This window comes from Moschus berezovskii, chromosome 8, assembly GCF_049115385.1.
Source record: "Moschus berezovskii isolate FMDL1 chromosome 8, NW_MosBer_1.0, whole genome shotgun sequence".
NCBI classification, from domain to species: Eukaryota; Metazoa; Chordata; class Mammalia; order Artiodactyla; family Moschidae; genus Moschus; species Moschus berezovskii.
In genome coordinates this window covers 85,365,780-85,437,868 of record NC_142467.1, presented here as the reverse complement: position 1 = coordinate 85,437,868, position 72,089 = coordinate 85,365,780, and positions in this window count along the sequence as shown.

Sequence of the window (72,089 nt, the reverse complement as noted above, 5' to 3'; positions counted from 1 at the left end):
GAAAACTATAAAACACTAGTGGAAGTAATCAAAGAGGACATGAATAGATGGAGAAATATACCGTGTTCGTGGATTGGAAGAATAAATATTGTAAAAATGAGTATACTACCCAAAGTAATTTATACATTCAATGCAATCCCTATCAAGCTACCAACGATATTTTTCACAGAACTAGAACAAATAATCTCACAATTTGTATGGAAATACAAAAAACCTCGAATAGCCAAAGCAATCTTGAGGAAGAAGAATGGAACTGGGGGAATTAACCTGCCGGACTAAATCGTATATTTTATAGTGATTTATTTTATTGCCTTTAGATCCATCTCCATTCCTCACCTCTCTAAACACACTCACATGATTCACATTGCTGCATGTATCTACTAAATGCACTTTTTTGTCTTTCAAGTCACTGTTGTTGTTCAGCCACTAAATCATGTCTGACTCTTTGCAGCCCCAAGGACTACAGCACGCCAGGCTTCCCTGTCCTTTACTGTCTCCCGGAGTTTGCTCAAAATCATGTCCATTGAGTTGGTATGTCATCCAACCATCTCATCCTCTGTCACCCGCTTCTTCTCTTCCCTCAATCTTTCCCAGCATCAGGGTCTTTTCCAGTGAGTCAGTTCTTCATATTGGGTGGCCAAAGTATTGGAGCTTCAGCTTCAGCATTAGTCCTTCCAATGAATATTCAGGGTTGATTTCCAGGCATATTCATTTTTAAGTGAATAAATCATTTGTGATTCAAGTTATCGGTATGCTGACTGTATTAATAGAGGAGAACTTTCATCACTTTGAGAAAACATATAACATCTCTTTCATACAGTTTACCTCTTTGTGGAAATTCCTGATTAAGCTAGAGAAAGCAATCTAAAATAAATGAAAATTTTACTAGAATAGTTGTATTTTTAATGTGATAATCGATGGGAAAGTAATTAGGATAATAATTTGCTTCTTGTTCCATAGTTCTTTGAAGTTGTTTGTTTTAATGACCATATTATTTTTGCCAAGAATTTTAAGTTAGCTGTAATATAATTTCATCACACCCTTTTGTGGCTTTTGAAAGTGAAGATGTAAGCTATATTGCTGCTGCTGCTGCTAAGTTGCTTCAGTCGTGTCCGACTCTGTATGACCCCATAGACGGCAGCCCCCCAGGCTCCCCTGTCCCTGGGATTCTCCAGGCAAGAACACTGGAGTGGGTTGCCATTTCCTTCTCTAATGCATAAAAGTGAAAAGTGAAAATGAAGTCACTCAGTCATGTCTGACTCTTAGTGACCCCATGGACTGCAGCCTAACAGGCTCCTCTGTCCGTGGGATTTTCCAGGCAAGAGTACTGGAGTGGATTGCTATTGCCTTCTTCAAGCTATATTGAGTGACTTGCATTAGGATGGCTGCTGTTGATGAACTTTTGGGAGTAATATGATTTAGAAGGAAGAGGTCGGATTCATGGCCAGAGAGATCTAGTTTTGGGGACTGTGAACATTCCTCAGCATCATGCGGTCAAGTGTTTAAAGTTCTTTGCCATAGTTTTATAATCTGAAAATTTGTTAAGATTAGAAGCAATATACAGAGTACCCAATATACTAGGTGGAATGATTCAGTAGATGGTAGCTAATAATACTAATTACAGATAGGTTTGTGTTGAACTGACCAGACTTTATGAACACAGTTTTCATAAAGCCAGAGTACCCCAAAACTTACAAATTGCACTTAACTCTTTTCTACAAAGTCTACAATGTCTAAAAGTCTCTTGACCTTTCTTTGGTTTTTCTTATAATAGAAAATAATGTATTTTTTCCAGCTTTGGATTATAGCTTGATGCTAAAATTAGTAGTCTTCTTTACCAATATTTAGTGATGTGGCTAGTCTTTTAAAAAGAAGACTACTGTCCTCTGACTTTCTTATGTTATATGTATGTAAAATGAGGTTATCTTTTATTACTTGAAAGATAGACTTTGTTTAGCTTAAGGGATTGAACAGAACATGAAACACTGCTGTTCTTAAATATTAGGGTTCCTTTTTTCTTTTCTATTTTTTGACTGTGCTGCCCAGCTTGCAGGATCTTGGTTCCCTGACCAGGGATCGAACCCTGGTCCCTGGCAGTGAGAGTGCTACCAAGTCCTAACCACTGGGCCTCCAGGGAAATCCCTATGGTTTCTTTTTGGAGGAGAATTCACAGGATTTTAAAAATACATATAAATTAGAATTTAGTATGGCACTTTTCCCCTTCAAAGCTGTTCAGATATCTATTTCTGTTTTAGATTATTCCAAATTTCTACTTAAGAACAATGAATTGTAATAGAGATAAGACTTTTCCATATGTATCATTTTGTTGGCTATAATTGAACAAAACCCCTGAGTAAATCAAAATGCCTAGAGTTTTCCAGCTGAATATATGTTACAATAAATGTTGTCCAATGAAACAATACCAGTAAGTGACATCTGCATTTGCTCAGAACTTCGTATGGTTCTGGCATGTATTATACATACTTTTCTATAAATTTTGAGCATCAAAGAGGCTGAAAATTCTTTTTGTATTGATTTTTTCCTGGTTGATTTTGTTTAATAAAACTAATGTGCATTGTTGAGAATGAACATAAAAAGGGGCATTGGAAACATGTGGCATTTGTCTAATTTCCAGGACAATAGACTAATACCTCTGAAAAGAAAGTTGATACTGAATACGGCATGGAACATATGCTAGGGTAAATCTTGGAGACTGAATTCATCTTTAGCATGAAATATTAGAACCTCTGAGAGTATTCACTGGAAATCCAGAAACAGTGTCTGGTCCTGACACATTTCTTCTTTCAATAAAAACCAGATCCGGGCCGGTGCTAGTGTTAAGCCCCAGGGTAGCAACAGTGAAGCTGACATCAGGTGAAATTCCACTATTTATCATAGCAGCTACGTGGGTAACTTAAATACTCCACCCCCAACATTCTGACACAATGCAATTATTTTGCTTTTGACAGACAGACGGCATTTGTTTGTTTGAAAAGGTTATTGCTTAAAGTACCATCTTCAGATAAATGTGCTCAGATTTGTATTTTAGATCTATTTCACAGCTGCACTTTTATAAATAGGTTGGAAAATAGCTAGACACCGATTTATGCTTGACAGCTAGTTTTACTGGTGTTCAGAATTTCTGCAAGGATACTTTGACTTGTTCCCTTGAGTCTTCACAGCTCATGAAAACTCCAAACAGCGTTAAAGACAAGAGGAAAAAAATTCTTTAATACAGTATCTTTAAACCTCGGTGGATTAGCTTGCTCCAGATTTTCCAAACAGTTTCAGTTTGGAACAGTTTTTTTTCAATTGCTTATTTGAACAATTATTGCAGTTGTTTCAATTTTTCAGTGTATAATAAAAGGCTTGCTAAGTGGTTAATTTAGACAAGAAAGTGCTCAGGTTGAAGCAGGTAAACCTGTTTTATAAATGTGAATTTGTGTCAGTTTTTACTGTTGGGTAAGAACATGGATTCTGGAGTTAAACTGCTTGTCTTCCAAATAGGTTCTGCAGGAGATGTTGCACAATACTAAATTTCTTTTGTTTCAATTTCCTTGTCTGTGTAAACATGGATGCTAATGTGAAGTAAAGTTATGAGGATTAAATTAGTTAATGCATTTAAAGAATTTAGAAATGCTTGGCATATAGGGGATGGCTGATAGATATTAGCTTCTATTATAGGTGTATATGTGTGTATATGCATGTTTATAGACTATGTACAAGAAATGGCAATCTGCTCCAATATTCTTGGCTGGGAAATCCCATGGACAGAGAAGCCTGGTGGGCTACATGGGTCGTCAAAGAGTCAGACATGACTTAGTGACTAAACAATAACAACATATGTACACATATATGTGCATGTATGTATATATGTATGCATTTGTGAATAAATAATACATTGTAGAAATAATATTGATAAACGTAAAATATATTCAGTGTTCCTTCTTATGTCGTATTCCTGTTCCATCATTGGTTATATGAATGTTGCTGTATTACCAAATATGTTTTGAGTATTTTGTAAAACACTGTCAAAGATAATGAAAACTATACTGAAAATGTATAATATAAAATATAATGACTATACATGTATCCAAATTCTTTAAAAATTGTCTTTTTTTGTCTCATTTTCCCTCAAATATCTTCAAATATGTTATAAGTGTAGAGAGAATTTAAGTTGCTGGAATGGCCCAACTAGAACCTTCCATATGTGTTGATATAATTGATTGTGTGTGAACATTCTCATGTGCCAATTATATATGGACATGAGGGTGAGCAAAAGTCATAATAAATGACATAGTTGTTTCTTTCTTTTATGGGAAAAGTGGTTTTTTTATACATTATAACTTAAAAAAATTTTATTTATTTTGTCTGCTGTGAGTGAAAATCATGCTTTCCAAATATATGATGGTGAAGGAAAAAAAGTGAATATAGTGGTAGCTGCAGAAGACAATATGCTTAAGAGAGTAGACTAATACTATGATTGTTGTTGTTGCTATTAGAATAAAGGCATGTTTTCTATTAGTGGGAAAGAACTGGAGGGAAGGGGCAGCTAATTAAACAGCTAGGATAATAATCAGTGGAACAAGTCATTTAAGAACTGATAGTTTAGCAAGATGGATCTGCAGTGGAATGCAGACTAGACTGAAGTTTGAAAGTGACCAGAGGGCAGGAGACCATATGGGGAGTTGTTGCAGCAGCAGGAAGATTGTCAGGGAACTGCAGATTGCACAGAAATGAAATAAAGAGGTAAAGATAGTTATCAGTGAGGCCCCAGGAAAAGAAAGAACAAGAAGTAGTACTGAATTAAATACTGAGAAGTAAATAACATCCAAGGTATCCTCAAGTTTGGCTTGGGTGATCTATTGCATTTAACATACTGGGGCCATTTCTGCCTCACTCCCCAAAGCAGTTCAGGCTAACTATGAATTTGCTTGTCCAGGGTCTCTGACAGTGACCCTAAAGAAACATCAGACTTTCATTTTTTTTTTTTTCTAAATTGTGTTCTTTCGTTATTAGGATTAGTATTATGTGATCTTCCAAAACTAATTGCTCTGATTACTGTGCATGTCCTATGTCTTCTTTCGTCCCATGAATCTGCAGTTACTGAAAATAAGCTGAATCATTAGAAGAGACACAAAGGCCACATCCACAGGGGCTAAATGACCTGTCAGGATAAGAGCCTTGAGCCACTGCACAATGTACCTGTTCATATCATCATTTTGTTGTCAAAACTGCTTTTTTTGCTTTCTCATTCTTGCTCCTGCTTCAAGCTTATTTTTGGAGCGTTTTAGTGACCTTGAATGTGAAATGAAATGGTGATGCCACATCTAAAGGGAAATGTGTTTAAGATGTGCTGGTTCATGAAAGAGAATCATCAGTCAGAGTTCCCCAGGGGCTTAACCTTCATCTGCTTTTCAAAGAGAAAATCTGCTTCCTTCCCCTCATGCAGAGAGCTTTGTCCGCTTCCTCTCCCTGTCTTCTTCCATAGCTGTCCTGAATCAGTAGATTTTTAATCTTTGGAGTCTTTTGGTGAGGATGCACCATTTGTAGTTCAAAACTGTGACAACTTTCTCTTTCTTTTGTTTCAATTTTCTCGCTGTATCTTCCTGCCACTTCACTAATTTCGTATCACTGTATTGCTATAATGAAGGGCGAAAGTGTTGACATTGTGGACACAAAATGTGAATCCAATTGTTGCTTGTGAGTTTGCTGCATGTTTGGGAAATCTTCAGTTCAGTTCAGTCGCTCAGTCATGTCTGACTCTGACTTTTTGCAACCCCATAGACTTCAGAACGTCATGTGAAGAGTTGACTCATTAGAAAAGACCCTGATGCTGGAAAAGATTGAAGGCAGGAGGAGAAGGGGATGACAGAGGATGAGATGGCTGTATGGCATCACCGACTCGATGGACATGAGTTTGGGTAAACTCCGGAAGTTGGTGATGGACAGGGAGGCCTGGTGTGCTGCGATTCATGGGGTTGCAAAGAGTCAGACACGACTGTGACTGAACTGAACTGAACTGAGACTTCAGCATGCCTGGCTTACAAGTCCATCACCAAATCTCAGAGCCTACTAAAACTCACGTCCATCACGTTGGTGATGCCATCCAACCATCTCATCCTCTGTCATCCCCTTCTCCTCCCACCTTCAATCTTTCCCAGCATAAGGGTCTTTTCAAATGAGTCAGTTCTTCACATCAGGTGGCCAAAGTATTGGAGTTTCAGCTTCAGCATCAGTCCTTCCAATGAATTTTCAGGACTGATTTCACTTAGGTTGGACTGGTTGGATCTCCTTGCAGTCGAAGGGATTCTCAAGAGTCTTCTCCAACACCACAGTTCAAAAGCATCAATTCTTCAGCAATCAGCTTTCTTTATAGTCCAACTGTCACATCCATACATGACTACTGGAAAAACCGAAGCTTTGACTAGATGGACCTTTGTGGGTAAAGTGGTTTTTAATATGCTGTCTAGGTTGGTCATAGCTTTTCTTCCAAGGAGCAGGTGTCTTTTAATTTCATGGCTACAGTCACCATCTGCAGTCATTTTCAGTTCAGTTCAGTCGCTCAGTCATGTCCAACTCTTTGCGACCCCATGAATCACAGCACACCAGGCCTCCCTGTCCATCACCAACCCCCGGAGTTCACTCAAACTCATGTCCATCGAGTTGGTGATGCCATCCAGCCATCTCAATCTCTTTCGTTCCCGTCTCCTCCAGCCCCCAATCCCTCCCAGCATCAGAGTCTTTTCCAGTGAGTCAACTCTTCGCATGAGGTGGCCAAAGTATTGGAGTCTCAGCTTTAGCATCAGTCCTTCCAATGAACACCCAGGATTGATCTCCTCTAGAATGGACTGGTTGGATCTCCTTGCAGTCCAAGGGACTCTCAAGAGTCTTCTCCAACACCACAGTTCAAAAGCATCAACTCTTCGGTGATCAACTTTCTTCACAGTCCAACTCTCACATCCATACATGACCATGGGAAAAACCATAGCCTTGACTAGATGGACCTTTGTTGGCAAAGTAATGTCTCTGCTTTTTAATATGTCATCTAGGTTGGTCATAACTTTCCTTCCAAGGAGTAAGCGTCTTTTAATTTCCTGGCTGCAATCAGCATCTGCAGTGATTTTGGAGCCCCAGAAAATAAAGTCTGACACTGTTTCCACTGTTTCCCCATCTATTTCCCATGAAGTGATGGGACCAGATGCCATGATCTTCGTTTTCTGAATGTTGAGCTTCAAGCCAACCTTTTCACTCTCCTCTTTCACTTTATTCAAGAGGCTCTTTAGTTCTTTGCTTTTCGCCATAAGGGTGGTGTCATCTGCATATCTGAGGTTATTGATATTTCACCCGGCAATCTTGATTCCAGCTTGTGCTTCATCCAGCCCAGAATTTCACAGGATTTACTCTGCATATAAGTTAAATAATCAGGGTGACAATATACAGCCTTGATGTACTCCTTTCCCTATTTGGAACTAGTCTGTTGTTCCATGTCCAGTTCTAACTGTTGCTTCATCCTGCGTACAGATTTCTCAGGAGGCAAATCAGGTGGCCTGGTAGTCCCATCTCTTTCAGAATTTTACACAGTTTGTTGTGATCCACACAGTCAAAGGCTTTGGTATCGTCAATAAGCAAAAGTAGGTGTTTTTCTGGAACTCTCTTGCTTTTTCAATGATCCAGCGGATGTTGGCAATTTGATCTCTGGTTCCTCTGCCTTTTCTAAAACCAGTTTGAACAACTGGAAGTTCACTCTTCACATACTATTGAAGCCTGGCTTAGAGAATTTTGAGTGTTACTTGGCTAGCGTGTGAGATGAGTGCAATTGTGCAGTAGTTTGAGCATTCTTTGGCATTGCCTTTCTTTGGGATTGGAATGAAAACTGACCTTTTCCAGTCTTGGGGCCACTGCTGAGTTTTTCAGATTTGCTGAGATATTGAGTGCAGCACTTTCACAGCATCATCTTTTAGGAATTGAAATAGCTCAATTGGAATTCCATCACCTCCACTAGCTTTGTTCATAGTGATCCTTCCTAAGGCCCACTTGACTTCACATTCTGGGATGTCTGGCTCTAGGTGAGTGATCACACCATTGTGGTTATCTGCATCATGAAGATCTTTTTTTGCATAGGTATTCTGTGTATTCTTGCCACCTCTTCTTAATATCTTCTGCTTCTGTTAGGTCTATACTGTTTCTGTCCTTTGTTGTGCCCATCTTTGCATGAAATGTTCTCTTGGTATCTCTAATTTTCTTGAAGCAATCTCTAGTCTTTCCCATTCTATTGTTTTTCTCTATTTCTTTGCATTGATCACTGAGGAAGGCTTTCTTATCTCTCCTTGCTATTCTTTGGAACTCTGCATTCAAATGGGTATATCTTTGCTGTTCTCCTTTGCCTTTCACTTCTCTTCTTTTCATAGCTATTTGTAAGGCCTCCTCAGACCACCATTTTGCCTTTTTGCATTTCTTTTTCTTGGGGATGATCTTGATCCCTGCCTCCTGTACAATGTCATGAACCTCTGTCCATAGTTCTTCAGGCACTCTATCAGATCTAATCCCTTGAATCTATTTGTCACTTCCACTTTATAATCATAAGGGATTTGATTTAGGACATACCTGAATGGTCTAGTGGTTTTCCCTACTTTCTTCAATTTAAGTCTGAATTTGGCAATAAGGAGTTCATGATCTGAGCCACAGTCAGCTCCTGGTCTTGTTTTTGCTGATTGTATAGAGCTTCTCCATCTTTGACTTCAAAGAATATAATCAATCTGATTTCAGTATTGGCCATCTGGTGATGTCCATGTGTAGAGTTTTCTCCTGTGTTGTTGGAAGAGGGCATTTGCTATGACCAGTGCATTATCCTGGCAAAGTTCTTTTAGCCTTTGGCCTGCTTCAGTTTGTACTCTGAGGCCAAATTTGCCTGTTACTCCAGGTAGCTCTTGACTTCCTATTTTTTCATTCCAGTCCCCTATAATGAAGAGGACATCTTTTTTGGGTGTTAGTTCTAGAAGATCTTGTAGGTTTTCATAGAACTGCTCATCCTCAGCTTCTTCAGCTTTACTGGTCTGGGCATAGATTTCAATTATCATGATACTGAACAGTTCACCTTGGAAATGAACAGAGATCATTCTGAGATCGTTTTTGAGATTGCATCCAAGTACTGAATTTTGGACTCTTTTGTTGACTATGATGGCTACTCAATTTCTTCTAAGGGATTCCTGCCCACAGTAGTAGATATAACATTCATCTGAGTTAAATTCACCCATTCCAGTCCATTTTAGTTCACTGATTCTGAAAATGTTGATGTTCACTCTTGTCATCTCCTATTTGACCATTTCCAATTTGCTTTGATTCATGGACCTAACATTCCAGGATCCAATACAATATTGCTGTTTACAGCATCAGACTTTATTTCCATCACCCATCATATCCACAACTGGGTGTTGTTTTTCCTTTGGCTCCATCTCTTCATTCTTTCTGGAGTTATATCTCCACTCTTCTCCAGTAGCATATTGGGCACCTACCGACCCAATGGGGAGTTCATCTTTCAGTGTCCTATCTTTTTTCCTTTTCATACTGTTCATGGGGTTCTCAAAGCAAAAATACCGAAATTGTTTGCCATTTCCTTCTCCAGTAGACTAGGTTTTGTCAGAACTCTCCACCACGACCCATCCGTCACAAGACTGCAGTCTCTGTGATCAGATTGGTTAGTTTTCTGTGATTGTGGTTTTCATTCTGTCTGCTCTCTGATCGTTAGGGATAAGAGGCTTATGGAAGCTTCCTTTATGGGTGAGACTTACTGAGGGGGAAACTGGGCCTTGTTCTGATGGGCAGGGCCATGCTCGGTTCAGTTCATTCGCTGTCGTGTCCGACTCTTTGCGACCCCATGAATCACAGCACGCCAGGCCTCCCTGTCCATCACCAACTCCCGGAGTTCACTCAAACTCATGTCCATTGAGTCGGTGATGCCATCCAGCCATCTCATTCTCTGTCGTCCCCGTCTCCTCCCGCCCCCAACCTTTCCCAGCATCAGAGTCTTTTCCAGTGAGTCAAATTGTCGCATGAGGTGGCCAAAGTATTGCAGTTTCAGCTTTAGCATCAGTCCTTCCAATGAATACCCAGGATTGATCTCCTCTAGAATGGACTGGTTGGATCTCCTTGAAGTATAATGGACTCTCAAAAGTCTTCTCCAGCACCACAGTTCAAAAGCATCAATTCTTCGGCGATCAGCTTTCTTCACAGTCCAACTCTCACATCCATACATGACCGCGGGAAAAACCATAGCCTTGACTAGACGGACCTTGGTTGGTAAAGTAATGTCTCTGCTTTTTAATATGCTATCAAGGTTGGTCATAACTTTCTTTCCAAGGAGTAAACGTCTTTTAATTTCCTGGCTGCAATCACCTTCTGCAGTGATTTTGGAGCCCCCAAAAAATAAAGTCTGACACTGTTTCCACTGTTTCCCCATCTATTTCCCATGAAGTGATGGGACCAGATGCCATGATCTTCGTTTTCTGAATGTTGAGTTTCAAGCCAACTTTTTTCACTCTCCTCTTTCACTGTCATCAAGAGGCTCTTTAGTTCTTCTTTGCTTTTTGCCATAAGGGTGGTGTCATCTGCATATCTGAGGTTATTGATATTTCTCCCGGCAATCTTGATTCCAGCTTGTGCTTCACCAGCCTGGAATTTCATAGGATGTACTCTGCATTTAAGTTAAATAAGCAGGGTGACAATATAAAACCTTGATGTACTCCTTTTCCTATTTGGAACCAGTCTGTTTTTCCATGTCCAGTTCTAACTGTTGCTTCCTGACCTGCATACAGGTTTCTCAAGAGGCAGGTCAGGTGGTCTGGTTTTCCCATCTCTCAGAATGTTCCACAGTTTATTGTGATCGACACAGTCAAAGGCTTTGGCATAGTCAATGAAGCAGAAATAGATGTTTTTCTGAAACTCTCTTGCTTTCTCCATGATCCAGCGGATGTTTTGATCTCTGGTGCCTCTGCCTTTTCTAAAACCTGCTCGAACATCTGGAAGTTCACGGTTCACATATTGCTGAATCCTGGCTTGGAGAATTTTGAGCATGACTTTACTAGCATGTGAGATGAGTGCAATTGTGTGGTAGTTTGAGCATTCTTTGGCATTTCCTTTCTTTGGGATTGGAATGAAGACTGACCTTTTCCAGTCCTGTGGCCACTGCTGAGTTTTCCAAATGTGCTGGCATATTGAGTGCAGCACTTTCACAGCATCATCTTTCAGGATTTGAAATGGCTCAACTGGAATTCCATCACCTCCACTAGCTTTGTTCGTAGTGATGGTTTCTAAGGCCCACTTGACTTCACATTCCAAGATGTCTGGCTCCAGGTGAGTGATCACGCCATCGTGATTATCATCGTCGTGAAGATCTTTTTTGTACAGTTCTTCTGTGTATTCTTGCCACCTCTTCTTAATATCTTCTTAATATCTGGGCCATGCTCAGTAAATCTTTAATCCAATTTTCTGTTGATGGGTGGGGCTGTGTTCCCTCCCCGTTATTTACCTGGGGCCAAACTGTGGTAAGAGTCAGGCATGACTGAGTGACTTCACTTTCACTTTTCACTTTTATGCATTGGAGAAGGAAAGCAACCCACTCCAGTGTTCTTGCCTGGAGAATCCCAGGGACAGAGGAGCCTAGAGGACTGCCGTCTATGGGTTCGCACAGAGTGGACACAACTGAAGCTACTTAGCAGCAGCAGCAGCAACTATGGTGAAGGTAATGAAGATACTGGCGACCTCCTTCGAAAGGTTCCATGAGGCACTGCTGCACTCAGTGCCTCTGATCCATTTATATATATGTATATCTATATCTTGTAAGAATAACTATGATAAAAATAACAAACTGTTCAAACACAACCTAAAGGAACACTAGCAAAGTGTGTTAAGTTGCCAGCATGATGGTAATGGAGCCGCTATGATTGTCAGTTATTGTGATATCTATAAATTTATTATCTGTGGAATGTTTCCTGTTGTTGTTCAGTTGCTACGTGATCCCATGGACTGAAGCATACCAGCCTTCACTGTCCTTTTCTATCTCCCGGAGTTTGCTCAAACTCATGTCCGTTGAGTTGGTGATACCATCCAACCATCTCATTCTCTGTCACCACCTTCTCCTCCTGCCTTCAATCTTTCCTAGCATCAGGGTCTTTTCAAATGAGTTGGCTCTTTGTATCAAATGGCTGAATTATTGGAGCTTCAGCTTCAGCATCAGTCCTTCCAGTGAATATCAGTGTTGTTTTCCTTTAGGATTGACTGGCTTGATCTCCTTGTGGTCCAAGGGACTGTCAAGAGTCTTCTCCAGCACCACCGTTTGAAAGCATCAATTTTTAAGCACTCAGTTTTCTTTATGGTCCAACTCTCACATCCATGACTACTGGAAAAACCATGGCTTTGTCTATATGGACCTTTTAGCTAGATTTAATATGAACTGTCCTGTACAGTCAGATTATCAAGGCCGTAGTTGGAGGGCTTAATCAATGGCCTCAACATTTCCTCTGCTGCAGTGATTTAAATGGAAGGGATGATGTTACACTCATAGTTCCTTGAATAAAGTAAGTTCAAATTCCACAACTGCATGGAAAGGTAATTCAAGACCAACTGTCTAGGTAGAAGTTTGGGAAGTATTCAGAGGCTTGAGGAATTAGGGACTGTGCAGGGAGGCAGATAGTCATTATGGAAACATTTGCTTCTATCAGGAATGGGTCTCATAGTCTCATAGTTCTTGTGTATTTCTCCGGGATGCTGAAGCTTTATTGCAATATTTCTAATCAACTTGAAATCTTACAGTCTTAAAGTATTAAAACTGTTGCATTCACTACACAAATCTAATAATGTATTGTTGTGTATGTTAGTCACTCAGTCACGTCCTACTCTTTGTGAACCAATGGAAGCCCTTCAGGCTTCTCTCTCCATGGAGTTCTCCAGGCAAGAATACTGGAGTGGGTAGCCATTTTCTTCTCCAGGGATCTTCCTGACGCAGGGCTTGAATCTGGGTCTCCTACACTGCAGGCAGATTCTTTACCGTCTGAGCCACCTGGGAAGCTCAATAGTGTATTGTTAGTCCTATGTGTATTACAAATTAAAATTATTTTTTGTTAACATATACACACCGCTATGTATAAAACAGACAAGCAACAAGGACTTACTGAATCGCACGGGAAACTATATTCAGTGTCTTTAATAACCTGCAGTGAAAATCTATACATGTATAACTGAACCACTTTGCTGTACACATGAACTAACACAACATTGTAAATTAGTAATACTTCAATAAAAAATGGTCAGAATTATCTTTTTGTAATCTTGAGGTGGCATGGTGGAAAGGAATAAACTCTGGGCTTGGAGTCAGATGATATAATTTCCAGACCTAAAATTGCCACGTCAGACTCTCTGGACTGGGGCAAATCATCTAGCCTCTGTATGCCTTGTGGTGCTAATGGTAACGAACCCACCTGCCAATGTAGGATACGTAAGAGATGCAGGTTCAATTTCTGGGTCAGGAAGATTCCCTGGAGAAGGGCATGGCAACTCGCTCCAGTATTCTTGCCTGGAGAATCCCATGGACAGAGAAGCCTGGTTGGCTATAGTCCATAGGGTCACAAAGAGTCAGACACAATGAAGTGATTTAGCATGCACGCAAATGGCAGTATTGCCATGGCTCCTACCTTCTCCAGGGGAGGCTATGAGAATCAAAGAATCGCTGTACTTAAAGAGAGTTTTGTAACAGTAACAATGATAAACAAAAGGACAATTTCTCTCCTTCCATTTTCTGTCATTAGTTTGTTTCTGGTTCCTTTCACCCTTCTTTTAATAATTTTGATGATTGATTTTGATGATGTGTCATTTGATGAAAATGTGTCATTGATCTAAGCTGTCTTAAGTCCTTTTTTGGAAGTATAAATAATACATTTAAAAATGAACTACTATTATTAACTACCTCTTAGAAGTTCTACAGTCTTTAATTTAGCTCCTAGAAATGTTTGGAAGAAAATATTTCTCTACCTGGTGATTTCATAACATTAGGACTGTTCAATTTACATATTAATAGCTTATATTTTCTCCTAAACTTTAAAAGTGTGGCTTCCTTGGTGGCTCAGTGGTAAAGAATCCACCTGCCAATGCAGGAGATACAGGTTTGATCCCTGGGTCTGGAAGATCCTCTGGAGAAGGAGATGGCAACTCACTCCAGCATTTTTCCCTGGGAGATTCTATGGACAGAGGAGCCTGGTGGGCTATAGTCCATGGTATCACAAAGTAGTTGGACATGATTTAGCATTTAAACAACAACAATAAACTTTAAAAATATTTAATTTATATACCCTATATATGCTATTATGAGGATAAGAAAAAAATGATGTCATTGGTGGTTCGCTCAGGTGGCTGAAGCACTAAGAATTTGATCTGGAGCATGTTAAGGTAATATAATTTTAAAACTTTGGCTAGTACTTTTGTTAGTAAGAATGGAAATTCAGGATAAACGTCTGAGCTATTTAGAAAAACATGACAGTAGCTTTTTTAGGTTATGAACCTGACCCTTGACCATTATCTCTTTCCCAACCTCAGGAAGAGGCTTGATAGGAAAGGGTAAAACTGCTGCGTCACATCTAGTGACCCCAGGACATGTGGGTATCCCTGGAACTAATAAGGTATGTGGGGTCCCTGGGAGATGAGAGAAACAGAGATGGGATAAAGGTCACCAGTGAAGGTAGCAAGGAGGGGCCAGGAACAGAGCATGTGGATGAGATCTCTAGAGCAAAGAAGCCAGGGAGAGATTCCCATGAATGCAGAGAGACCAGTAAACTTTAAGAATGCTAAGATGTTATTTTATGCTGTGTTGTCATTTCCTCTTTATTCCCAAAGCCTTGGGAGGGAATCTGTTAAATCCTACAGCCTTCTGTTTGTGGTGTTTTAGGGAGTGAGGAATGGGGGAATTGTTAATTGTATCTGAACATATACATTTAAGTTAAGTGCTCCTATGGTTTATGGGTCACGTCTTGGATATGAAATTGGATATTATAGAATAATGTAAACCCAGAAGAGTGGACTAGGGGACACCCAGATTATACTAGTTTTAGGACAAATTAAAAAAAAAACAATTATAGATTTTTATTTCAAAGACTGAATTCATAACAAAATTTAGTTCTATTCTCAGGGCATATGTAGAACTATCTGTTTTGTAGGCAGATTCAAATGCAATTACCCCAACCAATTTCCATACTAAAAAAATACTGTGTGCTTTCATTGAACATTTGCAATGAAAGCTGAGAGGACAACTATTTACTTCTTTTGGAAGATCCTGTGTTTTGTCAACAAAGTTAATTATGTATGTCCTGTACAATATCTGTACTTTATGATGAAGCAGTGTAGTGAGCCATTAAACTCAACATAATATGTCTGGGTCTCATGTCAGATCCTGAAAACCATGACTTCAAGGGTAATTTGTGTGTGCCAGTGATTTAGAAGAACCAGATAAGGGGAAGAAGTGGGTTGTTAGAGCACTTTGTGACTACTTGTAATGCAGTGAGGGCGATAACCTCAGCCCAACCTGGCAGATAAAAATCCTGTGAAATATTTAGAAATGGGCACAAAGATTCCTGGATGATGTAGAAGTTTGATGTTTGTGGTAAAATGAACAGTCCCTGTTCATTGAGATGAGAATAAATTTTGTCAGGTGGGTGGCAATGTAACTGATACCCCTCAAAGATGACTCCAAAAACTATGTTTTGTTGCCCTTGAGTACTGACCATTTTTGCATCTATTAGCAAATTCATATTAGCAATGCTCAAGTATCATGAGTCCTCTGAATACTCGTTTGAATTTTGTTGATATATTACTGATTCTCTCATTAATGAATGAGTTATAAATAAAATCTTGACATGTATTCAGTTTGTTTTTGTATAAGAAGCATAAATTTACTTTTTAAAAAAGTTTTTTGACACACATTGCTATATTGCTGATATGATCACACTGATCCTTCAAGTGACTGAATTACTGACCCTTTTTTTTTTTTTTAGTACCTCATTTCTCTGCTTGTAGGAGACATTGAATGATTTCTACCTGTAGCCCTCAACTCATGAATTAATGCTCACTGAATATATCCTCACTCTCTTGACCTCAGACAGAAAGGCCAAAGGAATAAAGATTAGCCTCCCACAGCTCTGCTCTGAGAGGTGGTGTGCTGAGAAAAAGATTCGTGCAACCAAGTGTGGGACTAAACACAGATTTCCACTCACACTATTTTAGGAAGTTATTGCATGTGGGCAATGATATAGGCAGAATTATTAAAATTATAAATGAATTATACTATACAGAACTATTATGATCTTAACTGTTATAAATTTCAATCAGTAATAAAGTTAAGTGGTTAAAAGAATAGAGGTTTCAGGAAGATAGTATGAAATTGACAAGTTGTGGAACCATGGAGATTTTCTCTTGGATTCACAAAGAATTTCCTATCAGAAATAGTAAGTCTTTACCTATTTTCAACTGTTTGATTTGTTTTTAGGTTATGAACCTGACCCTTGGATACTAAGTTATCCAGAGTCAGAGGAATTTGGAACATGTAATTTCCTTCCAGAGGGAGGTGAGAGGTCAGATTCTATGATTGTTGATGCACAGGAATGTTAATTTCTTGTTAAGATGAATGGACTCTTGTCTTTGCACGGCTAGTATAATAATACTTCCTGTCTTCCACTTGTGAATTATAAAGAAATTGATTTATAAAATTCTCCTCAGAAAATGCTGTATTCCCCAGTACATATGTTTAACAATTTCAAATATAGCCGTAAGACTTTTCTAGTATGACTTTTATGAATCCATACCTATTTCCCAGTCTTTTAATTTTCATCCAGGCCTTTTCAATTTTTCTTTCTATTAATTTCATCATTAAGATATGTCTGTTCCATGATTTCTGTCTCTGATAATATAGACTCTGGCTTGTTATTTTTATAACTAGAGTAACTTTGTTTTTTTTAATCATCAAAACAATATGTCAAAAGTGATATAATTCCTGTGACAAAGTAGAAACTATAGGTAACAAAGAATTAATTCTCCCTCCTGACTCCGTCTGTCAAAAATAAAGACTATTAATGCCTCTAAAATACCTTTCAGATATTTTTCTATAGATAAATGTGGGTATAATATATTTTATGCACATAAACATCTTTAAAAATATGTAATCTTGCCGTTTAAAAATTTTTTTTCACCAAAAGTAATGAAATGAAATTCTCCTATGTTCATAATACATGTTCCAGAACCTATGTTCTAAATCATGAACTCTGGAGTTGGACTGGTTCAGATCCTAGTTGTGTGACCTTGAGAAGTTACTTAACCTTACTAAGCCTCAGTTATTTTATCTGTGAAATGAATTTAATATTAACTACCTCCCTGGTGGCTCAGATGATTAAGAATCTGTGGAAATGCAGGAGACCTGGGTTCAATCCCTGGGTTGGGAATATCCTCTGGAGAAGAGAATGGCAACCCACTTCAGTATTCTCGCATGAATTCCAAGGACAGAGGAATCTGGTGGGCTACAGTCCATGGGTTCATAAAGAGTCTGGAATGACTTTGCAACTAATACTTTCACTTTTCATCTACATTATAGCTATGCTGTGATGATTAAACAAAATAATACTTGTAAAGTATCCAATACATAAAAGCGTCACATGTGTGTTAGATATTTTAGTTTCCCTGACAATAAATATGACTGCTTTAAATTCAATCTGTAATCTTAAAAACTGAACTGAGGTTGAGGTAGTGGGGGTTGGGGAGAGATTTATTGTTTTTCTTTCATTGCCTTTAGAGATAATCAATGCATTTGATAATCTGATGTTGTAACAAAAAAATTGTAAGGAGTTTTCTTGATGCTGTTTCCTTCCTCATTGAGCTCTGTAGGGTTAAGAGTTGCCCTCTCTGAGTAATTGTTTATAGCTGAAGGTGAATTACATTGTTCATTATTGAATCAGACTCTGGCTCTAGCATTCCGGAGACAACTGAACTTTTGTGGTTGGCAGCTGTGGAAATTTAATTTTGGTGGAATGGGGCCATTAATAACTAACAAAAGAACTATATGCTTGAGTTCATCTTAACAACTAAGCTCCTGTTGGGTTTCTGGAGATGCAAAGTGAAAGTAAAAACTGCTCAGTCATTTCCAACTCTTTGCGACCGCATAGACTATACAGTCCAAAGAATTCTCTAGGCCAGAATACTGGAGTGGGTAGCCTTTCCCTTCTCCATGGGATTTTCCCAACCCAGGGATCGAACCCAGGTCTCCCGCATTGCAGGCGGATTCTTTATCAGCTGAGTCTCTAGGGAAGCCGAAGAATACTGGAGTGGGTAGCCTACCCCTTCTCTAGCAGATCTTCCTGACTCAGGAATCGAACGGGGGTCTCCTGCATTGCAGGCAGATTCTTTACCAACTGAGCTATCAGGGAAGCCTGGAGATGCAAAAGTCATGACAAATTGCATCACTCCATAGTTCTTTAGGCACTCTATAAGATCTAATCCCTTGAATCTATTTGTCATTTCCACTGTATAATCATAAGGGATTTGATTTAGGTCATACCTTAATGGTCTAGTGGTTTTCACTACTTTCCTCAATTTAAGTCTGAATTTGGCAATAAGGAGTTCATGATCAGAGTCACAGTCAGCTCCTGGTCTTGTTTTTGCTGACTGTATAGAGCTTCTCCATCTTTGACTTCAAAGAATATAATCAATCTGATTTCACTATTGACCATTTGGTGATGTCCATGTGTAGGGTCTTCTCTTGTGTTGTTGGAAGAGGGCGTTTGCTATGACCAGTGTGTTCTCTTGGCAAAACTGTTAGCTTTTGCCCTGCTCAATTCTGTACTCCAAGGCCAAATTTGCCTGTTACTCCAGGTGTTTCTTGACTTCCTATTTTTGCATTCCAGTCCCCTATGATGAAGAGGACATCTTTTTTGGGTGCTGGTTCTAGAAGGTCTTGTAGGTCTTCATAGAACTGTTCAACTTTAGCTTCTTCAGTATTACTGGCCAGGGCATAGACTTGGATTACTGTAATATTGAATGGTTTGCCCTGGAAACAAGCAGAGATCATTCTGTCATTTTTGAGACTGCATCCAAGTACTGAATTTTGGACTCTTTTGTTGACCATGATGGCTACTCCATTTTTTCTAAGGGATTCCTGCCCACAGTAGTAGATATAATGGTCATCTGAGTTAAATTCACCCATTCCAGTCCATTTTAGTTCACTGATTCCTAGAATGTCTGTGTTCACTCTTGCCATCTCCTGTTTGACCACTTCCAATTTGCCTTGATTCATGGACCTAACATTCCAGGTTCCTATGCAATATTGCTCTTTACAGCATCGGACCTTGCTTCCATCACCAGTCACATCCACAACTAGGTGTTGTTTTTGCTTTGGCTCTGTCTCTTCATTCTTTCTGGAGTTACTTCTCTACTGATCTCCAGTAGCATACTGGGCACCTACTGACCTGAGGAGTTCATCTTTCAGTGTCCTATCTTTTTTCTTTTTCGTACTGTTCATGGGGTTCTCAAGGCAAGAATACTGAAGTGGTTTGCCATTCCCTTCTCCAGTGGACCACATTCTGTCAGACCTCTCCACCATGACCTGCCTGTCTTGGGTGGGCCCACACGGCATGGCTTAGTTTCATTGAGCTAGACAAGGCTGTGGTCTGTGTGATCAGATTGACCAGTTTTCTGTGATTATGATTTCAGTGTGTCTGCCCTCTGATGCCCTCTTGCAATACCTACCGTCTTACTTGGGTTTCTCTTACCTTGGTCACGGGATATCTCTTCACGGCTGCTCCAGCAAAGCACAACCACTGCTCTTTACCTTGGACGAGGGGTATCTCCTCACTGCCGCCCTCGTGACCTTGAACGTGGAGTAGCTCCTCTCGGCCCTCCTGCACCTGCGCAGCCACTGCCACTTGGACGTGGGGTTGTTCCTCTAGAGGTGGGTAATTTGGAATGCCACAGCCCACTTCATCAAAGTTGTCAGTTATTATAAAAATTGACTATCATCTAGAGCTAGTAATCTAGATTACATTTATACTAGTAGATGAGAAAGGAAAAAAAAAATAAAGAAACAACAAAAAGTAAATAGTACCACTCTGGAGCTAGACCCCTTAAATGTGGATCTGGTTTCTGTGTTTACTACATATGATCCTATGTAAGTTATTTCATCTTTGTCTCTTCATCAGTAAATTAGGGAAAATAGTAGGAACTATCTTATTGGACTTTGTGAAGATTAAATGAATAAATATACGTAAAGCACCTGGAAGAGGGTCAGGACAATAGGTGACATAGTATTAGTGGTATTATTCCTCCATGTTAATATTAAGTTTTGCTTTAGTTTCTAGTCCTGTAGCTTTCTTCTTCATCGTATAAGGACATGGGCCCAGAAATTGGGGAATTTATGAGTGTATGTGCATGCATGTATAATTTTTTTCTAGGAGTGAGCAGGTTTTTTTTTTTCCAGAAAGTTAAAGTCACTAAATAACATGTGCTGCTTTCATGAAGATCTGGCTTTGGTTTATGACTCTGTCACCCACTATTTATAGGGCCATGGGCAAGTTAGTTTGAGCTTGCTAAATTCCAATTTTGTTATTTGTTAAGTGGTGAGAACAAAAAAAAGCAAACTGTGTGGAAGAATGCAATATTAAAAGGGATGGATGTTTGGAAAGCAGGAGGCATTCAACACATGGTAGCCACTATTATTATAGGTCTGACCACTCCCCAAGAGACCTTCAGTATTTCTCTCATTTCTACCTATTTTACATTTCAAAGCCTACAAAAATAAATTAAGCTTATCAAAAAGAGGAAGTAAGAATATCACTGAATAATCTTTAAAAGCTTTTTTTAGCTAATTTACAATCTTGTGTGTTTTTGGTGTACAGTAAAATAATTCACAAATGTATAATCATATATATACACTCTTTTAAACTTTCTCTACCATTATGGTTTATTATAGTATATTGAATATGGTTCCCTGTTGGCTCAGACAGTTAAGAATCTGCCTGCATTGCAGGAGACCTGGGTTCATGGAAAATAGATGGGGAAACAATGGAAACAGTGACAGATTTTTTTAGGGCTCCAAAATCTTTGCAGATGGTGACTGCAGCCATGAAATTAAAAGATGCTTCCTCTTCGAAGAAAATCTATGACAAACCCAGAGAGCATATTTAAAAGCAGAGACATGACATTACCAACAAAGGTCCATCTAGTGAAAGCTATGGTTTTTCCAATAGTCATGTATGGATGTGAGAGTTGGACTATAAGGAAAGCTGAGCACCGAAGAACTGATGCTTTTGAACTGTGGTATTGGAGAAGACTCTTGAGAGTCCCTTGGAGTGCAAGGAGATCCAACCAGTCCATCCTAAAGGAAATCAGTCCTGAATATTCATTGGGAGGGCTGATGCTAAGCTGAAACTCCAATACTTTGGCCACCTGATGAGAAGAATTGACTCCTTGGAAAAGACCCTGATTCTGGGAAAGATTGAAGACACGAGGAGAAGGGGATACAGTGGATGAGATGGTTGGATGGCATCAGCAACTTGATGGACATGAGTTTGAGTCAGCTTCGGGAACTGGTGAAGGACAGGGAAGCCTATCATGCTGCAGTCCATGGGGTCACAAAGAGTCGAACATGACAGAGTGACTGAACTGATAATGAAACAGACATTGAGTGAGTGATGTAGTCAAATTCACATTCAACACAATAATGATTTTTAGAAGCTTGTAGATGGAGATATTATGTTGGGACTTATAGAAAACAGGAATTTTTAAACTGTTAACTCATTTACATATTACTTCATAGCATTGTGGGAAGTGAGTAGGAGCTAATGATAGTTACAGCTAATATTTATTATGTTCTGGGTACTGTGATGGATACTCTAAATCCATTATCTCTAAGTGCTTGCCTACTTTGGGAGTTGGAGGTGGCAGGTGGGATGTTTAGCCTTGTTCTCACTCTCATTCATGGGACCTCAGATTCAGACTTTTGATGTTATCTCTGAATTAGGTAACATGTACAAGCACAGTGACACACTGAGAAATGCTAAGAATGTCCTCATTGTACAATTTTAAATGTTTGGCCCATTAATAGTCCATGCTGCCTGTAGTGGTATTTGAAGGGATTTAAAAAATACATACTAAAATTTCACATGAATAGTACAATTATGTAAATGTATTATGCATGTTCGTATGTATCCAAATATATACATATGACAATATATACAAATACATGCATATACATATTTTGTAGTGTTTATCAAATAAACACCTCATCATTATTGAAATTGCTTTTTCACATTTCCCTCTTTTCAATGTACTTAGAGCCTCAGAAACTAGCAGTGATCTGAGCTTTTCTCAATCTTAGAGGGACTCTCCAAACCACAAGTCTTTAAGGTGCCCTGTTCCAGGGACAAATGAGGGGGAATTTCTCACCAGATCAGCTGAGTCTGCTTCAGTGGGCCTGGGCAGATTGATTTTTAATAGCCTGTCAGATGATCATGATGCAAGTGAAAGTTTGGGAACCATTGGCCAAGGAAAAGTAACAGAGAGTTTGAGGGCTCCACAGTAAAGGGTTTTGGGTGTCCCCCGTTGTCTCATTTCAGAGTCATTACCTCTGAGAAATAGTGATGCATGCAGCTGTGTCCTCCCTACAAAGATTTCACATATGGAAAATATCAGAACAGTGAAAGTCTGTTGACTGGGTTAGCAAGGCAGAGAGCTAGTGATGTTCAGACAGCAACTTTAAAATGTAGTTTCCAGTGCTGTGTCTCCTACCTGAGCAAACAACTGTGTAACTCATGCTCATTTAGCAGCAAAAAGGGACTGTTCTTTCATTTTTCTAAAAGAAAAAATGTATGCAAAATGATCAAAGAACTGAAGATACTAGACAACATCTGAATTAAAGCAACAATAATGACCCTCGTAATAGGGCAGTTGAAACCAGAAAGAGAATGAAAGGTCCTTGCTCAGGCAACCCAGGTCATCTCAGAAAGGCAAGCGACATGAGATGCTGGGCTGCCAGCTATTGTCATTGTTTCAATATAGTGACCCTTCAACAGTAATTGTGGAATCTTGATTGTCCTGGAAATCAAGCAGACTCAGGAAAATGCCTAGAGCAATGTCATTGCCCCTAATAATAGTCAGTATAACAAGAAAGTTGGGCACAACAGAAGCTGCACTGCATTTAGTGACTCAGTCATGTCCAACTCTTTGTGTTCCCATAGACTGTAGCCCACCAGGCCCCTCTGTCCATGGGATTCTCCAGGCAAGAATATTGGAGTAGGTTACCATTTCCTTCTCCAGGGGATGTATCCACCCCAGGGATTGAACCTGGGTCTCCTGCATTGTAGGTGAATTCTTTACTGCTGAGTCATCAGGGAAGCTACAGAAGCTAATCTTTTTTAAGTCTGACAGCTTTAAGTACACAAGAAAAATAGTCTAATAGAAATTAAAATTTTCTTTCCTTTAAAATATTTTGTTATATGTTTTTAGGAATGTTCTAGGTTTATGTTCGGAGAAGGCAATGGCAACCCACTCCAGTATTCTTGCCTGGAGAATCCCATGGACAGAGGAGCCTGGTGGGCTGCAGTCCACGGGGTCGCTAAGGATTGGACACAACTGAGCGACTTCACTTTCACTTTTCACTTTCATGCATTGGAGAAGGAAATGGCAACCCACTCCAGTGTTCTTGCCTGGAGAATCCCAGGGATGGCGGAGCCTGGTGGGCTGCCGTCCATGGGGTCGCACAGAGTCCGATACGACTGAAGCGACTTAGCAGCAGCAGCAGCAACAGCAGGTTTATGTTAGACATAGTTAACATTTGCTATGATTTCACAGAGCAGTCATAATGAAGAGTGAGTTTTTTTTAGCAAATGTTTACTTGGGGATTGTAGTAATTTGTTAACTGTAGGCTCTTCTTTGTTCCCCTTTCCTTGCTTTCCACCTTTACCCATTCATCATCATTCAACTCTTTGCATTTTTCTTTCCCATTGAGATGTTTTACTCAAAATTCTGGTGTGTGGAGTTTAAAAAAATTATTTACGTAATGATAAGGATAATCTTTCCTTCAAAATACTTTTCCATTTTTTACCCCACAGAGTCTTGTAGCTGTAATTTTGGTCTTTGTTTTACATTTATCTATTTCCCTTTTCTTGCTTTCCATCTTTAAAGAGTACTGATGTCATTTTTTCCTTTTAATACAGGTAACATTAAAAAATTACATGTTCACAATAGAAAGATTAAATTTATAGAAAATTTATATAAGCTAAAAGAAGGAGGATAAAATGTATAATTTATATCACCTGGTGAGTGCTATTACATTTTTGGTGTATCTTATAGAATATTAATAAATAAGTGTATATACCACATATGCAAAATGGATTATATTAAACTCCTCTACCTCTGTTTTTATAAAAGTTTTCATGTTAAGAAATACACCTCCAATATCAGTTTTAGTGCCTGAAGCACATTTCATTGTATGGGTAGGCTGTAATTTACTCAATCAGTCCCTTACTTTCAGATATCTAGTTTGTTTCCAGATTTAAAAAGAAAATACTAAAACACCCCTTCAGCTACCTTTTGCCATAAACCAGCCTCAGTTTTTGGATCCTTCATAAACTTCTACTGCTTTTATAGTACTCACTTTAAATTTGTTGATGTTTTCAAATAGTTCATAAATTTTGAGATTCAACATATATTTGTACCATAAGCAAGTGTTTTAGCTTGCCTTGCAAAGAGAACACTCAGGGCATGCTTAGTCTTGATTAAACCCTGTGGTCTTGCTCTTGGGCATCCTGGACCTGAGTAGTAATGCTTTATATATAAAAGAAGATATTCAGACACCTGTGTTCTTTATTGCTAAAACCCACCAGTTCTAACTAATGGCCTTCTATAATGGTATAGGAGGTTTCAGCACAACTCGTGACACATTTTTACCTGTATCTGCTGCAGATAAAGGAAAATGAGACAGAGAGAGGGAGTAGTTAGTAGTGGGCTCCGCTGCTTCCAGCTTGAGAGATCTGAGCCTCTCGTAGGTGGTCAGTTCAGTTCAGTTGCTCAGTTGTGTCTGACTCTGTGACCCCATGAACTGCTGTACACCAAGCTTCCCTGTCCATCGCCAACTCCTGAAGCTGGCTCGAACTCATGTCCATTGAGTCAGTGACACCATCCAACCATCTCATCCTCTGTCATCCCCTTCTCTTCCTGCCTTCACTCTTTCCCAGCATCAGGGTCTTTTCCAAGAAGTCAGTTCTTCACATCAGGTGGCCAAAGTATTGGAGTTTCAGCTTAGCATCAGCCCTCCCAATGAATATTCAGGACTGGTTTCATTTAGGATTGACTGGTTGGATCTCCTAGCAGTCCAGGGGACTCTCAAGAGTCTTCTCCAACACAACAGTTCAAAAGCATCAATTCTTCAGTGATCAGCTTTCCTTATAGTTCAACTCTCACATCCATATATGACTATTGGAAAAACCATAGCTTTGACTGGATGGATCTTTTTAATAATGCTGTCTAGGTTGGTCCTATCTTTTCTTCCAAGGAGCAAGCATCTTTTAATTTCATGGCTGCAGTCACCATCTGCAGTGATTTTGGAGCCCAAAAAAGAAAGTCTGTCACTATTTCCATTGTTTCCCCACCTATTTGCCATGAAGTGATGGGACCAGTGCTATGATGTTAGTTTTCTGAATGTTGAGTTTTAAGCCAACTTTTTCACTCTCCTCTTTCGCTTTCATCCACGGGTGATAGTTCTCCAGCAACAGTCAGGGCTCCTGTGACTCTCTCCAAGTGTCTGCCCTTATCTGTTATGATAAAGAAGCTTCTCTTATGACAGCACGGGGCTTTAGCTGATAATTAGGAAAGATATTCTTGTTTTTTATTTTTTAATTTAATGCAGGTATATGGAAATGGCAGCCCACTCCAGTATTCTTGCCTGGGAAATCCCACCAATCCCATGGACAGAGTACCTGGTGGGCTACAGGCCAAAGGGTTGCAAAGAGTTGGACATGACTGAGCAACTAAGCACACAAGCACATATTCAATGTATGCAATACCAAGCCCTCAAAACTTATCCTTTTAGGTGCTGTGTATAAGCCTGAGAATTAAACTCACAGAAGACAGGCTAATGGGAGAAAAGCAGACATGAATGCAAAAGTCCTCTTAAGGAGAGTGAAGACCTGAAGAAACAAGTAGGACCGAGAGCTCACATATTTGGTTTCTGAAATAGAGAGCTGATAAATGTGTGAGAGAATGACAAGGCAGAGGGATGGGACAGTAAGCTGTGTAAGCTAATCAAGCTAAGGGAAGATAAGGGTTAATTTAGTAGGTTGTTTGGATGGTTTCATTTTGGCATCAGCTCTCAGTTTCAGGTTAGTAAGAATGTTCTCCTCCTCCTGGTACAGGGAGGGCCCCTTCTCCTGGGAAACTTTATGAGATGCTTTTAAGAAGAAAAGGGGGAGGCTAGAGAGCCCTTCCTGAATCTGCTATTTCTTAACTGCTTTTAGTCAAAATAATCAGAACTATGGATGGAGGTTCATGACATTGTACAGGAGGCAGGGATAAAGATCATCCCCAAGAAAGAGAAATGCAAAAAGGCAAAATGGTTGTCTGAGGAGGCCTTACAAATAGCTGTGAATACAATGCAATCCCTATCAAGTTACCAATGGTATTTTTCAGAAAACTAAAATAATTTCACAATTTGTATGGAAACACAAAAAACCTCGAATAGCCAAAGCAATCCTGAGAAAGAAGACTGGAACTTGGAGGAATCAACCTGCCTGACTTCAGACTGTACTACAAAGCTACAGTCATCAAGCCAGTATGGTACTGGCACAAAGAAGTATAGATCAGTGGAACAAAATAGAAAACCCAGAGATAAATCCATGTACCTATGGACACCATATCTTTGACAAAGGAGGCAAGAATATACAATGGAGAAAAGACAATGTCTTTAATAAGTGGTGCTGGGAAAACTGGTCAACCATTTGTGAAAGAATGAAACTAGAACACTTTCTAACACCATACACAAAAATAAGCTCAAAATGGATTAAAGATCTAAATGTAAGACCAGAAAGTATAAGACTCCTAGAGGAAAACATAGGCAGAACACTCTCTGACATAAATCACAGCAGGATCCTCTATGACCCACCTCCCAGAGTAATGGAAATAAAAGCAAAAAAAAAAAAAAACAAATGGGACCTAATTAAACTTAAAAGCTTTTGCACAATGAAGGGAACTATAAGCAAGGTGAAAAGACAGCCTTCAGAATGGGAGAAAATAATAGCAAATGAAGCAACTGACAAAGAATTAATCCCAAAAATATATAAGTAGCTCATGCAGCTCAATACCAGAAATATAAACACCCCAATAAAAAAATGGGCCAAAGAACTAAACAGACATTTCTCCAAAGAAGACATACAGATGGCTAACAAACACATGAAAAGATGCTCAACTTCACTTATTATCAGAGAAATGCAAATCAAAACCACCATGAGGTATCATCTCATGCCGGTCAGAATGGCTGCTGTCAAAAAATCTACAAACAATAAATGCTGGAGAGGGTGCGGAGAAAAGGAAAGCCTCTTATACTGTTGGTGGGAATCTAAACTAGTCCAGCCACTATGGAGAACAGTGTGGAGATTCCTTAAAAAACTGGAAATAGAACTGCCATATGACCCAGCAGTTCCACTGCTTGGCATACACACTGAGGAAACCAGAATGGAAAGAGACGTGTACCCCAGTGTACCCCATTGCAGCACAGTTTACAATAGCTAGGACATGAAAGCAACCTAGATGTCCATTGACAGATGAATGGATAAGAAAGCTGTGGTACATACACACAATGGAATATTAGTCATCTATTAAAAATAATGCATTTGAACCAGTTCTAATGAGGTGGATGAAACTGGAGCCTATTATACAGAGTGAAGTAAGTAAGAACGAAAAACACCAATACAGCATATTAATGCATATATATGAAATTTAGAAAGATGGTAATGATGACCCTATATGTGAGATAGCAAAAGAGACACAGATGTAAAGAATAGACTTTTGGACTCTGTGGGAGAAGGCAAGGGTGGGATGATTTGAGAGAATAGCATTGAAACATATATATTACCATATGTGAAATAAATTGCCAGCTCAGGTTAAATGCATGAGACAAGGTGCTCAGGGCTGGTGCACTGGGATGACCCTGAGGGATGGGATAGGGAGGGATGTGGGAGGGGGGGTTCAGGATGGAGAACACATGTACACCCATGGCTGATTCAGGTCAATGTATGGCAAAAACTACTACAGTATTATAAAGTAATTAGCCTCCAATTTAAATAAATTAATTTAAAACAAAACAAATAGCTGTGAATAGAAGAGAAGTGAAAGGCAAAGAGAAAGAAAAGATATACACATTTGAATGCAGAGTTCCAAAGAATAGCAGGGAGAGATAAGAAAGCCTTCCTCAGCGATCAATGGAAACAAATAGAGGAAAACAATAGAATGGGAAAGACTAGAGTTCTCTTCAAGAAAATTAGAGATACCAAGAGAACATTTCATGAAAAGAAGAGAACATTTCATGAAAAGATGGACTTGATAAAGGACAGAAATGGCATGGACCTAACAGAAGCAGAAGATATTAAGAAGAGGTGGCAAGAATATACAGAAGAACTATACAGAATTGACCCAGATAATCACTATGGTGTGATCACCAACCTAGAGCCAGACATTCTGGAACACGAAGTCAAGTGGGCCTTAGGAAGCATCACTGGAAACAAAACTGATGGAGGTGATGGAATTCCAGTTGAGCTCTTTCAAATCCTAAAAGATGATGCTGTGAAAGTGCTGCACTCCATATACCAGCAAATTTGGAAAACTCAGCAGTGGTAACAGGACTGAAAAAGGTCAATTTTCATTTCCCAAGAAAGGCAATGCCAAAGAAAGCTCAAATCAGTGTACAATTGCACTCATCTCAAATGCTAGTAAAGTAATGCTCAAAATTCTCCAAGCCAGGCTTCAATTGTACGTGAACTGTGAACTTCCAGATGGTCAAGCTGGTGTTAGAAAAGGCAGAGGAACCAGAGATCAAACTGCCAACATCTGTTGGATCATCAAAAAAGCAAGAGAGTTCCAGAAAAACATCTATTTCTGCTTTATTGACTATGCCAAAGCCTTTGACTGTGGATCACGACAAACTGTGGAAAATTCTTAAAGAGATGGGAATACCAGACCACCTGACCTGCCTCTTGAGAAATTTGTATGCAAGCCAGGAAGCAACAGTTAGAACTGTACATGGAAGAACAGACTAGTTCCAAATTGGGAAAGGAGTACTTCGAAGCTGTATATTGTCACCCTGCTTATTTAACTTATATGCAGAGTACATCCTGCAAAATTCCAGGCTGGATGAAGCTCAAGCTGCTTGGGAGATTGCTGGGAGAAATATCAGTAACCTCAGATATGCAGATGACACCACCTTTATGGTAGAAAGTGAAGAACTAAAGAGCATCTTGATGAAAGTGAAAGAGGAGAGTGAAAAAGTTGGCTTAAAACTCAACATTCAGAAAACCAAAATGGTCCCATCACTTCATGGTAAATAGATGGGGAAACAGCGGAAATAGTGACAGACTTTATTTTTTAGGGCTTCAAAATGACTGCAGATGGTGACTGCAGCCATGAAATTAAAAGACACTTGCTCCTTGGAAGAAAAGCTGTGACCAACCTAGACAGCATACTAAAAAGCAGAGACATTACTTTGTCAACAAAGGTCCATCTAGTCAAGGCTATGGTTTTTCAAGTAGTCATGTGTGGATGTGAGAGTTGCACTGTAAAGAAAGCTGAGCACCAAAGAATTGATGCTTTTGAACTGTGCTGTTGGAGAAGACTCTTGAGAGTCCCCTGGACTGCTAGGAGATCCAACCAGTCAATCCTAAATGAAATCAGTCCTGAATATTCATTGGAAGGACTGATGTTGAAGCTGAAACTCTAATACTTTAGCCACCTGATGTGAAGAACTGACTCATTTGAAAAGACCCTGATGTTGGGAAAGATTGAAGGCAGGAGGAGAAGGGGACAACAGAGGATGAGATGGTTGGATGGCATCACTGACTCAATGGACATGAGTTTGAGCCAGCTTTGGGAGTTGGTGATGGACAGGGAGGCCTGGTGTGCTGCAGCCCGTGGGGTCGCAAAGAGTCAGACATGACTGAGCAACTTAACTGAACTGAATCAGTAGGCCAAAATGGCACACTTTGTGGTGGCATGTTCTGAATCCTGTTTGCTTGTTTGCATTATGAACATTTTTCCTTGCCTTCAAAAACAGCATATGCTATTAGAAGCCACTGAAATAAATGACCTAAAAGTTCAGTTTTGGTCAACTGACAGTTTAATTCCTGCCCCCTCCCCCCAATTTGTTTATAATTTGGAACCCTACAAAGCACTTCTTAAAACTAATCACTTAGGGAATCCTTTTGCTCAGTAAAGTATGATCATTTTAGGGGGGTTTCCTGTATAAGCTGGGGTTTCAAAGCAGTGTACTTAAGTTTTTCGAGGGGGTAAGGCACTTATTCTTAAAGATCTCATGATAAGAGGAAGGTTATCTTTGGAGCATAAATAATTATACTACCAAGCAAATACAAAGACTTAAGAGAGGTTGCTGCTAAGTCACTTCAGTCGTGCCCGACTCTGTGTGACCCCATAGACGGCAGCCCACCAGGCTCCCCCGTCCCTGGGATTCTCCAGGCAAGAACACTGGAGTGGGTTGCCATTTCCTTCTCCAAAGAGAGGTTAAGAGGGAGAAAATTTAATTCATTTTGGAAATCATAAAAACTTTCTTGGGGAGACATTTGTAATGTACTAGGCAACAGGGATAAAATTTCACTAGACTGGAGTGAATAAGAAGAATGCAGATGTGGGTTTATGTGTGACCAAAGGCACAGAAATAGGGTACTACCAGAAGTGTTTAAAATCACTCAGTTTTTCAGAGGGCAATGGCGTGATGCCATTGAGGTTGAAGCTGAAGCTTATGTATTTGGTATTTGCAGCAATGGGAAGGAGGATTGATGTTGTTGGGCTATGTTTGACGAAGACAGTGGTACCTGGAATGGCCTAGAGTGAGGAGGCAGGTCACAGTGATCCAGGGGTTAGTCTTAAGGAGAACCTGAATGCAAACGTTGGCAGTGGGACTCTTTCCTGAAGAGAACCAATGGTATTGATTAGATGAATGTCTGGGAATGACAGCTTTCAAACCTGGGGACCAGGAGAATGACAGGGATAGTGAGGTCAGAAGGAGAGGCTGGAATGGGAAGGAAGGTAATCACCTTGAAGAAAAGCAAAAAAGGGAGATGGGAGGGAGATAGGGAGAGCAAAAGTTGAGGAACTGAGTGTCGGAAGAAAACAAGGGAAAACAGATATTTATCAAATAATCCCAGTTATTTAAATATAAACCCTGGACAAGTGCTATGAAGCAGAAGTACAAGTGGCTGCGATAGAGTGTGACAAGAGAACTCATCTAGTCTCAATCATGATCTCAAAGGCATCAGTGAAGAAATGAGCTGAGAGCTGGGAAGAAAATAAGTGAGGGCTGCTGAGAGAAGGCTGGAGGGAGCCACAGAAAAGTGTGAAGAGCCTTGAGGAGGGGCTGGCTGGAGGTGGGGCATGGCTGAACATGCACCAGCTATTGGAGGAGCCAAAAAGATTTGACAGTAGAGGGGAGGTGTTCCTTTTTTCTATCCTGGGATAGGTTAAAAAGACAGGTTGTGGGTGTCAATGGTAGGGAGTAGCTGGTGCATGCAAAAGAAAATTGAAGATTTCAGGAATTGTCTTGCTTTTTTGCCAGGTTAATAGTATAAGCCAGTGATTATTAACTCTAAAGACTGTTTTTTCTTTTCTATTTTTTTAAAAACCGAAGAGTTTGAAATATATATTTCCTGGGGACTAATATTCAGACCTGCAGTTTTCAGTAGGTGTGCCTTGTTTTAGGGAGCAAATGTATTTCTGAAGAATTGTGGCTAATTCACATTTTGGTAAATTGACTAATTTTAAACACAGCAGGGAGTATGCTTTTTAAAGGAAACCTATGGTACATCCTTTCATAAAGTACATAATCTTTTTGGAAAATAAATGTATTTTGTAGATAGGGTGAGGGTACAATTATGCTAAGAAACACTTATGTTTATATATACTTAGGATTTGACAATAAGCAAATAAGGTCTTTTGAAAACAAGGGCAACTTCTCTTCAAATTCTTTGGCCTGTAAATATTTTAGTAGGAAGGCCCACCCTCTCTGTCATTGTTTTTATTTCTTGAAAATTTGTTGCTATCAACAACCTCTGGTTTACTAAAAAAATTTTTATTGAAGTATAGTTGAATTGCAATGTTGTGTTGATTACTGCTGTACAGCAAAGTGACTCAGTTACACACACACACACACACACACACACATATACATATATTCCTTTTGGTTTCATTTTAATTGGGCATCACAACTTCTTGAGAATTCTAGGGAAGTATTTTCAGAAGAATGGTGCAGGTGTCTATATTTTTCAGGATATGTACTTTTCTTTCTTCATGTTCTTCTTGAGTCACTGCTCAGAAAAACAAATGATGTGTCTGTGGAAAGAGCCAGCATTGATCTCCTTGATTATTTATTCTCAGGGAGTTGATGTAATGGTGTTACCACAATGTGTTTCTGATGTTGTGGGATTGTGTTGTTGGGGATTCCAGGGTGACACTTTGTAGACATTACCCTGGGGGTTGATTATGCTGTTATTTTCTTCCTTTAGTGTTGGCCTCTAGGTTTACTTGATATAGAATTAATCTAAAGAAGAGAAAACGTTTCCAATTGCTTGCCATCCTCTTGAGAATCACAGATTTCTAAGATCATATGTCTAGGGTTTGGTATGACAGATATTTGTGTTTGATACAGAATAAAATACGAAATATACTTAACCTTTATTCAGTCTGCATTATAAATATATTTTACATGCTTTCAGCCACAGTAAATTATACTAATAACCTGTTATTGTAAAAATGTTGAGTATTTTCTGTCTCTTGGAATGATTATTTATTTGCTAAAAGTATAGGATTTATTTTAACACTCTTGACAGAAGGAAAAAAAAACCTTTTAGTGAAGTGTTACTTTTCAAGCAGTTTTTTTTTTTTTATATCTTTCCAAAAAATAGCTATAGAGATGACACAGGAAAAATGTCTAAATAGTATAAATGATCTGGAATTGCCCCTACCCCCTGTTTGACTGTAGAAAGAATATATATACTATAATATTTACTTATATTTGCACTAATACATTGATTTCACTGTCCGTAAGCAGCTTTTTCATTACAGAAGAACAAATGAAATGTTCTATGCATTTCTGTAAAGAAAAATACCCCTCTAATTTCTTCTCCATCCATACCCATATTAGAATACATTTTCCCTGGAAACAATATAGTAAAATACTAGCTTAGAGCTTCTGGGACATTATAATTGATTCTTGACCTGGATGTGAAAGCTCTGAAGAATTAACATGAGAAGTTGCATTTATATTTCAGTTTAACATGCTGGCAAACTTGTATGAGCCTTTGCTCATCATCCAGTGTTCTAGATATAAGTATTTAGAATAATCTTTTATTTTTTTCTTATAGGAGGTTGAATATTGTACAGTTACTTAATTTTAATATTAAAAAAATCACACCATTTATTCCTACTATTAGGAAGCCAGGATCTGAATTACTATATCTCTCTGAAGCTACTTTTTTTTAAAAACTTATTTTTAATTGGAGGATAATTGCTTTACAATGTTGTGTTGGTTTCTGCCAAACATCAACATGAATCAGCCATAGGTGTACACATGTCCCTGATGTTGAAGTTGAAGCTCCAGTACAGATGGTTAGATAGCATCACTGACTCAATGGACATGAATTTGAGCAAACTCCAGGAGACAGTGTAGGACAGGGAAGCCCAACGTGCTACAGTCCCTGGGGTTGCAAACAGTCGGACAGGACTCAGTGACTGAACAACAACACACACACGTCACCTCCCTCAGTAACCCCTCTCACCTCCCACACCATCCCACCCCACTAGGTTGTTGCAGAGCACTAGGCTGAGTTCCCTGCGCTATACTGGAACTTCCCATTAGCTATTTGTTTTACACATGGTAATGTGTATATTTCAATGCTGCTCTCTGAGTATACTTTTAAATTTAAACCCATTCCTTTCCAGCCTTCCCTGTTTAGTGTTGCCAGATTCCTATTTCTAAACAGCAATTTGTTGATTCTTTTCTCAAGAACTCACATTTGGTGTCCATTGGCTATGAACTGTGGAGTACTCATTTCAATCCAGCTTTCATAGTTTCTGTGACCTCATTTTTTAAAAAAAGTTTGTTTATTTAGATATTTGGTTTCACTGGGCCTTTTAATTGTGGCATGCAGGATCTAGTTCCCTGACCAGGGACTGAACCTGGGCCCCCTGCATTGGGAGCACGGTAGCCATTGGACTTCCAGGGAACTCCTGATCTCACTTTGTTTTGGTATTCCAAATGATCTCCATTTATTCAATAAAAAATCGCTCGACCAGTTGGGAAGTCTTGTTGGTCCACTCATGCCCTCTGCCCATATAACTTTCATGCGTTTCTAAGTTCTTATCTTTGCCTGTTCTGTCCTTTTACTTTTCCCATAATTCTGACAGCACTTATATCCATCTACCTTCTCCTCCAAGTGATCACACACCTCCCACTGGCTGTGCTTGAATGACTGTCCCCATGATGAGATCATGATGTTGGATTCTTAGCTATCTTACATCAAATGCTGTTGGATTGTGTCAGAGTATATTTAAAAGCTAGAGCAGTTATCCTCAAATCCAAATAGAAAAATGAATGAAAGGGAAACCGAGTATAAGAGCTTAAGTAAAACTGAAGAAAGACAGGTAGTTTTTAGAGAGGTGGTTTCTTTAGAAAGAAGGGGATGGAAGCCACCTTTCCCCATATATTAGGGGTGATTAAGGTCTATGGTTCCCTGTTATGAAGGAGTCCCAGGAAAAGCTCACCTGAGGGTGGCAACAGAGGGGTGAGTATTCATCTTGGTCTTCAGCGATTCACCTTCCCATGGTATATCCCTCCTCCCAATGTCAGGGGCCCAGTCTGCCTGTTGCAATTAGAGAGCACTGAAATATGCAGATGTATCTACAGCTGCTGGCTGGATTATATAAGGGGAAGTAGAGGGAGGCAGTGTGTTGGTGTGGGGGGCAGTCATTGCATCTAAGCTTTAATTCCAACTTTTTGCATCCAGAAGCTTCATCCAACAAAATATCCAGAGCAGACAGTTTTCCATCTACCAACTCACACTATCCAAACTTACAAGAGACAGGTGTGTAAATCACAATGTCAGCTTGTTCACTGACAGTGATGGGTATTCCTTTCCAGGGAATCTGAAGGAGGGACTGGGGATTGCCTCATGAGCATGCTATCAGGACAAAGGGCAGTAGGTCATTTAAGGGGTACTCCCCTTTGTCTAGAGAAAAGTCTGTGAACTCTCCTACTCTACAAAAGAGAAGTGAATAATATTAATATGAAAAGATGAACTGAAACATGTATTCCCTTCCCTACAAGAATCAATGAAAAGCAGTCTGGCTTATAGAAGGTTGGATGATGAAATTTAGTGAAGTGGTCAGTTTAGTTCAGTTCAGTTCAATTGCTCAGTCGTGTCCGACTCTTTGCCACTCTATGGACTGCAGCATGCCAGGCTACCCTGTCCATCACCAACTCCCCAAGCTTGCTCAAACTCATGTCCACCGAGTCGGTGATGACATCCAACCAACTCATCTTCTGTCATCCCCTTCTTCTCCTGCCTTCAATCTTTCCCAGCATCCGGGTCTTTTCAAATGAGTCAGTTTTTCATATCAGGTGGCCAAAGAATTGGAGTTTCAGCTTCAGCATCAGTCCTTCCAATGAATATTCAGGACTGATTTCCTTTAGGATTGAATGGTTGTATCTCCTTATAGTCCAAGGGACTCTCAAGAGTCTTCTCCAACACCACAGTTCAAAAGCATCAATTCTTCGGTGCTCAGCTTTCTTTATAGTTCGACTCTCACGTCCATATATGACTACTGGAAAAACCATAGCTTTGACTGGACAGGCTTTTGTCGGTAAAGTAATGCCTCTGCTTTTCAATATGCTGTCTAGGTTGGTCATAGCTTTTCTTCCAAGGAGCAAGCATCTTTTAATTTCATGGCTACATTCACCATCTGCAGTGTTTTTGGAGCCCTAGAAAATAAAGTCTCTCATTGTTTCCCAATCTGTTTGCCATGAAGTGATGGTACCGAATGTCATGATCTTCGTTTTTTGAATGTTAAATTTTAAGCCAACTTTTTCACTCTCCTCTTTCACTTTCATCAAGAAGTTCTTTAGTTCTTCACTTTCTGCCATAAGGGTGGTGCCATGTGCGCATCTGAGGTTATTGACATTTCTCCTGGCAGTCTTGATTCCAGCTTATGCTTCATCCAGCCCAGAATTTCACATGATGTACTCTGCATATAAGTTAAATAAGCAGGGTGACAATATATGGCCTTGACGTACTCCTTTCCCAATTTCCCAAAGTGGTCAAGGGGAGGTAATAATAAAGCCCTAAAGTATTACTTTTCAAAGAATGCAGTACAGCTTATGATGTAGAAGTAAGTGGAATTTCCAGTGGAAACATGTTTTTTTTTTCCCCCAGTGGAAATTACGTTTTTAAAATAATTGTTTTGTGGTATTAAGAAGGTTTTTGATTTTAGATCCTCTAGGAGAAGCAGCTGCAGTTTCCCCTTGCAGAGCAGACCAAGCTAGATATTCCCTACTTTCTGTTGAGTTTGGCTAACTTAACAAGGCAGCAAAAGCTGCTGACCTTCAAAACCTGAAGAAGGTAGGGGAGGACACTCACCCAGAGAGCAGTGGTGGTCCTGGGGGAAGGAGGGGTGGGGTGAACGCTCCTGGAGACGGCATTGGGAGAGGCGGGTGAGAGGCTGTGGGACGTCAGGAAGTAAGAGGAGGGGCAGAGGATGAGGATGGCACAAGTACGATGCCTTTGAGTGACTCAGAGAGCATCTGCGTGGGATGGAGAAGCTGAGTCCTGGAGCTCTGCCCTGATGGGTAATAAGAGGAGAGAGTTGCTAATGCTTCCCTGGTGGCTCAGATGCTGAGGAGTCTGCCTGCAATGCGGGAGACCCGGGTTCATTCCCTGGGTCGGGAAAGATCCCCTGGAGAAGAGAATGGCAACCCACTCCAGTATTCTTGCCTGGAAAATCCCATTGACAAAGGAGTCTGGCAGGCTACAGTCCATGGCGTTGCAAAGAGTTGCACATGACTGAGTGACTTCACTTTTTCACTTTCCCCCTTTCTCCCTACAACTGTAGCCATCCCTCCCTCAACCCAGGGACCTTCATATGACTTTAGAGTGGTCACTGAAATTCTTTCCTATAGGAACCTTTTAATCTTTCATCCAAGTCTAAACCATGTTTGCTATAGGGAAAATTTGATAAGACTGTACCTAAACAGAAGATCTTTCTCAGCTAGATGCTCCTATTCAAAATGACTTAAATAAAAAGGGAGTGTATTGACTTATATAATATAAATATCCACTGGCATCAAGTGTGACCTGAGGGGACCCTGCCCTTGTCGGGCTCTTCTTCCCTCTGTATTGCCTGAACAAGTGGTCTCCCAGGGGTCCAAGTTCACATTCACCCTGTTTCAAGTCCAGTGGAAAATGTGTGCTACTTCCTGATAGCCACAAGGCAGAGTCTGGGCTTCTGGCTATGGGATCATGCCTGGTCACCATGCCTGTGTACGTGCTCAGTTCCTTCAGTCATGTACAACTCTTTGCGACCCTATGGTCTGTCCATGGGATTCTCCAGGCAAGAATACTGGAGTGGGTTGCCCTGCCCTTCTTCAGAGGATCTTCCCGACCCAGGGATCAAACGCACATCTGCCTCCATTTCCTGCACTGCAGCAGATTCTTTACCCACTGAGCCACCTTGGAAGCCCCACCTGGTCACATGCTAACCCCTAAAAAGTCACACAGGAGATTAGGCTTTTGAATTGGACTTGCTTCACTGGTAACAAGTGGGCTGAGTGTAGGCGTCCCCAAAGGAAGGTCAGATGAGGAGTGGATGCAGGACAGGAAGAAATATCAGGCCCACTGCACTGCTCACCAGAGACATGGATGCTTAGCAGCCTCAGCCTCAGTGTGGATTATGTGGCACAAGGCTCTTGTAGCTGCAGAATAGACAGAATTGGAGAGTCAGTGAAGTCTAGCACCCCAACTTCCTCCACCACATAGGTTTATGGAAACAGATTCTTTGGGGTGGGAAAAAGTTTATGTAGTGACTTTAATTATTAGTTGAGCAACTACTTTGTGCCAGGTACTATATCAGTGTTTTATATTATCTAACTTAATTCTTCCAATAATATTATGTTTTAGTACTCAGTTTAGAGATAAGAAAATTAAAGATGAAATTAAAATGATCTAAGGTAATCAGATTGATTATATTCTTTGCAGCCAAAGATGGAGAAGCTCTATACAGTCAGCAAAAACAAGATCAGGAGCTTACTGTGGCTCAGATCATGAACTCCTTATTGCCAAATTCAGACTTAAATTGAATAAAATAGGGAAAACCACTAGACCCTTCAGGTATGACCTAAATCAAATCCCTTATGATTATACAGTGGAAGTGACAAATAGATTCAAGGGATTAGATCTGATAGAGTGCCTGAAGAACTATGGACGGAGGTTTGTGACATTGTATAGGAGGCAGTGATCAAGACCATTCCCAAGAAAAAGGAATGCAAAAAGGCAAAATGGTTGTCTGAGGAGGCCTTACAAATAGCCGAGAAAAGAAAAGATGAGAAAGGTAAAGGAAAAAAGGAAAGGCATTTGAATGCAAAGTTCCAGAGAATAGCAAGGAGAGATAAGAAAGATTTCCTCAGTGATCAATGAAAAGAAATAGAGGAAAACAATAGAATGGGAAAGACTAGAGATCTCTTCAGGAAAATTAGAGATACTAAGGGAACATTTCATGCAACGATGGGCTCAATAAAGGACAGAAATGGTATGGACCTAACAGAAGCAGAGGATATTAAGAAGAGGTGGCAAGAATACATGGAAGACGTATACAAAAAAAGATCTTCATGACCCAGGTAACCATGATGGTGTGATCACTCACCTAGAGCCAGACATTCTGGAATGCAAAGTCAAGTGGACCTTGGGAAGCATCACTATGAATAAAGCTAGTGGGGGTGATGGAATTCCAGTTGAACTTTTTCAAATCCTAAAAGATGATGCTGTGAAAGTGCTGCACTCAATATGCCAGCAAATTTGGAAAACTCAGCAGTGGCCACAGGACTGGAAAAGGTCAGTTTTCATTCCAATCCCAAAGAAAGGCAATGCCAAAAAATGTTCAAACTACCGCACAATTACACTCATCTCACACACTAGCAAAGTAATGCTTAAAATTCTCCAAGACAGATTTTAATAGTATGTGAACTGTGAACTTACAGATGTTCAAACTGTAAAAGTCAGAGGAACCAGGGATCAACTTGCCAGCATCCGTTGGATCATTGAAAAAGCAAGAGAGTTCCAGAAAAACATCTACTTCTGCCTTATTGACTATGCCAAAGCCTTTGTGTGGATCACAATGAACTGTGGAAAATTCTTAAAGAGATGGGAATACCAGACCACCTGACCTGCCTCCTGAGAAATCTTTATGCAGTTCAAGAAGCAACAGTTAGAATTGGACATGGAACAACAGAGTGGTTCCAAATCAGGAAAGGAGTACGTCAAGGCTGTATATTGTCACCCTGCTTATTTAACTTATATGCAGAGTACATCATGAGATATGCTGAGCTGGTTGAAGCACAAGCTGGAATCAAGATTTCTGGGAGAAATATCAATAACCTCAGATATGCAAATGACACCACCCTTATGGCAGAAAGTGAAGAAGAACTAAAGAACATCTTGATGAAAGTGAAAGAGGAAGTGAAAAAGTTGGCTTAACACTCAACATTCAGAAAATTAAGATCATGACATCTGGTCCCATCACTTCATGGTAAATAGATGGGGAAACAGTGGAATCAGTGACAGACTATTTTTTAGGGCTCCAAAATGACTGCAGATGGTGACTGCAGCCATGAAATTAAAAGATGCTTGCTTCTTGGAAGAAAAATTATGACCAACCTAGAAAGCATATTAAAATCAGAGACATTACTTTATCGACAAACATTCTTATAGTCAAATCTGTGGTTTTTCCAGTAGTTATGTATGGATGTGAAAGTTGGACTAGGAAAGCTGAGTGCTGAAGAATTGATGCTTTTGAACTGTGGTGTTGGAGGTGACTCTTGAGAGTCCCTTGGACTGCATGGAGATCAAACCAGTCCATCCTAAAGGAAATCAGTCCTGGGTGTTCATTGGAAGGATTGATGCTAAAGCTGAAACTCCAATACTTTGGCCACCTGATGTGAAGAACTGACTCATTAGAAAAGACCCTGATGCTGGGAAAGATTGAAGGCAGGAAGGGAAGGGGATGACAGAGGATGAGATGGTTGAATGGCATTACTGACTCAATGAACATTAGTTTGAATAAGCCCCGGGAGTTGCTGATGGACAGGAAAGCCTGTCATGCTGCAGTCCATGGGGTGGCAACGAGTTGGACATGACTGAGCGACTGAACTGAACTGAACTGAATACAACTGGGAAATGTATTTTTCTACAGCACACTATCCAGTAATCTGTATTTATTTACTTATGTGCTGTCTGTGTCTTTCACTAGATATATGCTCCTTTGAGGCAAGGATCTTGTCTATCTTCTTCACCACTGAGTTCCTAGTGCCTCAAGCAGTGGCTCAAAAATAATAGGTGCTTAACAAATGCTTCTAAATAGTGGCTTCTATCCAAAAACCTCAGAAAATAAGTGAAAGCCAAATACATTAGACCTTTGTGATTGTTATTGCTTATTTCCCAGTTTCAAAACATTCTTGAGCTTTACATTTTCTCTGATCCTTGTCCCAACTCTACTCAGCAGCCTATAGTGCAGGCTCTCTGCTCAAGCCAAGCAAGCTTGCACACCTGTTACTGAACATACATGTGTCTCTCTGCCTGTCCATGACTCACCTGGAACGTCTGTCCTCAAAGATTTGACTGTACCCTGATAGAGAAGCACACTTTGATAAATCTCTTAAGATTGAAATAAGATTATACTTCTTTAAAAACATCCTTGAGGCTGTCCAAGATGGGCTGCCTCTTGAAACGCTCAGAAAAGTTTTCTCTATTCTGGTAACAGCATAACTTCGAAGTATTCTTAACCAGTCTTTTTTAGAGTTTTGATGGAGCAGATAACTGCAATTAGATATTTAAAGAGCTGAAATGAAGGCAAGGGATTAGATACTTCTTTGACTTCAAAGTGCAGAACTGAAAACTATTGGGAAGCAATATTCAAAATGACTTTCAAACAATTAGAACTTTGTAAATGGAACAGATTATGAATAGAGTGAATTCACCATCAGTGGAGGCATTTGAGCATGATGCAGAGAGGATTCAATCATCCAGTGAAGGACTGAACTCAATGATCACATACTCGTAACCTGTGAGTTTATAGTTCCTCTCTGTAACTGGTCATTCCTGGATTGTGGAGACTTTGGAAAGGGTTAAAAATTGCTATCGTAGGTGATGTTTATTTTATGTAATATTAAATTTGAGAAACTATAGTTTAGAGCAAATACGTGCATGAGAAAGCCTATAGAAGCCAGAGAGAAAAGGAGCATGGGAGGGGGAGCTGAAGGAGGGTGGAGAGAGATGGAGATGCAGGCTGTCTGTAAGAAACAGAAGAGCATGCACTTCAGCATCCAGCTTTTGATTCTCATTCATAAAAGATGTACACTCTTTGTATCCACTTTGGCACCATTATCACAGCTATTGTGGGAAGATATTATTTTCCCTAAGTATGGGAAGTAAAACCTAATTTCTAGAGTTTTTCTTTTGCAGTCAGTAACACCTGGGAGAGTGACATGATTTGTGGTAAGAGCAGTTCAGAGCCCATGTCAGCTGTGTAGGCCAGATTCTAGCTTGTGTTGTATCTTGTAATATTTAATACTCAGCTCCAGAGCACTTTGTAATCATTACCGGATCTTCGTGGCATCCCTGACAGGTAAGTGGTGCCATTCCCAATTTGAAGATGAAACAATGGAAATGATTTAAAACCCTAGGAGTGAGTTTCAGGGTTACCAACAGAAGCTTAAATGCTTTGACTGTCAGTTTTATGCTTAAGTTACTGTGATTAATACTTTTCAGCCAGCGATTCTTGAACTGGCATTGATACACAGATGTGCGTTCTGCCAGCCTGCGCGGGTCTGACATTGCATTGAAACTGCTAATACCATCCTGGCAGCTGGAGCACTCCCCAACATCTTTGAAGGTCACAAGAGCTGCCATCTCTTGCTTTGTTCAAATGTCAGTTGCTCATTAAGAATGTTTAATCTTGTGGTTTCTGGTCCTTGATTCTTTTCCTTAGAATTCTTCTCTAAGCCTGAGTGTCTGTGGGGGTGTGTGTGTGTGTATGTATATGTATGTCAGTGTATTTGAGTATGTGTGTGTATATGTGCCTGAGTCTGTATGTATGTGTATGTCTGTCTGTGTGTTTGTGTGTATACGTGTGTGCATATGTGTCTTTATGTGTGTTTGACCATGTGGTGTGTGTATGTGCCTCTATATGTATATGTGTATATTATCCTTACTTTACCTTTACTTGTGTTTCATTGCTTTGCTACTTTCAAAGACAGACTGAACTTTTTTCATTATATCATTCTGCTATCAACCTTCTGAATACTAATAAGAGAAATTATTTTTCCTGGGAAAAATATTGCTGTGCATCCTGACATTTTTGGCAAGTCGTTTCTCCTCATAATGGGAAGTTTTGATAAAGTGAATTATCTTTTGTGCACAGTTGTTTTCCTTTGTCTTTCTCTGTGCCTACCATTCTCTCAGTTTTCTATTAAATTATTATTTTCTCTGTATTACTCTACAAGTTGTAATTGCTTTGTTATCAGAAAGAGAGAGGTAGGTTGATTTTTATCCTTTTATCACCTAGTGTCTTGGTGAATGAATTGTAGCACTCCTCATTACCATAGCTTTGTTCTGCTCAGTTTTTAATGATAATTGCCCTTGTCATTTCTTGTAATGTAAGCTATAGAAATCTTCTAGTTAAAGAAGAGAGAGATTAACAAGTCAGGATATATTTTTGAAATGAATTAATAAATTTTGTGTTTCATTTAAAAGCATTAATTAAATGACAAGGAGCTTATGAAGTGAAATAGACAAAAGATGGACACATTACACTGTCATAGAAAGCCCAGGAAAGAAACATATGAGCGTGTGGTTAATTGAGATGGAACACTATCTTTGTGGATCTGGTTGTTCAGTTTACCACCCCTCAATTTATAATCCTTTTGAATGTTTTTTTTTAACTTTTTTAAAAAATTCAGGTACCCCCCAGATTTCTCTCCTTTAAATGCCAGGTTTCTTACTGATTTTTGTACTTTTTGATGAGAAAAAAACACAAATTTGTTTGTTTACATTCAGAGTTGTTCCTCAACCTTAACAAGGGCTGAACTTGTACTGGCCAAAAGCTCCACACTGCCCTCTTCTGTCGAGTAAGGATATTGCCTGCCAAAAAAAAAAAAAAAGTTGCTCAGTCCAACTCTTTGCAACCTCATACGCTGTAGCCCGCCAGGCTCCTTCAGTTCAGTTCAGTTCAGTCGCTCAGTCGTGTCCGACTCTCCGCGACCCCATGAATCACAGCACGCCAGGCCTCCCTGTCCATCACCAACTCCCGGAGTACACTCAAACTCATGTCCACAGAGTCGGTGATGCCATCCAGCCATCTCATTCTCCGTCGTCCCCTTCTCCTCCCGCCCCCAACCTTTCCCAGCATCAGAGTCTTTTCCAGTGAGTCAACTCGTCGCATGAGGTGGCCAAAGTATTGCAGCTTCAGCTTTAGCATCAGTCCCTCCAATGAACATCCAGGACTGATCTCCTTTAGAATGGACTGGTTGGATCTCCTTGCAGTATAAGGGACTCTCAAGTGTCTTCTCCAACACCACAGTTCAAAAGCATCAATTCTTCGGCGATCAGCCTTCTTCACAGTCCAACTCTCACATCCATACATGACCACGGGAAAAACCATTGCCTTGACTAGATGGACCTTGGTTGGCAAAGTAATGTCTCTGCTTTTTAATATACTATCAAGGTTGGTCATAACTTTCCTTCCAAGGAGCAAGCGTCTTTTAATTTCATGGCTGCAATCAGCATCTGCAGTGATTTTGGAGCCCAAAAAAACAAAGTCTGACACTGTCTCCACTGTTTTTCCATCTATTTCCCATGAAGGGATGGGACCAGATGCCATGATCTTTGTTTTCTGAATGTTGAGCTTCAAGCCAACCTTTTCACTCTCCTCTTTCACTTTCATCAAGAGGCCTTTGAGTTCCTCTTCACTTTCTGCCATAAGGGTAGTGTCATCTGCATATCTGAGGTTATTGATATTTCTCCCAGCAATCTTGATTCCAGCTTGTGCTTCTTCCAGCCCAGCGTTCCTCATGATGTACTCTGCATATAAGTTAAATAAGCAAGGTGACAATATACAACCTTGACGTACACCTTTTCCTATTTGGAACCAGTCTGTTGTTCCATGTCCAGTTCTAACAGTTGCTTCCTGACCTGCATACAGGTTTCTCAAGAGGCAGATCAGGTGGTCTGGGATTCCCATCTCTTTCAGAATGTTCCACAGTTTATTGTGATCGACACAGTCAAAGGCTTTGGCATAGTCAATGAAGCAGAAATAGATGTTTTTCTGAAACTCTCTTGCTTTCTCCATGATCCAGTGGATGTTGGCAATTTGATCTCTGGTGCCTCTGCCTCTTCTAAAACCTGCTTGAACATCTGGGAGTTCACGGTTTACATACTGCTGAAGCCTGACTTGGAGAATTTTGAGCATGACTTTACTAGCGTGTGAGATGAGTGCAATTGTGCGGTAGTTTGAGCATTCTTTGGCATTGCCTTTCTTTGGGATTGGAATGAAGACTGACCTCTTCCAGTCCTGTGGCCACTGCTGAGTTTTCCAAATCTGCTGGCATATTGAGTGCAGCACTTTCACAGCATCATCTTTCAAGACTTGAAATAGCTCAACTGGAATTCCATCACCTCCACTAGCTTTGTTCGTAGTGATGCTTTCTAAGGCCCACTTGACTTCACATTCCAAGATGTCTGGCTCTAGGTCAGTGATCACATTATCGTGACTATCTTGGTCGTGAAGATCTTTTTTGTACAGTTCTTCTGTGTATTCCTGCCACCTCTTCTTAATATCCTCTGCTTCTGTTAGGTCCATACCATTTCTGTCCTTTATCGAGCCCATCTTTGCATGAAATGTTCCCTTGGAATCTCTAATTTTCTTGAAGAGGTCTCTTGTTTTTCCTGTTCTGTTGTTTTCCTCTATTTCTTTGCATTGATCACTGAGGAAATCTTTCTTATCTCTCCTTGCTATTCTTTGGAACTCTGCATTCAGATGCTTATATCTTTCCTTTTCTCCTTTGCTTTTCGCCTCTCTTCTTTTCACAGCTATTTGTAAGGCCTCCTCAGACAGCCATTTCGCTCTTTTGCATTTCTTTTCCATGGGGATGGTCTTGGTCCCTGTCTCCTGTACAATGTCACGAACCTCCGTCCAGAGTTCATCAGGCACTCTATCAATCAGATCTAGTCCCTTAAATCTATCTGAGGTTTAGTCAACGTAATTCTCCAGGCAAGAATACTGGAGTGGGTAGCCTTTCCCTTCTCTAGTGGATTTTCTCGATCCAGGTATTGGATCCAATGGTCGAACCTAGGTTTCCTGCATTACAGGCAGATTCTTTACCATCTGAGCCATCAAGGAAGCCTCATTTCCTGCCAAAGTGAAAGTCCCTCAGGTTGTCCTGCTCTTTGTCATCCCATGGACTATACAGTCCATGGAATTCTCCAGGCCAGAATACTAGAGTGGGTAGCCATTTGCTTCTCCAAGGGAATCTTCCCAACCCAGGGACTGAACCCAGGTCTCCTGCATTGCAGGCAGATTCTTTACCAGCTGAACCACTAGGGAAGCCCAAGAATACTGGAGTGAGTAGTCCCTTCTCCAGTGGATCTTCCTGACCCAGGAATCGAACTGGGGTCTCCTCATACTGGTGGACTCGTTACCTGTTGAGCTACCAGGGAATCCCTTTTCTGCCAAACCAATAATCAAATAAGGTGAAATCTACAGAAGTACTTGGTGAAGTACATGACAATTGTGTATTAATAGCTGTGTGGTAGAATTGCCCAGTAGAATGGATAAAGAGATCAATGAGCTGTAGAGAAAGGATTTTCTTGCTCTAGATAATCATAGGGTGAATTTCAAAGAAAATCGTGTACTTTGAAGGCAGTTCTACTTTATTCCTCTTTGATTTAAATCATCTGTCTACTTAAGCTTTGCCACTCTTGCCAGATTCTGAGCTAATCCAATTCCAGGAAAGAGGTAGAAACCGTCATTCCATGCTCTGCCTACTTGCAGATGAGATCTGGCAATCCTGCTTCTAGCCTGAATAGATCTGTATTTTAATTACTTCCATATTCTAAATCCTATCTAGGGTCTCTTGCCAGGACCCTAGATTTTTTCATAATGGAAAGTTTTGTTAAAGTTAATCCTCTTTTGTGCATTTGTTTTCCTTTGTGTTTCTCTGCGCGCCCCACTCTTGTGCGTGCTCAGTCACTCAGTTGTGTGTAACTCTGTGACTCTGTGGACTGTAGCCTGCCAGGATCCTCTGTCCATGGGATTGGCAAGAATATTGGTAAGAATGTTGGAGTGGGTTGCTGTTTCCTTCTCCAGGGGTTCTTCCCGACCCAGGGATTGAAACTGTGTCTCCTGTGGTTCCTGCATAGGCAGGTGGATTATTTTACCACTGAACCACATGGGAAGCCCACCACTCTCTCAGTTTTGTATTATTATTTTCTGTGTATTACTTTACACTTTGCAATACCTTTGTTCATAATTGCTTTCTACTGGAAATTGCTTCTTTCTTTTCTCCCAAGGTGTGGGTAAATAGATCAGCTGCTTCTGGGTCAGAAAGATATTTTCATGTTGGCTTGTAAAGATTCTTCTCCTGAGCCCTAGCTCCTTACATGTAAAGAGCTTTTGCTAAGTAACAGTATTTTGCAAAAAACTTCCTGGGTAAGTTGCTTCAACAATCTGAAGACATTTATTTTCTATTTCTCCTTTCTTTGGGGAGTGGGTATAGGAGCAGAATTCATTTGCAAAATACTGAGTTACTTAGACTACTTAATTTGTAGAACATCATTTTCATTGGGCTGTGCAAGGCTCATTTAATTACTTTTATTTCAGAAACCCACCCCCAGTTCCTGCCTGTCCAGTCAGCTCTGACTTGAATGTGTTTGCTGGTTGTTTTCACATATGCATCCTTGTAAATGATATACAGTTGTTCTGCGTGACTTTGGGTTTGGTCATGTGGCTGTTTTTAACCAATAAAATGGAGGAGTGACAGTGTACCAGATTCAAGACTAGGATTTGGAGGAGGATGTGAATGTTTCCATTTGCTTTCTTGTGCTGTTGCTGTCACCAAGAGAGAAGTATCCTGGTGGCCTCGGTAAGAGGTGATTACTGTTTTCAGATTGTTGAGTATAAAACTCTTCTCCTATTTCTGAAGATATTTTGCTTGTTGCCATGATGTTAGACATCAATAAACAAAAAATGATCTGGAAGCAGGGATTCTGTGGAAATACCATCATGAGAATCATTTAAGGAATCTACTAAAAGTGCAGATCCTTTGACTTGTCCAGAGATTGTCAGTCAGAAATTCTGTGATGGGGCACAGGAATATGTATTTTAAAATACGTAGCTAGTGATTGAGATGTGGGTGTTTCTTGGATAATATTTTGAGAAATGTTCTGTTCTCTGTAATATAATGTGATAAATATATAGACGTGAAGTTTATCATCTTCATTTATTAGTTTTCATTAACAATCTATTTATCACACATATATGTCTCAAGCATATTAACTTTTAAACATTTATTGAATATGTTTTGGAGAGCAGGAATATATAGCCTCATGGAGACTTGAAAATGAGACTTGAACTGACACTTTATAAAAGATGACTTGCTTGAAGATGTCAGTTCACCAATGATCTCAAGCATTCTCTCTACATATTGGGGTTTTGTCTGCTTCAGATTTTTCTCTATCATGGAGATGGCTCTTCTCTGACCTTTCTTATGAACTCTTAAGTCACTAAACAATGTACACGTTTTCTGATTAGCCCTCTCAAATGGATGTTGCTGGTCTATGTGTAGGTAAAATAGAAAGCTGACTAAATGATGTGATTCTACAGATGCTTAAGACCCTTTTACCCTGAACTACTTGTCTTATCTCCTCAGTCATGGGACCCAGAATTCCCACTAGCTCACAGCATTGAAGGCTTCTGATAAAATGCATTTATTATGCAGGTGACACAACCCTTATAGCAGAAAGTGAAGAGGAACTCAAAAGCCTCTTGATGAAAGTGAAAGAGGAGAGTGAAAAGGTTGGCTGGAAGCTCAACATTCAGAAAACTAAGATCATGGCATCTGGTCCCATCACTTCATGGGAAATAGATGGAGAAACAGTGGAAACAGTGTCAGACTTTATTTTTTGGGGCTCCAAAATCACTGAAGATGCTGATTGCAGCCAGGAAATTAAAAGACGCTTACTCCTTGGAAGGAAAGTTATGACCAACCTAGATAGTATATTAAAAAGCAGAGACATTACTTTGCCAACCACAGTCCATCTAGTTAAGGCTGTGGTTTTTCCAGTGGTTATGTATGGATGTGAGAATTGGACTGTGAAGAAAGCTGATCGCCAAAGAATTGATGCTTTTGAACTGTGGTGCTGGAGAAGACTCTTGAGTCCCTTGGACTGCAAGGAGATCCAACCAGTCCATTCTAAAGGAGTTCAATCCTGGGTGTTCACTGGAAGGACTGATGCTAAAAACTGAAATTACAATACTTTGGCCACCTCATGCGACGAGTTGACTCACTGGAAAAGACTCTGATGCTGGGAGGGATTGGGGGCGGGAGGAGAAGGAGACGACAGAGAATGAGATGGCTGGATGGCATCACCGACTCGATGGACATGAGTTTGAAGGAGTCTGGAGGGCTACAGTCCATGGGTTCCTAAGGAGTCAGACACTGAGCCACTAACACACACACACACACACACACACACACACACACAGTACTTCTATGGAAACATTTTATTTTTGTTATTTTAATTTTATTTTGAAGTGTAGTTGATTCACAACATTGTAACACACTCTTCTTTCATGGTCTTTAATACCTTTGGTGGAAATAGTTTTGCAGATTTTTAGCCAGTCACCTAATTAGGACTTAGATAATGGGCAGTTTCGATCACAAAATAGGGGAAAAGAAATAGCAGGAATATGGATCATTTTGTAGGACAGACCTAGCAGTATGTGTATTTGGACAAACTGGGCAAAGCCACAGTTGATGGAAAAGGGACAGACTGATCCTTTAGAAATACTTCTACTTTGCTTTTTTTTTTCCCTAGGAAAATCAGTTTTTGTTTATAATGATTTTCCTATTTCTTGTAATGAATGCTTGTGTTCAGCTAAATAGTGCTTTACAGTTTTTAAATGCTGGCAGCTTTTGGGTTAAGGAATAGTTTTTAGATGACTATTATTTTAATGCTAAAATTAAATAACCAATAATTTTGCAGGGAAGCATGCTTCATTTGCATGTTGGTTAATAAGTGTCTGTGAAGATTGAAGCAAGGGTTGAACAAATAAACTTTGCGTATGGATTGTATATATATTTTCTGGTTAGAATTGGGAAATATTCTTTACCTGGGAAGGATTTGGAGTGGCTCAACGAAGAATGGCTCACTTATAAAGATCTTCGTGAATATCAAAAAGCCTTCTTCAGCTGTGCTTGTGTGCATGCTGATGTGTAACCCAGCTGTTAATTTACTGGGTAGGTGCATGAGTTTTCTTTTTCTCTATAAAGTTGAAAAAACAAAACACCCTTTCCCCGGAACTGCCTTTTATTGTTGTACAACATTCATTTTTGTTAGATTTAAATTCTTGGTACACATGCCAGGGGTTATTATTGTCAACCTACTTCAATCTTGGATATACTGTTGTTTGTAAGATGTGTTTTTTTTCCCCTTTAACCTGGGTGTTGGATTTATAATTATGTCATATCTAGTAAAAATCGCCCAGGTCAATCCTAAGGATTTCTTTGTGTGGTTGGAAGATATCCTTTGTTATTATTCTTTTTTTTGGTCATGTATCAAATGCTTTTCCTTGTCACTTATGATTTTTCATCCTTTTTAGCCATGCTACCAGTACTATTTGCAGTTTTATTTAGGATCCTATTTTGCTCACAGCCATCACAAATATGATTAAGATTTTTGATATGGAAGCTGATTTGATTTTTGAATCTTGCTTTTTATCCACACTGCCAATTCATTAAAAAAAAAAAAATCTTAGGAGGGTGTTCAGTTAGGCCCCAGGAGCACAAATTTGCTTAATAAATATGATTTGATAGTGATTAAGGTGACATTTTTCAGCAAGTCATCAATGTCCTTGCCAAGTGTTAATCTTCATGTTTATATGATGTCGCCTGTTTGAAGCACTCAAAATGCTCTAAGGGCCCTCTCCAAAAGCAGTGTGTCAGTGTCAGCTGCTATTGAGAGTTTGTTCCTTGGCATTGTTTTCAAAATGCAACAAAAGAGTATATAGTTAAGCCATTGGAGATTTAATTTTGATGGAGAAATAGGAGATCAAATATGCTAGCTATCCATAATAAAATGCGCCCTTACCAGGGATCGCTGATTTGATCATTATGTTCATCTTATTATTGTCTGTAAGATGAGCAGGAAAGAGGAATAGAATGGATATGTTCTAGCTCTTATTTGACTAGATCTTATTCAAAAGGCATTTGAACATCAGGAATTATATACAGCAGTAATACAGGATAATATTTGATATTGGAATATTAGTACAAGTAATTTAAGTTATGGAGTATGTACTGCATTTTTAATACTTGGAAAATGTCTTAATGTGCTTGATCCTTTAATTCAGGAGTGGGCAAACTATATATCCCATGGGATAAATACTTCTCACAGCTTGTTTTGTAAATAAGTTTTATTGGAACACAGACATTTCTGTTCATTTGTGTAGTTTTATTGTTAACATTCTTGCTGCAACAGCAGAGTTGAGCACTATCTGCAAACCTATACTATGTGGCTCGTTAACAAAAAGTCGGCCAATCCAAGCTTTGGTTGAATCAAGTGTTCTAGTGGTGCATCCTTGTTGGGGTATTTGGTTATTTTGATAATGTGATTTGAGAAATCTGATAAAAGGATGTTTACCATTTGTTTCACATTATGTTTCTTTGAACATACAGTTTATTTCTGGAATGAATCTATTTTAATACAAGGATTTATTATTTGATTCTGGGAAAAAGGAGTCATTACTTTATCTGTGTTGTGTGTCAATATCTGCAGAGGAACAATCACATGTGCAAATTCTGTGGGATGTATGTATGTGTGTGTGTGAGAAAAATGCAAGATCTTTCTTTTGTTTGACTTCCTGTATGTTTCTTATGTGTTACTTATATAGGATGTTTTACTCTTCAGTCCATTTCTTCATAGGTTAAAATCTTCTTTCCACACCTGGCTATAGCCTTGACTTCCCATCAGCATGTAGAAAATGAAGTTGGCATTAATATTTAACGTTCGGTGAATTTATTCTTCTTTGTTTATGCCCACGTAATACATGACCAAGGTAATAAACCAGGAATACAAAGAGTGCATGATAAGAAATGAAACACTTCTGCCCTACCCCTCACACACCCAGGCTCATTTCCACCAGCATCTCTTTTCATCATTACAAAAATATTTCTGGTATTTATCTGAATAAAATTTGTTAGCCACTGTTTCTTGATTTAATGATCTTGGACAATTTCTACTTACTAAGTACTGTAAAAGATGAGGATTTGACCCACTCACTGCCCACCCCCATCTCCTTCTCCTAAACTTTGATAGTTACATCATTATTTTTAGTTTTACTTTCAGTTCTTTTCATAACAGAAAATATATCAGTAATTCTTTAGTCAACTGACTTGATTTTGATCTAAGATGAAAATATTGGTGCTTTTTTTTTTTTTTACCCTTTCCTCTGCCTCTTCTTTCTGTTTTTCTTTTCCCACCTTCCTCATTTTAATTTTGCTTTTATATTGTCAAGACTGATAACATTTACATTCTGCTCCTCAATTGCAACCATACTTTCTGTGCTTTCTGCCTATGTTTGTTGCCTTTGAGGCTAAAAATAATCGATCTTTTATATTACTCTAAGTACATGGTTATTTTTTTTACTGCTGAGACATGCAGTGTGCTGTGACTCCTTTTCTTCTGGATTCTATTACTTGCCTGCAGGCCACTCATCAGGGTAAAATGGAATCTTTTGTTTTGTACCTCTATTTTCCTTTTATAGGATTTCTATTAAATCAGATGATGCCAAGCTGGACTGATTTTATATGCCTCTTATCTTTCTGTTCATATTTTCAGCTTCTTTGTCCTTTCTACTTTATTATCAGAAAGCTGTCTCAGCTTTATTTTCTGTCCGTTTTATTGCATTTAAAAATTTTGGCAATTCATTCTCCTGATCCTTTAACTTGCTCTTCCTGGAGAATTCCATGAACTTTCTGCCTCAGCCCTCTCTTCTGATCGTGGTCTGAGTGATGGCTCCCTCTGCTTTCATGTATACATAGTACTGTCTTATTCCCTACTCTGTCATCCAGAAATCTGCAAAAATATCTGGTCCATTGATGTCCCATATGTTCTCACCCCTTTTTGAATATATATACTTCCTTGTGTCTTTTTAAACTGCCATTTTAATGAGTTTCAGAGGAGAAGAGGCAAAGGCATATGCAGTCTACCATCTTGAATTTTATTACTTTAAATTCATATCTCTGCGGTTTTTCTTCTTTTTTTTTTAAGAAGCCAGACTCTTTCACAGTTTATAGTAAATAATCAACACATTTATCTAGTATATTTAAATTCAAGTCACCAAATTTTTCTCAAATATTCAGTTATAACTCAGGCTGTTATAAATATAATAAATGCACATTTTTATTTTCCCTTCGTATACTTTCTCTTTTTTCAAGTCAGTTTTACTTTATATTTTTCAAACTCAAAGTTTTAAAGTTTAAGATTCTACCTGACATGATTTTTAACATGCATTTATATTGAAATCTATTTCCCACCATAAATCCACCATAGACTTCACATGCATTCAATCATTTATGTAATTTTTTATGAACACAATAGGCTCAAGGTCACTTTTTTGGTTCCCTGTTTTCCTCATCTTGATTTGCTTTTCTAATGAATCTCCCCCCCAACAGTGATACATTTTTATGCTTACATATAATAATTTATATATCTGAGTTCTTTCCTCAGATAATCATTGAGCACAAAGGTATATACTTTTTTCTCATCTTGAGATATTTTGTGTGTGGGTAGAGATTGCTTTCTATTTTTTCTTATTAGACACCTTCCCAAATACTGTGTGCTCCCAGAATCCTTATGTTGAAGCCCCAACCCTCAGTGTGACTGTATTTGGAGATATGGTCTTAGAGTTGTAATTAAGGTTAGATGAGGTCATAACTCTTAGGTCCTTGATCCAATGGGATTAGTGCCCATATAAGAAGGGTCACCTTTCCACCATGTGAGCACACAGTAAGAAGGTGGCCATTTGCAAGCCAGGAAGTGGGTCTTCACCAGTAACTGAATTGGCTGGCACCTTGATCTTGGAATTCCTAGTCTTTAGAAATGTGAGTAATAAATTTCTGTTGTTTAGGCCATCCAGTCTATGGTATTTTATTATGGCAGCACAAACTGAGCAACACACATACCTACAAAAGTTTTTAAATTGTTTTCCACTTCCACTGTATACTCTTCTGTTGCACATATGCTGACCTGTTGGCCCTCTGTATCTGTGGGTTTTGCATCTGTGGATTCAACCAACTGTAGATGGAAAATATTTGAAAAAAATTCCAAAAAGTTCCAAAAAGCAAAAGTTGAATTTGCTGAGACCCAGGAACTGTTTACATAGCATTTACATTGCATTAGGTATTGTAAGTAATCCAAAGATGATTTAAAGTATATGGGAGGATCAGTTCAGTTCAGTTGCTCAGTTGTGTCTGACTCTTTGCAACCTCATGGACTGGCGCATGCCAGGCTTCCCTGTCCATCAGCAACTATCAGAGCTGGCTCAAACTCATGTCCATCTAGTTGGTGATGCCATCCAATGATCTTATCCTCTGTCATCCCCTTCTCCTCCTGCCTTCAATCTTTCCCAGTATCAGGGTCTTTTCAAATGAGTCAGTTCTTCACATCAGGTGGCCAAAGTATTGGAATTTCAGCTTCAACATCAGTCCTTCCAATGAATATTTAGGACTGATTTCCTTTAGGATTGACTAAAGGAAGTTGGATCTCCTTGCAGTCCAAGGGACTGTCAGTCAGTTCAAAAGCATCAGTTCTTTGGTGCTCAGCTTTCTTTATGGTCCAACTCTCACATCCATACATGACTACTGGAAAAGTCATAGCTTTGACTGTAAGAACCTTTGTTGGTAAAGTAATGTCTCTGCTTTTTAATATGCTGTCTAGGTTTGTCATAACTTTTCTTCCAAGGAGCAAGCATCTTTTAATTTCATGGCTGCAGTCACCATCTGCAGTCATTTAGGAGCCCCCCAAAATAAAGTCTCTCACCGTTTCCATTGTTTCCCCATCTATTTGCCATGAAGTGATCATACCGGATGCCATGATCTTAGTTTTTTGAATGTTGAGTTTTAAGCCAGCTTTTTCACTCTCCTCTTTCACTTTCATCAAGAGGCTCTTCAGTTCCTTTTCACTTTCTGCCATTAGGTTGGTGTCATCTGCATATCTGAGATTATTGATATTCTGGCAATCTTGATTCCAGCCTGTGCTTCATCCAGCCTGGCATTTTGCATGATGTACTCTGCATATAATTTGAATAAGTAGGGTCACAATGTACAGTCTTGACGTACTCCTTTCCCAATTTGGAACCAGTTTGTTGTTCCATATCTGGTTCTAACTGTTGCTTCTTGACCTGCATGCAGATTTCTCAGGAAGCAGGTAAGGTGGTCTGGTATTCCCATCACTTGAATAATTTTCCACAGTTTGTTGTGATCCACACAGTCAAATGCTTTAGCGTAGTCAAAGAAGCAGATGTTTTTCTGGAATTCTTTGAAATATATGGGAGGATATGTTAGGTTATATGTAAATACTATGCCAATTTATATAAAGGACCTGAGTATCTGTGGATTTTGGTATTTGTGGTGGTGGTTAGAGGTTTTGGATCCAATCTTTATTGGATACAGAGAGACAACAATTATTGGTTTATTGAATACACTAAACTGGTTCAATCAGAAAGGGCTCTCTTTCAGTCTTATATTGTTTTAGAGCAAGTTCTGCTTTACTCTTTCTGGACTCTATATGTATGTTTCTTTTTTTTTAGTTTTTTTTAAATTTTTATTGGAGGCTAATTATTTTACAATATTATATTGGTTGGTTTTGCCATACATTGACATGAATCCGCCCTGGGTGTATATGAGTTCCCCCTCCTGAGCCCCCCTCCCACCTCCCTCCTCCCCTTATCCTCCCTCTGGGTCATCCCTGCATACCAGCCCCGAGCATCCTGTAACATACATCGACCCTGAACTGGCGATTCGTTTCACATATGATAATATACATGTTTCAATGCCATTCTCCCAAACCATCCCACCCTCACCCTCTCCCACAGAGTCCCAAAGACAGTTTTATACGTCTGTGTCTCTTTTGCTGCCTCGTATACAGGGTTATCATTTGCATCTTTCTAAATTCCATATATATGTGTTAGTATATTGTATTGGTGTTTTTCTTTCTGGCTTACTTCACTCTGTATAATAGGCTCTAGTTTCATCCACCTCATTAGAACTGGTTCAAATGCATTCTTTTTAATGGCTGAGTAATACTCCACTGTGTATATGTACCAAAACTTTCTTATCCATTCATCTGCAGATGGATATCTAGGTTGCTTCCATGTCCTGGCTATTATAAACAATGCTGCAATGAACATTGGAGTACATGTGTCTCTTTCAATTCTGGTTTCCTCGGTGTGTATGCCCAGGAGTGCGATTGCTGGATCATGTGGCAGTTCTATTTCCAGTTTTTTGAGGAATCTCCGCACTGTTTTTTATAGTGGCTGTACTAGTTTGCATTCCCACCAACAGTGTAAGAGGGTTCCCTTCTCTCCACACCCTCTCCAGCATTTATTGCATGTAGACTTTTGGATAGCAGTCATTCTGACTGGTGTGAAATGGTATCTCATTGTGGTTTTGATTTGCATTTCTCTGATTATGAGGGATGTTGAGCATTTTTTATGTGTTTGTTAGCCATCTTTATGTCTCCTTTGGAGAAATGTCTGTTTAGTTCTTTGGCCCATTTTTTGATTGGGTCTTTTATTTTTCTGGAATTGAGCTGTAGGAGCTGCTTGTATATTTTGGAGATTAATCCTTCATCAGTTGCTTCATTTGCTATTATTTTCTCCCATTCTGAAGGCTGTCTTTTCACCTTGCTTAGAGTTTCCTTTGCTGTGCAGAAGCTTTTGATTTTAATTAGGTCCCATTTGTTTATTTTTGCTTTTATTTCCAATATTCTGGGAGGTGGGTCTTGGAGGATCCTGCTGTGATTTATGTCAGAGAGTGTTTTGCCTACATTCTCCTCTAGGAGTTTTATAGTTTCTGGTCTTACAGTTAACTCTCTAATCCATTTTGAGTTTATTTTGGTGTATGGTGTTAGGAAGTGTTCTAGTTTCATTCTTTTACAAGTGGCTGACCTGTTTTCCCAGCACCACTTGATAAAGAGACTGTCTTTTCTCCATTTTATATTCTTGCCTCCTTTGTCAAAGATAAGGTGTCCATAGGTGTGTGGATTTATCTCTGGGCTTTCTATTTTGTTCCATTGATCTATATTTCTGTCTTTATGCCAGTACCATACATTCTTGATGACTGTGGCTTTGTAGTAGAGCCTGAAGTCTGGCAGGTTAATTCCCCCAGTTCCATTCTTCTTCCCCAAGATTGCTTTGGCTATTTGAGGTTTTATGCATTTCCATACAAATTGTGAGATTATTTGTTCTAGTTCTTTGAAAAATATTGTTGGTAGCTTGATAGGGATTGCATTGAATGTATAAATTACTTTGGGTAGTATACTCATTTTTACAATATTTATTCTTCCAATCCATGAACATGGTATATATCTCAATCTATTAGTGTCCTTTTGATTACTTTCACTAGTGTTTTATAGTTTTCTATGTACAAGTCTTTTGTTTCCTTAGGTAGATATATTCCTAAGTATTTAATTCTTTTCGTTGCAACAGTGAATGGAATAGTTTCCTTAATTTCTCTTTCTATTTTCTCATTATTAGTGTATAGGAATGCAAGGGATTTCTGTGTGTTGATTTTATATCCTGCAACTTTACTGTATTCATTGATTAGCTCTAGTAGTTTTCTGGTAGAGTCTTTAGGGTTTTCTGTGTAGAGGATCATGTCATCAGCGAACAGTGAAAGTTTTACTTCTTCTTTTCCAATTTGTATTCCTTTTATGTCTTTTTCTGCTCTAACTGCTGTGGCCAAAACGTCCAGAACTATGTTGAATAGTAGTGGTGAGAGTGGGCACCCTTGTCTTGTTCCTGACTTTAGGGGAAATGCTTTCAGTTTTTCACCGTTGAGGATAATGTTTGCTGTGGGTTTGTCGTATATAGCTTTTATTATGTTGAGATATGTCCCTTCTATTCCCACTTTCTGGAGGGTTTTTATCATAAATGGATGTTGAATTTTGTCAAAGGCTTTCTCTGCATCTATTGAGATAATCATATGATTTTTATTTTTCAGTTTGTTAATGTGGTGTATTATGTTGATTGATTTGCGGATATTGAAGAATCCTTGCATTCCTGGGATAAAGCCCACTTGGTCATGATGTATGGTCTTCTTAATGTGTTGTTGGATTCTGATTGCTAGAATTTTGTTAAGGATTTTTGCATCTATGTTCATCAGTGATACTGGCCTGTAGTTTTCTTTTTTTGTGGGATCTTTACCAGGTTTTGGGATTAGGGTGATGGTGGCCTCATAGAATGAGTTTGGAAGTTTCCCTTCCTCAGCAATTTTCTGGAAGAGTTTGAGTAGAATAGGTGTTAGCTCTTCTCTAAGTTTTTGGTAGAATTCAGCTGTGAAGCCGTCTGGACCTGGGCTTTTGTTTGCTGGAAGATTTCTGATTATAGCTTCTAGTTCCGTGCTTGTGATGGGTCTGTTCAGATTTTCTATTTCTTCCTGGTTCAGTTTTGGAAAGTTGTACTTTTCTAGGAATTTGTCCATTTCTTCCAGGTTATTCATTTTATTGCCATATAATTGCTGATAGTATTCTCTAATAATCCTTTGTATTTCTGTGTTGTCGGTTGTGATCTATCCCTTTTCATTTCTAATTTTATTGATTTGGTTCTTCTCCCTTTGTTTCTTGATGAGTCTGGCTAGTGGTTTGTCAGTTTTATTTACCTTCTCAAAGAACCAGCTTTTGGCTTTGTTAATTTTTGCTATGGTCTCTTTTGTTTCTTTTGCATTTATCTCTGCCCTAATTTTTACGATTTCTCTCCTTCTACTGACCCTGGGGTTCTTCATTTCTTCCTTTTCTAGTTGCTTTAGATGTAGGGTTAGGTTATTTAGTTGACTTTTTTCTTATTTCTTGAGGTGTGCCTGTATTGCTATGAACTTCCCCCTTAACACTGCTTTTACATGTGTCTTGTGTTTTCATTTTCATTCATTTCTATGCATACTTTGATTTCTCTTTTGATTTCTTCTATGATTTGTTCATTATTCAGCAGTGTGTTTTCCAGCCTCCATATGTTGGCATTTTTAATGGTTTTTCTCCCGTAATTGAGATCTAATCTTATTGCATTGTGGTCAGAAAAGATGCTTGGAATGATTTCAATTCTTTTGAATTTACCAAGGCTAGATTTATGGCCCAGGATGTGATCTATCCTGGAAAAGGTTCCATGTGCGCTTGAGAAAAAGGTGAAATTCATTGTTTTGGGGTGAAATGTCCTATAGATATCTATTAGGTCTAACTGGTCTATTGTACCATTTAAAGTTTGTGTTTCCTTGTTAATTTTCTGTTTAGTTGATCTATCCATAGATGTAAGTGGGGTATTAAAATCTCCCACTATTATTGCATTGTTGTTAATTTCCCCTTTCATACTTGTTAGTAATTGTCTTACATATTGCGGTGCTCCTATGTTGGGTGCATAAATATTTATAATTGTTACATCTTCTTCTTGGATTGATCCTTTGATCATTATGTAGTTTCTTTCTTTGTCTCTTTTCACAGCCTTTGTTTTAAAGTCTATTTTATCTGATATGAGTATTGCTACCCCTGCTTTCTTTTGGTCTCTATTTGCATGGAATATCTTTTTCCAGCCCTTCACTTTCAGTCTGTATGTGTCCCTCGTTTTGAGGTGGGTCTCTTGTGGACAACATATATGGAGTTCTTGTTTTTGTATCCATTCAGCCAGCCTTTATCTTTTGGTTGAGGCATTCAACCCATTTACGTTTAAGGTAATTATTGATAAGTACAGTCCCATAGCCATTTTCTTTATTGCTTTGGGTTCGAGTTTATACATTCTTTCTGTGTTTCCTGTCTAGAGAAGATCCTTTAGTATTTGTTGGAGAGGTGGTTTGGTGATGCTGAATTCCCTCAGCTTTTGCTTGTCTGTAAAGCTTTTGATTTCTCCTTCATATTTGAATGAGATCCTTGCTGGGTACAGTAATCTGGGCTGTAGGTTACTTTCTTTCATCCCTTTAAGTATGTCTTGCCATTCCCTCCTGGCCTGAAAGTTTCTGCTGAAAGATCAGCTGTTATCCTTATGGGAATCCCTTGTGTGTTATTTGCTGCTTTTCCCTTGCTGCTTTTAATATTTGTTCTTTGTGTTTGATCTTTGTTCATTTGATTAATATGTGTCTTGGAGTATTTCGCCTTGGGTTTATCCTGTTGGGGACTCTCTGGGTTTCTTGGACTTGGGTGATTATTTCTTTCCCCATTTTAGGGAAGTTTTCAACTATTATCTCCTCAAGTATTCTCTCATGGTCTTTCTTTTTGTCTTCTTCTTCTGGGACTCCTATGATTCGAATGCTTGAGCGTTTAACATTGTCCCAGAGGTCTCTAATATTGTCCTCATTTCTTTTAATTCTTTTTTCCTCTCTGTTTCGTTTATTTCTACAATTCTATCTTCTAGCTCGCTTATCCTGTCTTCTGCCTCTGTTATTGTACTGTTTGTTCCCTCCAGAGTGTTTCTGATCTCATCTATTGCATTCAGTTCAGTTCAGTCTCTCAGTCGTGTCCAATTCTCTGTGACCCCATGAATCACAGCACGCCAGGTTTCCCTGTCCATCACCAACTCTCGAAGTTCACTCAAATTCATGTCCACAGAATCGGTGATGCCATCCAGCCATCTCATTCTCTGTCGTCCCCTTCTCCCAACCCCAACCTTTCCCAGCATCAGAGTCTTTTCCAGTGAGTCAACTCGTTGCATGAGGTGGCCAATCTATTGCATTATTCATTGTATATTGACTCTTTTATTTCCTCTAAGTCCTTATTAAACCTTTCTTCATCTTCTCAATCCTTTTCTCCAGGTTATTTTTCTGTAACTCCATTTTGCTTTCAAGATTTTGAATCATTTTCACCATCAAAATTCAAAATTCTTTATCAGGTAGATTCCCTATATCTTCCTCTTTTGTTGTGTTGGTGGGCATTTATCTTGTTCCTTTACTTGCTGGGTATTTCTCTGCCTCTTCATCTTGCTTATATTGCTTTGCTTGGGATGGCCTTTCCCTCTTCTGGACGTTTGTGGATTATGTAGTTTCCTCGCTGTGTGTGGGGTTGGACGGGTGACTTGTCAAGGGAAGCTTGTGTCGTTGTTCTGGTGGGTGGAGCTGGATTTTTTTCTCTCTGGAGTGCAATGTAGTGTCCAGTAATCAGTTATGAGATGTCAGTGGGTTTGGAGTGACTTTGGGCAGCCTGTATATTGAAACTCAGGGCTATTTTCCTGTGTTGCTGGAGAATTTGCGTGGTATGTCTTTCTCTGGAACTTGTTGATCCTTGGGTGGTGCTTGGTTTTAGTGTAGGTATGGAGGCGTTTGATGAGCTCCTATCGATTAATGTTCCCCGGAATCAGGAGTTCTCTGGTGTTATCAGGATTTGGGCTTAAGCCTCTTGCCTCTGGTTTTTGGTCTTATTCTTGGAGTAGTCTCTAGACTTCTCTATCTGTCATTTCCAAGGTAGTTCCCTCTGTTTAACTTCTGTTTGCTGGTCTCTTCAGTGTCTAATTTCCACCCTGATACTAGGGGGTGGGTGGACACTTTTTAAGGCTCAGTTGTTCAGTCATGTTCTGGGAAGGGAGGAACACTGCAGACAAATATCTCTGGCGTCTGTGGGGAGTGCTCGCAGCCTCTCGGCCACAGTGGGTTTGCCCCTGCTCACAATGCGTGTGCTGTCCCAATCTACACTGCACAGGTTCTAGGTTGCTCTGCCAGGAACTGTCGGAGGCCGGTGCTGGGTTGTATGCACTTCCCAGGTCTGAGTGTCTCAAGTTCAGTTTCTCGGGTACTCCACAAAGGCGCAGACTTGGCTGGGTCTGCGTTTTGCGCCTTCCCCGGTCCGAGCAGCTCATGTGACCAGGTGTTTGGCGAGCGCGGTTGCTGCGACTTATCGCCTCCCCAGTCCCTGCCACTCGATTTTCTGGGTGTACAACTGGCACACCTTCTCAGGCGGATATCGACCGGCCTGAGCCCAGGAAGTCTTGATTAGCAACAAGCCTGCCTGCAGTTTGTATCCGATGCCTTTCTGGGGCCGCAGTTGCCCCCTCCGGCTCTGGCTGCCCTCCCTGCCTGTCTCGGCGGGGGATGGGGGATGGGCCGACTGCAGCTGGCTCACTCAGCTCAGCCCTTTGTTCTGTGAGCGGGTCTGGCGGAGTCTTAGGTTTGAGCTTTCTGCCTTTTTGTGGGGAAGCTATCCCAGTCTGCTTTGCTATCCCCAGTTCTCTCAGATTGTTCTCGAGGCTTTCAAGCCCAGTCCTCTCTCTAAGCAGTTCAGCCGGCTCCTCCCTGCCCAGCCGCTTGCTAGTGGCGTATGCAGGCGTCTGTGCTGCTTCGCCGCTGGGAGTTACCATTTGGCGGGTAATCTGTGGGTTTTAATTATTTCTTTTTTCCTCCCGGTTATGTGGCCCTCTGAGGTTCCAAGGCTCGCCACAGACTAGCCAGTGAGAGTGTTTCCTGGTGTTTGGAAACTTCTCTCTTTTTAAAGCCTCCCTTGCCGGGACGGAGCTCTGTCCTTACCTCTTTTGTCTCTCTTTTTATCTTTTATGTTTTTTCCTACCTCCTTTCGAAGACAATGGGCTGCTTTTCTGGGTGCCTGATGTCCTCTGCCAGCATTCAGTTGTTTTGTGGACTTTACTCCGCGTTCAAATGTTCTTTTGATGAGTTTGTGAGGGAGAGAGTGGTCTCGCCATCCTATTCCTCCGCCATCTTGTTCCTTCTCCTCGACTCTATATGTATATGTTTCTTTTTAGGCTATAAATTAGGTTTTTTTTTTAAAGCTATAAATTAGTCTAATCATAAAGTTGTCTTAAAAAAACTAACCTAGTTCAATGTCAAACCTCGAATTTTAATCCAGTTAAAGATTCAGACTACCTTTGCTCAGTCTGTAGCTACCACAACAAAACCCAGAACAAGAAGTTGATTTGGTCTCTTTCTTTGTATTCCTTGCTTTCCAAGCCGCTCCTATTTGTTTTGCTCTTGGCTCCCTCAGAGTGAGTGATGTGGGGAGGGTGGATTTAGCGAAAGGACATAGACTGATGTGAGCAGTGCTCCTGCAACTTGGCTGTTGATGTCCATTGTTATAACAAGGATATAGACAGTAGCTTCCTCTCTGCTCTCCCTCCCTCTACTCTTCCCTCTTACAGGATAATGAACATTGAGATCCTTCCATATATATACTTGACCCCCACCATGAATCCATAGATCCTTTTGACTGGGAGCATTTTCCTATAGTCGGTTTCCTGAGGTCCTTTCAGGTTCATGCCTTGTTCATCTCCAAAATATCCCTTGACTATAGAAACTTCAAATGTATTTCCACTGCATTTAAGCGAATGCTGTGCTCCCCTCTTGCCACGTGATTATTGTTTCTGTCATTGTTGTCTGCCTTAGATGACTTCCTATTTTTATGTTTGTATAGGTATGAGGTTGCTTCTAATCTTTGCTTCCTGAATCCTCCCCTGCCCAATTCTAGGAATTTGTGTTAACTTCTCCCCCAAATTTTCTTGCAGCACCAGGATACAACTCACCTCTGATACACTCATCAGTGTACTCTGTACTCATGAGAAATCATTTCCTTTCCTGCAGAAACCCCCAGTACTTCTGGTTGATTCTCTTGAGAACCTTCCGTGCTTGGCTTGCAGGCGGAGCACCTCTTGGGAGGCAGAGGGGAGTGCTCCGCCGTCACCTTCCTCCTTCTGTGAATTCCCTTTAAATGTGCTCCCTAATCTCTAGCCTTCTCTTGTGTGGACTGGAGGTAGGAGATGGTCACTGATAGGCTAGGATTCTAATAAGGCTACCCTAACATTTCTTCCCAGAAAGCAGTGTTTCTCATCATCTGTTGTTCTCAGTGCCACAATTGTAGGAAAAGTCCTGTTTGACATCTTGTTACAGATGTTATTTGGTAATTAATATTTATTTCCATCAATCCTTGTCCTTCTTTCTCAGTCAGACACAAGTATTGGATTGAAGGGGGAAAAGAGAGCTTCCTTTCTGTAGAAATTCTAGCTCAAGGCGAGTTAATTCATTTGTGTAGAGAGAAAATGAACACTTCCCTCGTGTGCTTGGTGCTTTCCTCTGAACATAGCTCTTGTTCTCGGCAGTCGTTTCTGTGTGTTTCTTCCCTCCCAGCCAGTGACCACGCTTGACTCACATCCATGTTCCCAGCACATAGCAAAGCATATAAATTATAACTGGAACTCTATAAATGTTGACTGAATGATTAACTGTGAGCTGATTGGTTCATTGTGAAAAGGAGATGGATATGAAATGGTCATTTAATTCGCAATTCCTAATGACTGGAACTGAAGATGAAATTGTAGAAAGAACAAAGTTGTATTGAATTCAGGTACTGTGAAGAGAAAGGTTATGTCTGAAAGGGCAGAGAGGAGTTGCCCTTCTTCCATCTTCTTAATGCCCTTAATCCATCTTCTCCTGCCTCCAGATAGTTTCCCCAAATATTCTAAATTTAGAATAATTCTAAAGTCACTTGAACAATTGTGCTAATCCTGAAAGAAGCAGTTTACGAGGAGTGAGGGTCAGAGAAAAATCTTTACTTCCCTACCAATACTTTGGAGAATCACTTAACCTATTAAACACAAAAGTCATCTGTATTACATGCTTAAAGATCTGAAATCGTGTTCTTTAGGTGGGAAAACTTTTCCATTTAAGGGCTATGTGCATTCTGCTGATGCAGAAACGACAAGGTTGGCAGTCTCTTTTGATGAATGTGTAGCGGAATATTATTTTCCATAGTAACAGATTTTTTTCTAGCACCAATATGGGGTTGACTCTGCTGTGGGTTCAAGCAGAAGTACATGTTGACTCTCAGGAAATAAGTTGTTATCTAAATTCAACTATTTGGACCAGGTACAAACCAAGCAGAGAAAATTGCCTTCTGTATTGGACATTGATGTATTTCAGTTTGCTCCAGCTGAAAAAGTCTCGATGTAGAAAAACCAAATTCCAACAGTCTGATGGGAAAAAGGATCAAAGAAAGAACAAGTGGCAGTGGGAGGATAGTCAGAGGGTCTCTTCCAGCAGGGCTTGTGGGGAGGGCGCTGGACTGAAAAGACTCTGCTTCATAATGTTGAAGAAAACTGATGTTATTTGGTGATTCCACCCATTCCCTCACCATCTCAAAAAGACAGCAGCATAGCAATCTGCTGTTTACATAAATGAAAAAGTGTCAGTTGAGGAAAGTCGTGTACTCAGCACACTCTTGAAACATCTGTTCTAGTAAAACTCTTGAAAATAATCACATGCCAACAGGAGAAAAACAGCTGTGCCTGAGTCGATAGGCTCCACTGTACGCAGGCCTGGAATAGATGGACAATAAAATCTTCAGGAATGGGTCCCTGGGATATTTGGGTTGGTGGACAGACTATTGATTATGTGTAATTTCACTGTGAATGGTTGTTATTTAGCTGTGTGGAAGATTCCAGGCCTGGAATCCAAGGGAAATCTTCTATTTATGGACCTGTTCATTAAAGCCTTCTATATCAGCTCTTTCAAAGAAGTATATAAGCAAACCCTCTAGGGACGTTTTTGCAGCATTGAGAGGTGACATGTATGTAACTAAGCAGAGTCGTGGAGGGTGAGGTCCCTTTGCATGAAATTGTATCCCAAGGTTTAATCCTGTTCATCATCTCTTTCTGTTATCAACTCCCTCCGATAGGATCAGATTTTCTTATTTGTTGAGATAGAGTGGTTACCTGGGTTCCAAAGATATAGCTCATGTGGATCATGAGCTCTTTGCTCATCCTGTCCTGGGAAGACTGTTGGAGTAAAGCATGTGCAAACGTTTCTTTCCCCAGGCTGTAGGAAATGTGATGTAAAGAAAGAATGAACTCTACCTGTTCTTTCCTCACTGTATATTTTGAATTTTTGTTTCTGGAAATGCTCACCATGCAAATGAAATTTGTTTCTAAGTTAGTAATTCATTGTTTAAATGCATAATTACAGTCAAAACCTCAGAAGTCATTTGAAGTTAAAATGTATATGGGTCAGCTTTCGTCCTCCAGATGTTGGTGATTCCTGAAACAGTCTGGGAAATGCTTTCCAGTTTTTCTCTCTCTGTGGCCAGGGGTGGCAAGCACTAGTTTCTAGGGTTCTCTCATAAGATACAAAGCAGTGTAGTACAGTCTTCCATTTTGATGCTATTTTTCTTGTGTTGAAGGAACATTTGAAAGTTTATCAGCCTTTACTGGATCCAATCAGTCAGCCACTCTGAGCTGCTCAAGGCAGAGTTGTGCCTTTCACCACTGACATGTGGAAGAGCAATCAGATGCTGGATTACATGGCTGGCTTTCTTTGTCTTCATCTGTTTAAAATACTCACCAAGCCCAGTGAAATACAAGTGCTGTGTGTAAAACCCCTTGGAAAAATCTCATTCATCATCAAATTTGTAGGGAAACCTGAACAAATAGCTGAAGGGCTGACTTCACAAAAGGCCAGAACAGACAATATTTTGATGTTTTCAGAGATCATGCTGTGAACATGATTTTGCCTCTCCCTGCCCCATTCCCATCTTCCCAATCTTAAACATTCGGACCATTAGACTTTAGTCCAAAGACAGAGCGTGACCTATTCAAAGTTGTTTAGTGTGGCAGCTGTTAAAATAATAATGATTCCAGACCTGATTATTTACTTTGAAAGCCCCAAATATATCATTAAAAGCAATTTATGCATCTCTATGTGTCAAGGAGTATGCTAGCAGCAAGGCCAACTGAAATAATCTAGATCAAGACGGAAGGGATGGATGCACTGGACCTTCCAGAGGATGGATCACATGTTGGCTTAGAGCTGATCTCTCCTGGAGGGGATGAACTGATCTGTGGGTTATTGTTAGTGGTGTAAACTTTAAGTTTGGCTTTCTCTGGAGCATAGCATGATTCTAGCTTACACCCAAGTCTCCTCATTCAGTGTTTGGACTTAGGGCTTGTAAAGAAATGTTAACGTTTGCTGAAGCCAAATATGATTAATGCTTTAGTTTGGTTTCAGAAAGGTAATGCATTGTAAAACCAAGGATGTGTCATTTTCAGATTATTTATAGTTTGGATAATCCATACAATGGATCCTGTACAGTGTGGATAATTTAGAGTAATTTTAAAGTGAAATGAACTGTCAGTTCAGCTTTGTTTTGGGAGAGAGGTCATTAAAATTGATTTCCTTAGGTAGACATGACTAAATACCTCCACTTAGGGAAAGGATGGAATTTCTAGAGGGTCTGAGGATAAAATATGTGGCCATCCATACATATGCTCCCTGTTTTGGTTTTGCAAGCCACTTGATTTGGAACATGTGTGTATGAGTGTGTGGATGTGTGCATGCATGTGTGCATACTGAACACACTTTGGTGGGTGGGGGGAGCACTTTCATGAAGTCTGCATTTCTGGATGGTGGTAAATTTGATTTCAACTTGGGTCTTAACAAAAAATGGGGGTACTTGTCAGTGCTTGATTAGTATGAAAGACTTTCCATTTTTATATCATCTGGAAAATGAAAAATACAAAATTGTAGGGTATAGATTAGTTAGAGCATAGAATGCTCAGGTTAGTGAAGCCATTCTAGTGAAGGTAGATAGTGTATTAGTGTTAGGCTTTCTGCAGAGTGTGTTGGAGGGAGGCAAATCTCTTGAAGAATACTGTGGAATAACAACATACTATGAAGTATTTCAGCACTTAGTGGGTTTAAAGAAGGACTGTTTATTTAAAAAAAATGATGACTCTGATATATGAGGGCCAAGATAGCATGGGACAAAAATGCTTTCACATACAGATGAACATCAGCAACACTGAGACAATTCAAGAAGAAAAATATTTCAAATTGATTCAAAAGACAGACTAAGCTATATATTGTCACAACCCATTAAAAAATGTCAGAAGCTGACACACCTGAACACAATGCAACAAACTATTTGCTATTCACGGTTGTGTTTAAGTTAATTGTATATGTAGATAGCTCTCTTTCTATACCATGAGTTCAATTCTTTTCAACAAATCCTTTTGTTTTCTTCATACAGTTCAAGGTTGAAAATATCCTAACTATATCTATGTGTGAACTGGGCTCCATTAAAATTCCAAGGTCCTCGGCTGTAATACTAGCTAAGCAGAACCTTTCAGAAGGATGCAGCTTTAATTAAGTGTATTTTCCCCAAGGAGCGTCATAACATAAGCTTACTCTCCATATCATCATTTGGGCCTCTGAATGCTTGACATTTTCCTGAATTTCTCATCATGATCTGTTTCTAAACATTAACAAATTATCAGATCACCAAATGCAAACAGTTCAAATAGAATCCTAAAATGATCTTTCTTAGAACAAAACAAAATAAAAAACAAAAGCAATCTGTGACAAAAGTAACACCCTAGACAATCGACACTGCCAGCATTGTGTGATGGAAAAGGCATTGAACTGAAAATCATTCTAGTCCTTACTTTGCTCCATTAGATGGTTGCCCCTTGGTATATATATTTTGGCTGATTTAGGCAGAAAAGGAATTTAATAAAATAAAATATTGTCTAGGTCACAGAATCAATAGGAGGGCTTAAAACCAGTTTAGGGGTCTGCAGCTGGAACAAAGTGCCTGGGGTGGTGTCACAGAACAGACCTGGTGAGAAAAACTGATGCTGCCACCTCTGAATTAGCCCTGCAGCTTGTTTGCCACTGTTACCTGAGGAGCTGGTTCCTCAGCCCTCAGCCCCTCTACCAGTGGAGGTCCCCTAGAGCTCCTTCGTCTTGAAAGGCTGGGGCCAGGGCATGTACTCACACCCTAGCTACTGGAGAAACCCCAACAGCGAGTTTCTGGAAATTTTAGCATCTATCTGAAATTAGGTCCTGTCTCCTGCTGGGACTTATTATGTGGGATATTCCCCAAAATGTAAACCAGCCTTCTGAAAAATGACTAGCAACCACTATATCATCTTTACCCAGTTTAGCAGAAAAATGTTCAGTTCTGTGATGGAGAATTTCTCTATTGCAGTGTTTGACATCAGCCTATCTCAGGTTAAAGCTCACTCAGTGGTCTGTGTCACTTTTTCTTATTAATACTGCCTTCTCCCTTTCAAGGTGATTAAAGCCATTTTTCTGTGCTCACCTCCAAATTCTAAACAATATTTCTCTCTTTTTTTCCTTCCTTCTCTGTCCATCTTTTCCTCTATTTCTTTCTTTTCTTTTTCTTGTTATTCTTTGGAATTAACAGGATGAGAATGTTATTTCTTTTTGGGTATTAATTGCCTTGTAACGTTTAAGCTTAATTATTAAAATGCTATTTATACAGTGTATGCATAAAAAAGTACTCAGGCATCTGCAGTGGTTTAGGAAATTTGTTATTGCTTCTTTTAGTGCAAAGACAACTTGGAGAAGATTTGGAGGTAGAAATGGAATGTGTAGACAAGGGATATTTGAAATATTGCCCAGGTGTATACTGGGTAATGCTGGGACATGTCATTGATCATGGGGACTAGGAGGTACGTTTGGGTACCCCCTTGAGAGGAAGCTCTTTGAAAAAGAAGGCAGATTCAGTTCTGATCCCTAAGGCTCTGAGAATGTTGCTGTGTTGTTCAGTAATTGGTTGGAAAGATAATACTTCAGGGTGATGTTGGGTACTACAATGCATGAATCCATGAGAAATTGTTGTTATACTTTGTGTGAAATCTTAGAGTACTTACACACAAAAATGCAGGGTTTTGGCTCAATTTGGAAAACACTATGTGGGTGTATGGCATCACCAACGCGATGGACATGAGTTTGAAGAAGCTCAGGGAGGTGGTGATGGATAGGGAAGCCTGGTGTGCTGCACTCCATGGGGTCGCAAAGAGTTGGACACGCCTGAGCGACTGAACTGAACTGACCTGAACTGATGAAGATGTAATAAAACAAAATATAAGCCACCCACTATAAGACTGAAGAGCAGGAATAAGTGAAAGTGACTGTTACTAGCATATTGTCAGTGATATAATGTTGCTGCCCTTTTGATGTCAGAACTGGACCTTTTCTGAATTTATTGTAACACTCATAGAGGGAAATGCATGTTCATTACTAGCGCTTAGAGCATCTGGTAAGGTAACCTCTAATTCTGCTTAAATGGAATTCGACAAAGCAGATACATGTTATCCTGGTTTTTGAGAATTAGTCCCCCAGGATGGCTCTTCTGATTCAGCATTCCTGAATTATGTGCCATTCTCAGAATAAGGGATGAACGTTAAATGATATTCAATGGCTCAATCTGTGTAAATAAATCTAAGCCATATGAATCTGACACAAATTGCTTCATTCGATGAATTGAGTGATTGCAAAGGACTGCCATGTTGTGAACATTGCTTTTTATATTGACTTCATAGATCTAAATCCCGTGCCTATATGCAAGGAGCTAAAACTTGGTAAAAGTTCATAGTTATCAGAGGTCTAGATTACATTTTGAATAGGTAATATCATCTGATTGGATTACAAACCTTGAGAGAATATGAAAGCTTAAAGAGGAAAGAATTCCTTTCTTTAAATCAATAGTTACTACACAGGCACACAGTCCTGTGCTTTAGTATCTTGGGGAAGAAGGGTTATTTTGTGAGGAATATTTCATATGTACAACAGCTAGACTCTTATGAAAATTATTTTCTCTTTCCATCAGCCAAGTTATCAGGGAAACTTCATAAAAATAAGCTAAATTATTTTATTTCTTTGTATCATATTTCCTTCATCTATAGTAATTTCTGTATAATACTGAAGGAATAACCTTGCGGTGGACCCAGTGTTGTTAAAACTTGTTCAGATTGCTGATAGCAAGCCAGCTGTGTTCAGGAGCTGAACTTTAAAATAATTTAGATGGAGGCAAGTCCCAGAATATTTCCACCTTTGTTGAGTCCCAGGTTCATGTGAAGCTCTCGATTTATCATTGTGTAAGCTCTGAAGGAATATCTCAGTTGCTAATGACAAAAGTTAACGGGTTGATTGGGAGGAGATGAAGTGGAAAGAGGGAAGGAATGAAAATTGTTTTATGCCAATAACATGATAATGAAACAAGAGATAAATGGACAAAAGGCAAGTGGCAGTGGGTAAGTGGGATTACTGAGAGTTCAAAAGCAGTGTCACAAGCAATCCCACATCCGGTCAGTAGAGAGAAGTTAGGAAGTTTAGAATCTGTATGGAAAGGAATTAGAGATGTGATGTGGAGAGGTTGAGATTAGTCCGCTTTTCCTGGTGGGGACTTTTAGACCATGGGAGGGGAGCGGATTTCAGATGCTGGCTTGATATACTTCTGCTATTACTATTGCTATTACTATCATCAGCTCTTATTTGTAGAGCATTTAATCTTGTCGGGTATCATGCTAAAGCACTGGTGTGTATTATCTAATTTACCAGTTCCAAAGATTTCTTCAAAATATAGGTGGGTTAAAGGTTGCATAACCTAGAGAACAGGAGACCTTTCTCCTACCTTAATACTATGATCAGCCATCTACCAGAAGCAATTCATATAACTTTCTAACTGTATGATGAAAATAACAAGACTTCATTCATGGATTTGCTGTTAAGAAAAAAATGAAATAACTCCAATACAGTGATGCTCCTCATATCTAGCACACTGTCTTGTCAAGTTTCTTTTTTTCCCTTTCTAGTTAAATTAGTTTTTTTTTTTACCTATGATAATTAAATTCTAAAAGTTTCTTTCAGCCAGAATATTTAATATAAATTTTGCACTTATCTTGAATTATATGTTTAGAATTCAACAGAAGTTGTTTGATTTATTGCCATAGTGTTATTATTTATAGTGTCTAATGTAATACCTTGCACATAGTGAGTACTCAGAACTTTTATTGGATTAATGGTGGAATTTATTTACTTTATATATATTTCCTCATTGGAAATAAATGTTTCAGATTGGAAAATTTTCAATGAAACAAAGTATTACAGGCAACAAAACCAATACAAATGAAATATTTCAAAGCCATAGTTTCTCAGGGGAAAAAACTGGCCCAGGAGATATATGGCTAAAGGCAGTATTATTACCAGGAGTATTCTCAAGTCTGATAAAAAGTTTCTTTTTTGGAGCAGAGAGGATAAAGTTTGGCTTTTA